Source organism: Antechinus flavipes, chromosome 3, assembly GCF_016432865.1.
Source record: "Antechinus flavipes isolate AdamAnt ecotype Samford, QLD, Australia chromosome 3, AdamAnt_v2, whole genome shotgun sequence".
NCBI classification, from domain to species: domain Eukaryota; kingdom Metazoa; phylum Chordata; class Mammalia; order Dasyuromorphia; family Dasyuridae; genus Antechinus; species Antechinus flavipes.
In genome coordinates this window covers 372,462,375-372,534,463 of record NC_067400.1, presented here as the reverse complement: position 1 = coordinate 372,534,463, position 72,089 = coordinate 372,462,375, and positions in this window count along the sequence as shown.

Genomic DNA, 72,089 nt, shown 5'->3' with positions numbered 1-72,089 from the left:
AATCAATATATGTTTTCCTTCATATGAGACAATGCTAATGGGCACATATCAACTGAATAGTTTTAAGCAATTTAAGCCCAGCAGAAGAGAGGTTCTCATAGATATATCACTACTCTTGCATCTGGTTCACCTTGTAACTAAGGGCACACATTTGTGGATGAGACACTGATTACTACAAGGGGAACAGCCTATAGCCATGGAAAACAATAAGGACCAAGTGAACCAATTCACCATGGGTATAGTTAAAGAGAAATAAATTTTATTTAAATTTACATTGAAACTTCTTAATAAACTATAAAAATTAGACAGAAAAAGGACCTGAAAGTTCACCTAACTCTATGTTTCTCAAAGCTTAAATGGCAGAACCTTTTACTTTTAGCAATAAGCTTCAGCAGAACCTTAGCAATGATATTTTTAATCATCTTTTTTAATGCTTGTTTCTAATGGTACCAAATGACATAAGGGAGATGTATTTTAACATTACATTTTCAGATGATTTTTATTCCAAATCAAATAACTTTAGAAGCAACATATTTAGTAAGAAGGATGTAATTGCCAGTTCCCCTCTATGAGCCTACTGCCCAGCTGAGTCAGGAAGAGGTTTGGCAGACCCCACCATGACCAATGCAATATATCGGGGTTGGGTCAGGGCTAGAAACATGAGTAACTGCAATAAAAAAAAAATCTAACCTTTGGGAAACCATCAGAGAGGAGATTTTTTGTTCCTAGGGCAAGATATAGGAAGGCACCTTCAATTGGAACATGGAGATTTTAGGATAGTGATATGAGGGTCAGTAACAAGATGGAAGAGAAGGAGAGGCTCACTCCTGTAGATCTAGTAGTTTTTAATTCAAATAATATACTACTAAAGGATATAACATCAAATGGATACATATATTTGTTAACTAAAGAAGAAAAAGAGTACTAACAAACAAGGGAATCGAGAAAAAAATTCCTGTGGAAGGTGGCAGCTGACCTGAGCCTTGAAAGAAGTCAAGAATTCTAAGCAACAAAAGTAAGAAAGCATATTCTAGGTATAGGGGCAACCTGTACAAAAGTTTGGAGATAAGAACTGGAATTAAAAGTTTGGTAATCAAGTAGGATATTTTGGCTGGAACATAATACGTATGAAAAGAAATAATATGAAATAAGCCTATAAGGTAAGTTGAAGCCAAACTCTTAAGGGGTATAAATGCCAGGACAAGAAGATGCTATCTTAGAGTCAACAGGGAGCCACTGAAGAGTGTTGAAGAGATAAATGACATGGTCAGTGTCCAAAAGTGTGACACTCAATGATTAGAGGAGTGACAGAATAGTACTTCAAGAAAATTATCTTGGCAATGACTTGGAAGGTGGAGAGAGATGGAGCCTGCTGTCATAATACAAATGAAAAGTGCTGAGGGGACTAAACTAGAATGCCATCTGGGTGAGTGGATAATAAAGATGCAAGAAATACCCTGGAGGTAGAAAGAGGAAAAAAATAGCAACTGACAGGATATGATAGGTGAAGAAAAGGGAAGAGTCAAGAATGATGCTGCAGTTTCAAATCTAGGTATACCCAGAAAAGAAATAGGGAAGTGTAGGGTGAGGGGAAGATGAGCTCGGTTTGGGACATGTTGAATTTGAGATGCTTATGAAATGTCCAGGTGGAAATGTCCAATAGACATTGCAGCTCGAGCTCTTGGAGCTCAGGCAAGAGACTGGGACTGGCTATAGAAATCAGAGAGTCAGTTACAAAGAGATAAGGCCTGTGTTGATAAGACCATCAAGAAAGATATAGAGACAGAAAAGAAATGGACCAAGGTTCTTTTTCTGAACCTTAAAGTTGAATTGTTTTAAAGAAGGAAAAAATATACACACATATTCAGTTGTGTGCTGATATCTATCTTACCCAACAGGGAAATAGGAGGGGAAAGAGATAAGAGAAAGGGTGGGGAGGATGATTTTTTTAAAAAGAAAAAAGGAGAATAGATTAAGGGAGACAGTAGCTAGAAGCAAATTAGTCTTTTGAAGAGAGAGAATAAAAAAGAGAGAAAGAAAGAAGCAACAGGAGAAAATGGAATGAAAGAAAAAACAGTTATTAACAATGACTATAAATATTCACCCATAAAACAGCAGCAAGTTGAAGAATAGATTAGATACCAGAACCCCAAAATAGGTTGTTTACAAGATACTCACTTGAAACAGAGACACACAAAATTAAAACAAAGAAATGGAGAAGAATCTAATATGCTTCAGCTGAACTTAAAAAAAAAAAAAAAAAAGGCAAGGATAGCAATCCTGATGTCAAAGCAATTACCAAAAAAAGACCCAATTAAAAGGGAAATCGAAAAGTTTACATTTTGCTAAATATAAGAGGGAGGGAGGGAGGGAAGGATGAAGGGAAGGAAGGAAGGAGGGAGAAAGGGAGGGAAAGAAGGAGAAAAGGAAGGAAGAGAGGAAGAAAAGGGGAATGGGAGAGGAGGAGGGAGGAAAGAAGAGGAAAAAATATGAAAAATGCTCTAAATGACATGGATTAAAGAAAGGAAAATTAAAACACCTCTGAGGTATTACTTTACATCTATCAGAAATGACAAATATTAGAAAAGATAAGGGGGAAATAGGTACATTAATGAACTGTTGGGATAGTAATGAACTAGTCCAGCCATTTTGAAGTACAATTTAGAAATAGGCTCAAAGGACAATAAAATTGTGCATACGTTTTGATCCAGCAACATCTTTGTGGCATCTATATCCCAAAAAGATCAAAGAAAAGGGACAAGAACCTATATTTAAGGAAGCTTGTTTTACAATGGCAAAGAATTGAAATTGAGAGGATACTTATCATTTGAGGAATGATTGAACAAATTATGATTGTGATGGCACATTATCTTTCTATGGGAAATGGTGGGGGGGCCTTAGGAAAACATGGCAAGACCTATATAAACTGATACTAAGTGAAGTGTGAATTGGGAGACCATTGTTCACAGTAAAAGCAATGCTATAATTTTGATCAACTGTAGAAGACCTAACCACTCTAATTAATACAATGACCCAAGACAATTCCAAAGAACTCATGATTAAAAAAAAAAAAAAACTACCCACAAAAAAGAAAACTGATAAACTCGGAATAGAAATTGAAATTGAATTTTCTCACTTTCTTTTTCTTGCCTTTAAAAGATATATGGCTATTATGGAAATGTTTTGTATATTTTCAGGTACAAATTCTCAAGTATAGAAGAAATTCAAATAAGCTGATGAGAATCTCTAATTTGTTATCATGTCTAGTGACCCTAATGTACAGTGTGTGCTATATTATTTAAAAAAAAAAAAAAAAACTTTGGCAAAATTACAAAGACATTTACAAAGTAAAGTTATTTCAAAAACAAAATTGCCAGAAGTTTTAAGTGAACACAAGGTAAATCCCAAAAGGTATTAGCTTATGTAAACAAATGAGAAGATGAAGATTATAACAAGGCAGAGGTTCTCAACCATTTTTGTATCATGGGAACTCCTTTGGCAGTCTGAAGAAGTCTACAGACCCCTCCCTTCTCAAAATCATATTCTTAAAAGCATAAAATAAAAATACATAGGAATGCTAAAAAAGAAACTGATTATATTAAAATATCAGAGGGGGGGGAGGTTAAATTTATAGATTGGTTAAGAGCCTCTTTTTAAGTATCGCATGAGATAAGTTACATCAGCCAGTTTTTCCAGTTATAAAATCTCTTTTTAAGTGTCTCCTGATTTAAGTTATCTCAGGAAGTATTTTTTTTCCATTTATAAAACAACTTTTTAAGAGTGTTGCATCTCTTTTAAAGCAGGACAGAAACATGTCACTGACAGTGGGACAGGGAAAGAGGATCAAACTCTGTTATGTAGCAGCAGTCCGAGATCAGAAGAGTGTTAGGAGTAAGCCAAAATGCTAGAAAGCCATCTGGGTATCTGTGAAGAACCATATCCAAGAGGTAAAAGGTAAGGCAGGGAAACATAAAGGACTTCAACCAGTGCTTCTACTTTTCTAAGGAAGAAATTCAACGTGTGATAAGATAGTAGCAATGCTAAAAGTGAGAAAAGGAGCAGGATCTCCCTGGATGAGCAAGCAGTCCCATGGTCTTGGTGAGTTCTTTGTTGCTCAAGTGCAGTTCTTATAGTCCAAAAGTAGGAGAAATAGGATCATCAACCTTCTAACATTGCCCCAGGGTTGGGCAAAATCAATGTCTGCCCTTTGCAGCCTTGGACAATATTCTGGATGCATCCAACCCAAGGCAAAACCAAGGGTGGTAGAAGGGCAGAGTCATATTATTCTATTTTAGCCTAACAACAACTCTGCAAGATAAATAAAATGAGAGTTATTATCCTTAGTTTACTGGTGAAAAACTGGGAAGCAGAAAATGAAATGAAGAGCATAGTGGAGTAACATTCAAACCCTAAGTCTAATGCTAATCCTACTATATCACTGTGTCTCACCAAGTCAAAAAGCAATAATATTTTAGGGGACATTCATAAATCCTAAACACATGAGAATTTGTAAATCATTGTAGCAAAATACAGGGATTTTCTTTCTAATACACTCTTTCTTTCAGTAAATATTAAAATTATGTCCCAATTTGGCCTCCATAAAAACTGCACTGTGATTATTATGACAACTCAAGAATTTTAATCTGAAATTTTGGATGCCAAAGCTTATTTTGTAATGTAAAATAATTTTTAATTGAAAGTTTTGACTGATTTTTATATTTAAATTTAGTCTTTTTTGCATCATAATTAAAGACACTGTTTTGGGAGGGGGGGAACAGAGAAAAATGAATATAAGAAATGTATCAAAATACCTATGTAATTTTGAGTATTTTAAACAATTTGATTGAAATTAGTTAAATCTCCATTTTTATGAAATTAAAATTTAAAAAGTCATGAAGTTTAAATGTTATATGAAAATATGTGCCTTCCTTCCACAAAAATCATCAGAGAAGTAAACTGTTCTAAAGTATTCCATGTCTGACAAGTATGAACATTAGACATCAAAATTTGTAAGATCTCCTCTTGGATATATACATCACATATTTTGCTTCAAAAATTGTTTTAACCCTTTTCCTAGTTAACACAATTACAATGCCTAGATGATATCATCTTTAAATCATAGCATTCAACTATCAATCATTCTGACATTATCCTATGGAATGCAATATGTTAGTATAGAAATTGCTATAGCATAGTAATTGCTATAGGAACTATGCTATGGAACTCATCACAAAAAGTTGAATGAATGAAAAAAATGTGCAAATAAATACAGTTTTAGGCATGAAGTATATTGATAGCAAAGTTCTTTTAAGGAGTTCACATTCTAACTAGGAGAGAGAGAAAGGTGCAGAGGTTCTAAAACTACATCATCAAGAAGAATCAAGAAATTAAGGAGTCGTTAGGAAACAAAGGCTTTGTGTACCACAAGTTAAGAAGTCTATAGAACAATGACCCATGTTCAGGGAGGAAAGAGCAGACCTAAGGGAAAGGGTGGAGTGACAATTCTGAGTTCTCTCTGACAGAGACAAGGATAGGAATAAGGTCAGTGTTTGGTCAGGAGGAAAAAAGGAGAAAGCAACATTGACAGTTTCTGGTCTCTGACCATCTCTGGTAAAGTCTGTGGTGGAAAAGATTAAAGGTTTTCTGGGCTTTTTCTCCTGCAAGATCACTACTGTCCATGGTTTCTGGGTAGATTAGAACAAGAGTTGGGGCAGTGTAGTTCCTGCTATAGCTAGGACTTTTCAAGTTTCCTCAAAGGGAGCTTACCACAAATGACTGGTCAATAAGAGGAAAATTTTGTGGGACCAGGATGACTCATGAAATTAATAACAACCATAATAACAATGATAACAAAATTCTCAAATTATTCTGTATTTTCATTTTTGTGGATTGTCAATAATGTAACTAGAAATCTATTCATGTCAGCTTTTCTTGTGGGACCTTTACCTATGCCCTCCTTCAATTCAAAGAGATCAACTCAAACTTTAGAAACCCTACTTAGCTTTCTCTTGACTTGATAATAGTGGAACATACAAGCTGCCAATCAGTAATCCAATACTCTCACCACATTGGCAAAATATGGAGGGAAAAAAGAGAGCATGTTAAGAATCATACAAGTTTTAGATCACTCATGAACTTTAATTTAGCTCTTCATAGTCTATCAATCAAAATATTTATTAAATGCCTAGTAGGCAATGAGGATAATAAAGACAAAAATGAAATAATCCTGATTCTTAAGGAGCCTACATTCTAACAAGGGAAACACACACACACACACAAGTAAGCAAAAAATATAAATATAAAATAATTACAAAAAGAACAAATACACAGGTAAGCTTCTCACTAAAATGTGGCACCCCAAAATGAACACAATATTCAAACAACAAATAATTATTAAGTGTCTACTATTTGCCAGACTGTTTGCTAAACACTGAGGATACACCCCCCCCAAAAAAAGTCCCTGATCTTAAGTGTCATGTAGAAGATAATATGCAAACAAATAAGTAAAAACAGGATAAACATAGGATAAAATGGATATAGAGGGAAGACACTAAGATTAAGGAGGACTGGGAAAGGTTGTTTGTATAAGGTTGGACTTTAGTTGAGACTTAAAGGAAACCAGGGATGTCAAGAAGCAGAAATAAGGAAGAAGAACATTCCAGGCCTAAGAGACAGCTAGGAAAAAGTCTCAAAGCCCAGAAATGGAGTGTCATGTGTTGGAAGAACAGCAAAGAGAATAACTCCAACAAGTACTCTGTTGGAGAGGAAGGTATATGAAGACTGGAAAGGTAAGAAAGGGCTAGGTTATTAAGGACTTCAAAAACCAAATTGGAACAGAATACAGGGGGACAACCACCTATTGTATTTTAGGTGTCATATCTCTTTTAATTAAAAAAATTAATTTTTTTGATTACCATGTTAAACCATTAATCCAGATCTTTTCTTTAAGAATTGTTGTCTAACCACATCTCTTATATTATGTTCTTCTGAAAATTTTTATTAATTGAAGTATAGGATTTGGGCTGGGTATCTATTAAATTTCATCTTGTTAGACTAGGTCTATCATTTTAGACTGTCAAGATCTTTATGAATTATAATTTACACAATGCATAGAGTACCCTGCCATTTTTAGGTCATCTGTAAATTTTGTTAAGCATGCCATGTCTACTCTCATGCAAGTCATTGACAAAAATGTTAATTAGTACAGGATCAAAAATAGATCTGTGGAGCATGAGAGACCAAGTTGACGTCAAGCCATTAATGATATCTAAGTATAGTAATTCAGTCAGTCTTAAGTCAACCTAAATTTTATAGTAAGAGTGTCTAAAATGAGAGTTTCTTCATCAATAAATAAGAAATATTTTAAAATTATAGATAATTAGAAAGATGATTCACAGGTTCTACTGAGATGAGCAAATAAAAGAGTTGGAATAATTGGTTTCATTCTATTAACAATAACAAAAAACATAATGGTATTTCTTTGGGCATTTGGTCATCTGGCCTTGTACTAATGGTGAACATAAGTAAATAGTCCATCATGAAGAAAACTACAACTCATGTGTTGCCATTTGTTATGAAGAATAAAATATAGAAATTCTACAAAGAATTTGACAAAATAATAATACCCCAAAATTATTGAGATATATACTTTAATACTTGATGAAATTTTGGGTGAACATTAGGAAATATAATGATGTTTGGAAATTCTAAGATCCTGTGAAAAATAAGCTTGGAACTAAGGAATGAATAATATCAAAGACTCAAGCTTTTCAAAAGTCTTATGTCTGTGTGTAATTGTAGAGAGCCAGAACTCTGGAGAAATATACTTGAAACAAGATGTTAACTCAATAGAATTGATGAGATGATGGTTTTCTAGTTCAAATATATAATTAGTACTTAGTATGATGACGTAATGGTTCCCTAGTTCACACATACTCAGTATGCTGTAATGATATAATTGTACTAAGATATATAAGGGCAGAGAAGGACTTGAAATGAGACATTCCATCTTTGCTCAGCCTCTTGGTGGCTGTCCAGCCTTCATCATTTCTCCACTAAGACTAAGGACTCCGGCTGATCCTGAGGACCTCCAGAAAGCTAGCCCAAATATTACATGTAATGTTTCCAAAAGAGAAACAGAAGACACTGGATATGGAAAGAACCACATTTTTTGGAGTTTGTTTTGTTTTTTAATTAAATAGATTACATCTTAAAGAACAAGAAACAATTAGTTACTAGCATAGCAGTCATTATAAAATCATCTGTCAGTCTGGAGTCAGATCAATTGTTTAGAGTAATGGTCACAATAAATAAGTTAAAAGAACAAAGATATGTGATCACAGCATATGTGATTACAGAAGATCTATTTCAACAATCTCCCATCTCTTAACCATATATATATATATATGTATGTATGTGTGTATGTGTGTGTGTATGCATATATACACAACTTATATGTATGTATGGTTTTTTGGTTCATCTTTGGTGCCTGTCAAAGAAATAGATAGACAGACAGAAAGACAATCAGATAAATAGATAGATCTTAGACAGGCACCAAAGGTAAATAAAGATAAAGTTTAAATTGATTAGAATATGAGGAGAATATTGATTTGGATTAAGATAATAAATGTGATTACAGCAGGTTTAACCTAACCTATTTTGGCAATTTTCTAAGCTCCAGCACAGATAAAATGCAAAATGTGTATGTATATACATATACATATGTATGTATACATTTTACATATACATATGGATGTATACCTTCTACATTATATATATATATATTACATATAGCCACATGTATAATATATGGATAATACATTTTTTTTAGCTCTGTTCATCTTTAATGCTTGTCCAAGAGGTAAGTACATAAAAACTTATTCTTGGATAGGTACTACAGAAAAATAAAGATGAACTTAAAACTGAACAGGAGAATACAAGGAGAATATTGGTTTGGATCAAATTTGAAAAACTGAATAGTGTTTTCAATAATCATAGGCTAATTGTACCTTTTTTAATACTAATATTATCCTGAAAGTAGATAAAATTTTAAAGAAATCAAAATTTCAGGTATTCTAAAAAGCAATAAAAGTATACTTAATAAATGTAAATAGGCAATCATTTATCACTACATATGATTTGAATGAAAATAAGTATTATAAAAGACATGTAATCTAGGACATATATAAGTGGAAGAGGCAAGTCAATGAAAGAGGGAAGAATAACTGATAGTCCCAATATTACACTGATACCACTGAATTGCTTTTAATACCTTTTTAATTGTATATTTGTTTTTATATTGCCTAGATTTCCCTGAATGTCTTTCCCCTTCTCTCCCAGAGGGTTATTATACCTTATAACAATATTTTTTATTTAATTTTATTTTTTATACCTTTTTACTTACAAGTTATATGCATGGGTAATTTTATAGCATTGACAATTGCCAAACCTTTTGTTCCACTGTTTTCCCTCGTTCCCCCATTCCCTCACCCAATGGCAGGTTGACCAATACATGTTAAATATATAACGATTTTTTTAAAGAAGAAAAAGAAATTTAACAAAGTTATTAATGTCTTGACATTATATGTAATGTCCCATACCTATAAATCCTGGCCTCTAAAAAAGGAACAGGGAGGAGTATGTAGGTGTCTGGGTATGGGTATGGAGGATATGGGGGAGGTGTATATGTGTGTGCTTAGGGTGGAGTAAAAACTATATAATTTTGTAACAATGTCTATTATTTTGTAATTGTTGTTCTTTCTGTTAACATTGTTTTCCTAGCTCAGCCTACTTCATTTACTTCATTTTTATCAGTTCATGTAAGTCTTTTCATATTTTTCTGTATTTATTCTTCTAGTCATTTCTTACTACACAGTAATATTCTATTACATTCATGAACCACAAACTATTAAACCATTACCTAAGTGAGTATTTATTTTGTTTTCAGTTTTTGTTACCACAAAAAGTGCTGCTGTAAATTGATGATTTACAGGGGGAAAATGTAAGTATTATGGTCTACATACATGATGTATGTGGAGTCTTTCCTTTTGTCATTAATCTTCCAAAGGTACCCCTGAATTATTAAAAGAAACAAAATCTGCTTTAATGTGTTGCATAAATGATCTACATATGATGTATTTAAATAAATGAGCAAGAATTAGAGTATGAAAATGCTTAGAGGGATTATAATTTGAACCATTAGAGAATGTACATATTCTAAGTACCTAAGGATTAGAATCAACAGGAAATTTTTCATTTATCTGGTCTGTATGCATGCCATCATCTTAAGTAATGGCAGGCATTGCTAAAGAATATTATTTCTTCTATTTAACTTCTTTTTTTTACTGAATGATTTTAATATCCTTCACCAAAGTTTTACACTGAGGCTTGTCATGACCTAGAAACAGCCTTGAGTTCTGTGTCAGCAGAATGTAGGTTTTGAATCATCCCCCAAAAGAATGTAATCTCCTTGAGGGTTGTGACTCTCATTTTTATCTCTTTCTTTGAGCCTAGCATAATAGCTTGAATATAATGGGCATTTAAATGCTTCTTGTTGATTAATTGATTGCTTCCATGAAGCAGGAAAGGTATCCAGTATGGATGTGGAAACCCATAATAGATACATATTCTGTCTAAGGACCAGATTCTTCCAAAATAGATTATGAATTAATTTGGCCATAGTGGCCATGAAAGGGCAACTTATGACTAATGTCTAATATTAGCTGGCACTTGAATTAGGTGTTAATTGTATACTTGAAAAATTCTAAGTATAACAGAAAAACAGGGGGGAAACACTACTGATTGAATAAAGTTCAAATGGTTTGCCATCAGCAGAGAGATAACAAGACTAAATCTATATAACTGTAGAACTGAAATGACCAACCACAGCATGGCTAAGCTAATTATTTTGGCCATGCTAATCACTGATTTGGATCACCACACAGTCAATATCATTGATTCCTACAAAACAGATTGTTTGAAGGATTGAAAATACCAAACCAGCTGCTCACAACCAATTTAGTTGCAAATATATAGGCACAATCTATATTTATTCCCACACATTCCTGACTGTAGTTCTTGCTCTTACTTTAAAGTAGGCAGCTTTATATGGAAGGGAAACAACAGTTCATTACAAACAGGCCTGCCTCACAAGGAACCAAGGTCCTTTTAAGGTCCACAATGGACCCCAATGCATTATAGAAGCATTCACACTATTACAAGGACAGTCTAGAGCTCAGAAAAAATGTCTTTTTCTTCAACTTACCCTTCTCACTCACTCTATATATTCAATGCATTGTCAAATCTTTTTTTTCCCCACATTTGCATTTCATGTCTATGTCCTCTTTTCTCTATTCACACAATCACCCCATTAGTTTAGGTCTTCCTCACTTCTTCCCTAAACCATTGTGATGGCCTTCTAACTGACCTCCTTGTTTCAAGTGTTTCTTCACTTCAATAAATCATCTTCTTTAGCTGTGAAGATGATTTTTCCAAAGCATAGATCTAACCATGTCACTCTTCCAGCCAAAGAGCTTCAGTAACTCATTAGTTCCAGGATCAAATATATGCTTCTCTGATTTGTATTAAATATCTTTATACTTTGGCCCCTTCCTTACTTTTTGATATTGTTTCTCTGAACTCTTAAAATCCTTTCTACCAGCTATACTAGCCTATTTGTACTCTTTAAATTTAATACTCTTTCTTTCCTACCTGTGTGCCTTTGGACTGGTTGTCCCCAATACCTGGAATACTCTGTCCTCTTACCTTTGCCTCTAAATTTTCCTGGCTTCCTTCAAGACTTAGTTCAAATGGCAGTTTCTAGAAGGAAGAGAGGCTGTGTTGAACTTTCTTTGTGACTCCAGAAAATAGCAGAGCACCTGGAAAATAGTAAGTGCTTAATAAATGCTTATTGCCTGACTGTTCTTTTCCCAGATCAAATTTCTTTCCAGAAGAAAAGGAAAAAGCAGAAAGCAACTCTTTTTTTATTACCTCTACATTCTGTGGTTAACTTTCTTGTGGGCTATTAATATCACATGAGGGCCATATTGTAATACATTTTCATTGCATGTAGGAATGTTACATATACATGCAGAGTAGAGTATGTCATTTGGCTGGAGCCTCAGAATCCAATGACTTCTGATCTGCTGTTAACTCTCAGCATAGCTAGGGATTACATAATCTTTCAATGCCTCATTTTAATTACTTATAAAATGGGAGTAGCCAATGAGTCATAGTCAAATAGTTGATGACCAGTGAAACCAAAGAGTGGTTTTAATTTCTTTTGATTTCTGGTTCAGTTTACTGCTGGAATAAAAAAAAAATTAAATATAGAGTAGAGATGGAGAAAGTGAATGACTTTATTTATGTAAGTGCTGTTTATCTTATTAAAGAAACAAGTACCTAAATTGTTTAATTACAGCAATACAACATTAACTTCTCAATGAAATATTTTAGCAGGCATAATCTTATATATATGATGTCTTTCTCATATACTCAGAACTCATCTGTTGGAAGAACTTCTTTTTAAACTTGGAAACAAAGGTAAGTTATAGTATATAAGTTATAGTATACCTAAAACTAATGTAAAATGAATTTAAAAAAAAATAACAGTAGTACAAAGAGCAAAGCAAATTATGTTTTAGCTTAGACAAGGCAAAATAATTATCCACTTAAAGAATATTGCTTTTTGTCAATTGCTGGAATAAATCATTCCACTGATAACAGTTTAATACATAGTGAAGATAAGATGATGACAAATATAATACAAAACACAATAAATTGGGCCAGATTCAATGTGATCAAAGTTACCCAGTAACTAGAGGAATGACTTACTAAAAGTATTAAAGTGGCCCCAGAAAGTGCCTAACAACCCAGGAAATAGCCCATTCATAATAACAACTGACCTAATTTAATTTTGAGTAAATGGGCTCTTGCAGTAAGCCTCCTCAAATACTTTATCCTCTTATTTTAGATGACAGTTTTAGAAAAAGCTATGTCATGCAATAAGTACTTTTGATGGGAAATACTAATTCATAATTAGACACAATACGATCTAGTCAATAGAAGTGATGTCCTTGCCTTACTCTGAAAAATACCAAAAGCTACCTTATTTCCTAAACTTTAGTTCCCTTACCTATAAAATGGGATTTCCACTCAAGTGTCTCAAACATCTAGGCCAATTATATTTTTCATGTTCTGACATTTGGGTAAATGACACTGCTGCTTCCTTCTTCAGGACAAAGAATGAATTATGGGAAGCTTTGTGATACAATAGAAAGATCATTGACTCTGCAGTCAGAGGACCTGCATTTAATCCCTTTTCTCATATTTAACTACTCGTGTGATCTTGGATAAGTCCTATTTGACCTCCTTGGGTCTCAGTCTCCTTAATTATGAAGCTGGAGTGGAGGAAGAATAACAAGATGATCTCTGTTCCTTTCCAAGTCTAGATCTATAAAATTATTAATACTGGATTATGCAAGGGTGTGTTTAGTGTGAAACCAATCCTTTTATTTTACAGGGCAGAACCTATCACCTTGCAAGTGTGAAAATAGGTGTGAACCCCCTAACCTCTCCTCTTTATTGCCTAGGAGGTATTTTCTCATTTTTAATGGAAAGTGGCTGTATTTTTGTTCAATAAAATTTTTAATATACCACCTCTCGTTCCTTTTTTTTTCTTTTTATTTTTTGCTCTTCACTTATTGTTTTTAAAAAATACATCTCTTTTAGGATCCTGGGACATGAGTTCACAAGGAATATCATCTTGCTATTAGTGGTGGAAAGGACAGGCAAAACAGCATGGCAGGCATTTTCATTTCACAACCAACCTACTAATAGAAAAAAGTAGTAGTGACTGTTTAATATTTTATAAGAGGAGTAAGAATGTTGACCAAACTTTAGTAGTGGGAGTGGGGATGAGGGAGGACAAGGAACATTTTGCACCTAACATTAACTTCAGGAATAAACACGGTGTAAGGATCAAATGAGATAATACATGTGAGAGCATTTTGTTAACCAAGTATTCCAAGGATCTGTCCTTGGCCTTGTGCTGGTCAACATTTTTTTTTATCAATGACTTGAATGAAAACATAGATGCCATGCTTATAAAATTTGTAAATGAGACAAAGCTGAAAAAGAGAGCTCATGGGTAGATGACATTCAGGACCCAAGGATTTTTTCCCCCAGGCTAGAATGATAGAATGAATATAAAAAGATGAATCTTAAAGGGGACAAATGTAAAGTCATAATTTGGGGTTCAAAAAACTGCCCAAGTAAACATGGAGAAGATATGATGAAATGGCAACTATATAATAAATACCTACTAATTATTGAAAATTATGTTGAAAAGTCTATTGAAAGCTCAACATAAATCAGTTCAGATATGGCAGCCAACAAAAGCTAATTGAACCTAAGGCAGTATTGATAAAGGAACAGGATCCCAAAGAAGGAATATGATCATTCCTGTGCTCTCCACCTTAGCCCCCACATACTTGGAATACTGTGTAGCAAATATTAGAAAGAATAGTAACAAACTAAAGTATTTCCCCAGGAGAGTGACCGTAATAGTTAGAAAACTAGAAACTGCAACATATGGTTTAAGAAAACAAAGATATTTCACCCCACTATTTAATAGAAATATGGGATGAAGTTGGGTAAGAAGGAGGGAACAAAGACCTCTTAGCTCTTTTATAGTAATAACAGCAGTAGCAGCAGCAGTACTTATAGTTGTAATAGTAGTAGTAATAGCAATAGCAATAAGTTGTATAGTAGGAGTAGCAATAGTAATAACAATAACTAGGATTTATATAGTACTTAAATTTTTGTAAAGCACTCTACAAATATATCATTTAATCATGACAACTAAGGAAGATAGATCCTATTATTATTTCTACTTTACAGATGGGGAAATTGAGGCATACAGCAATTAAGTGATATGCTCAGAGTCACAGTTAGCATGTATCTGAGGCTGGATTTGAATTCAGTTATTTTTTATTTCAGGTTCAGCACTCTATCCACTGCCTTAGAATTTCTATTAAAAATTAGAAGTCAAGTAGAAGAATGACTTTAAAGTGAAAAAGTAGAAACAGGAGGTGGATGCCCAAGTGTGCTGAAGCCAGCTTTGATAGTTGAAATTCAGTATAAAAGCATTTTCTCTTAGGAAATCAACAATCTACATCTGCAAGTCATGGTTTGACTTATTTTTTATGATTGCTTGTACTTAATAAAGTATTAATAATGTAAATTAAACTTTAAAATGTTTGTACTTACACTTTTCTCAGAAAGCCCAGTTATTATACATTTGCCAACATATTTCTGTATTGCTCTATAAACATGACTTAAGCTCAGTAGGAGTACAACAGAAGATAAAGAGAATGAAGTCATCACCATAGAGTTCAACAATGAATAGAGTACTGGACCTAGAATCAAGAAAATTCATCTTTGTGAGTTCAAATCTGGCTTTAGACACTAGTTGTGTAACCCTGGAAAAGTCAATTAATCCTGTTTACCTCAGTTTCCTCATGTGTAAAATGAGTCAGAGAGGAAATAGCAAACTGCTCCAGTATCTCTGCCAAGAAACCTTAAATTTGGTCACAGTCAGACATGAATGAAAAACAACTGAACCCATCCTAGCCCTAACCTATCTTTCCAGCCTAATTATATATCATTTCCCTACCCAAATTGGTCTTCAATCTGTTCTTCACACAAACACTCCAAATCTTGAATCCCTATCTTTTTGTGGACTACCCTTTATGCCTAGAATAGATTTCCTTCTGACCTGCAAACTCACTGAATCCCTCACATGTAGAAGTTTTTCCTGACCTCCCCTTCAACTGGTGATGGCTCTCTCCCTAACAATTATGTATTTATTTTTTATTTATTCTATGTATATCGGTAGATGTTTTGTTGTCTCTTCTAATCAAATGTAAGTCCTTTGAGAACAGAATCTTATTTTGTCTGTGTCCTTTGTACCTGACAGTACCCGACATGTAGAAAATATGTAATAAAGGCTTACTGATCACTGGAGGGCTTCAAGTAGAGGCTATATGACCACTTCTAAATTAATCAATCAATATATGAGGAAACTCTTATAGTTTCTCCGGATCTAAAGTTCCTATCATCAAATTCAATTGAGTAACCTATAGTAATTACTAACTCTTAATCATGTTGGTCTGATGTTTGTGTTATCAAATTGTTCACAGTCTTAAGATTTTACACATTCTATTATACTGAAAAAGGTAAAGGGTGTTTTTTTCACACCACTTTATTATCTTGTAAGTGACAGATCCCACCCTAATAGTACTCCACTTTTTCCCTTCCGTAAAAGAATTTACAAAAATATTACCAAAGTCCATGCCCACTGGTGATATGAAGCATTTTTCATTAATATCACAACTTCCTTTTTTTACTCTCTTCTTTACTTTCTTCCTAAAATGATAGTTTCATAGGTTATCCTTTCTTTTGTACCATCAAGTAACTATTCTTCCCAAATCTTTTTCTTTCAAGTCCATGTGCTTTGGGGGAAATGTGAGGAGAGGTGGTTAATCTTTTTTTTTTTTGTCCTTCCATCTTTCATTTTTTCAACATTCAATGTAAATTTATTAAACACCTACTCTATTAAAATACCATACTTGGTACCATGGAAGATACAAAAATGAGTAATATGTGTGCCCTATCCAAGAATTTGATGGGGGGGAGGGAAATGTTAAGTGGCTTGAACTTTCTATATCCCACTTCTGCTGGTTCCACTGGTATATCACTTCCTCTCTCTTAACCTACATTTTACTGTATCTATCTTTCATCTACTACTCCCTCCCTTTGCTCCTGGTTTTCATGTCTAGCTCGTTCCCTCATGCAAAAATAAGTGCTACTGGCTATTTTTCTGATGCTGGCTAATTGGAGTTCGTATTCTTCCAACAATCCCTCTTCAATTTGAGGTGAAAAAGACCTGACTATCACAATCTAAATTTACTTGGCTAAACAAAATAGATAAACAATTCTGTGTACCTCCTCAGAAGCATTGCTATGCCATTGTGTGATTTCCATACAGAACATATTGAAAATAATATAACACAAGAACAAAAGAATAGTATGAAATTATTTTAATAAATAACAACAGGAAATCATTTATAAGATAATTCATCCTTTAGAATAAAATTTTAAAATTCCAAACTATCTTTTCATTTATTTTTTAATCCCTTTATTTTGAATGTTTGTAGTTTGATGACCATGATTAATTAGTATGTAATTCATTAGAGGGAATCAGTGGGGCTAGTGAGGCCTTGATGCTGATGAAAGTTAATAGGGTTGCGTGTAAAGTCCTGTAATTCTGTTTAAAAATCAACAGCAAAAAATAAATAAATAATTCTGTAAGTATATTATGGGAAAGACCTTAATAGACAAATAACTATATCAGAAATAGAACATGACAAATATGCAAGAGAGATGAAAAGGGCTATAAAGATTCCTATGGAGAAAAAAGATTATTTCTGACAGGGAGTGGATGGCAGAGAGCTTAATGGAGAAGGTAGCTCTGGAGTGAAGCACCGAAAGATGCTTTAAATATTTTCTGATATTTTACTCCTAAGTGGAAATGAGGTGACAATATCCTCATTTCCAACAAGCTATAAATTCAACTTACAGCATCAAAAACCAAGGTGATACAAAATATCCCATCATAATATAAGATCATATTTGGTCTCCTAGTTCTAAACTACAGTCTTTTAGTCAAACAATTTTACATGTGTACCCATTTATATATTACAACTATGTCAATAACCAAAGAACTCAGGATGTATTGTAAGGCTTTTTTTATGTCTGTATATACTATTAAATAGGAAAGTATTGATCCCAGAAAATTAGCTAAACACATTAGAGTATTCCAAACTGAAAAAGTCTTTGATAATTGCCTGTTGATATGTTCTTTGACATTCATAGGATGTGACTCTCTTCAACAATGAGGTGATTCAAACCAGTTCCAATTGTTTAGTCATGAAGAGAGTCATGTACACCCAGAGAGAGGAATGTGGGACTTGAGTGTGGTTCATAACATAGCATTTTCACTCTTTTTGTTGTTCTTTGCTTGCATTTTATTTTGCTTCTCTTAAAAACTGGTTTGATTTTATTTTGTTTGTGCAGCACGATAATTGTATAAATATGTATGCATATATTGGACTTAACATATATTTCTACCATGTTTAACATGTATTGGATGATTTGACATCTAGGAGAGGGGTGTGGGGAAGTGGGGGAATTGGAACACAAGGTTTTGCAAGGGCTAATGTTGAAGAATTGTTCACACATATGTTTTGGAAAATTAAAAACTTTAATTTTTTTAAAAGGGAAAAAACATAAAAAAGACATTCAAAGATTGACCTATGATCACTTCTCTCATTTAGAAAAAGCCTGCTTCATGTAGAACCTTAGAGCTAACATCAATATGGTCAGAAAATTAATTTGTCCCCTGACCTCACAACAAATTACTTGTCACTTCACACCTTAAACTACAGGTAAATTCAGCCAGTTTGAAGCAATGACAATACAAGTGGATCTTGTTAATCCCCATGGCTGCATTATTAACTTGGATACCACAAAGATAAAGCAGGAGTGCTAGTTTTATTTTCAATTTGCCCAACAGACAAGTACAACATCCTATGCCAACAGAAACTGAGCCTCTTCTTAGAAGGGTCTCTACTCCAAAAAGACTCCTTCTCTTCAATCAAATTCATTTTTTCTCTCTCAAGAGGCTGTAATCATTTGGATTAAACAACAAAAATCAGAAGCAATGCACGAATACTCCCTAGCACTTTTGGAAGTCAGGGTACCATAGTGCAAAGATAATAAAGGAAAGAAACCATAATGCCATTGCAGAGTCATTCAAGGAAGCACAACTTCCTGAATTTGCTGTCATAGAGGTCAAAATCCTGATACTGTACGGCTTCTAAGTAGCCCTTTAGCCCCACTAGTTCCCTCTAATGAATTACATGCTGGTCACCAAACCACAACGTATTCAAAATGAAGGGATTAAAAAAATAAATGAAAAGATAGTATGGAAATTTAATATTTTTCTAAAGAACCAATTATGTTATAAATTATTTCCTGTTGTTACTTAATAAAATGATTTCATACTATTCTTTTGTTCTTATATTATATTCAATATGATCTGTATGGAAATCACACAATGGCATAGCAATGCTTCTGAGGGGGTAAACAGAATTGTTTATCCAGAAGCATTATATGTTCATGCAAAAATGGCATTTAAAGCTTGTGGTCAGATCAAAAAACCACAACTGTAATTGTTTATTTATATAGTCAACCATTACTCTGTAGTGTAAGTTTACATTTTTTTTATTTCTAAACAATTCCGAATTAGAGCTAGAGTGGAAGATGCATCACTCCCTAAATGATTAAAGACAAACAGCTTATGTCTATGCTTGTAGAAAGATGTTTTAATATATAAATTATTTACTTTGTCAAGGTTTATAAGTTTTCATTTTTATGCTGCCATTGAAACTACATGATAACGAGACCATTTGGTGGAATTTCTCCATTTTTCTCTTCAGTTCAGGGCAGCTGGTTTCTTTCCTCTCTGAGGAGAAAGCTAAAGAATATTTATCACTCTAACAGTGACTCAAAACAAACAGGAAGTCTTCATCAGCAGACTCCTGGGCAAAGCTGATATTAGGTACTGGCAGAAAGGAAACAGAGGCCTCATTCTGTAGGAGTCAGACATACAATATACATGCAGATGTAGGAGATAATAAAGTTAGAGATTCTCCAAATTATGGCCATGTCCTCCAAAGATTAAATGTTACTTCAATGCTCACCAGCATCGAAGGCATGGCAAACTCCTTGGGAATTTCCTTTTCCATTGCTCTCTGGCAAAGAAGTTTGAACTGGACGCCGAGAACCTGATAATCCTTATGAACCTATGTGCAAAAGGAAACCTGGGAGTGAGCTATTCTGGGAGAGCTGACTTTGATCTGGTTGCTAAGAAAAAAAAAAAAAATCACTGCTTTTGTTGGGGAGGATTCTGAAAAGCTACTTCAGTCAGAGCCGTGTCCACAGATCACTGCTTAACTCCAAGGGGAAAGGATTTTTTTTTTACCAATAAAAATTAAATAATCACTATAAACCAAAATAAATCTGTAGATGGAATACACTGTCACCAAATATTAGCAATGGCCCTTTACTACAACTTGAGTTCCACGATATGCTATGAAAATCACTAGAGCATTAGTGCTGATCAGATATATGCAAATATACCTCAGCAGCATATGTGTTCCTGGAGACCTTTACCTTTACCTCCTCTTCAAGTCAGAACTATTTCAAAAAGAGGTTCTCCATTTAATTTTTTTCTTTCATTCATATAATTTTTCAGCATAAAAACAATAAAAGACACTTTAAATATACTGAAAGTTCAAAATTCCACAGCTAACTAACCCTTGCTCAGCCAAACTAAACTGAAAATGGATTTGACTTGCAGACTTATTGGCATTACTTCAAAACCATCAGGAAATAGAGTTTTAGGGGTCCCTTGTTTTTTCTTTCTTAATAGTCTACTAAGTAATCTGCATTTATAGAGGAACCCTGGGTTACAATAATGTTCTGTGTTTATAGAGTTCCTTCCAATAAGGAGCTCAAAGCACTTTATAGTCATTATCTAATCTTCCCAGGTGAGGTAGGAAAAGAGCTTGTCTTATCTACATTTCACAGATGAGGAAACAGAGAGCAACTTACTCAAATTTCAAGACCATCCATAGTCAAAAAGAAGACAGTCTCAAGAGCAGGGGCCTGCATTTTGTTTCTCCAGCAGTAATGATATATTTGTGTTAATCTATACATTCACACTTAATGTCCTTTGTGATCAATAGTACTCATAGGTCATATTGCTAGACAGAAATAGGATTCAGTTCATGGACCTAGATGAAGTTAACTAGTCAACTCTGGATCAAAGTCTTGATTTGCAACTTTCTGTGATCAAAACTAGAATTCTAAGTAAAGGACTTGGAAGGAAAAAATGCCCAATTTCAGAATAGCTCCTCACTCTTGAAAAAGCAAAATACAATATTTATTAGTTACATAACACTAATACATAGTATAACATAGATTTATTTTTTTCAAAATTGAGGCTTACAAATTCTATGTCCATTTCTAGAAAATGTACAGAAGTTTACAGAATTTGGTCTGTATCCATTGGAGCTGCAGCTGGTATCTGGCAGATGGGGCTTTGCCCTAGGGCTGAGAAAAGGATGCCATATTGTACTCTCTTCCTCCTCCCCTGCCCAGTTCTGCCCTGGCAAGGGCACCAATCTTCCTCCTCTTCTGACCCCAAATGGCTTTTTTTCCCTGACCAGCTCTGCCTTACACAGCAGCAGCAGCATGCTTCTTCCTCTTAGTGGCTGCATATTCAGCATAGAAACCTCAGGCTGTCCCAAAGTATACTTCCCCATTCCAGAAGCCACACCACTGGTTCCTGCCTAAATATTGTTTCCTACCAGAAAGACCACACCTGAGGTGCCCACCCACCTTTACCCTATATCAGTATCCCAAGTGAAAACAGCATTAGTTATAGTTCTGGTAAGTAATCACTACAACCTAGTATGGGTACATTAAGAATGAATCATGCCAAATCAGCCTTTTTTTCTGTTTAAAACAGAATTATATGTTCTTAATTCGTATATTTATTGTGTGTAAAGAACTGTGCTAGAACTTGAAGGAAATTTAAATACAGGAAGACATGACCCTAGTCTTCAAAGTGCTAAAGGACTTGGAAGGATATAAGAAATGAACATAAATCAACTAGAAAACCTACTAGAGCATAAATATAAAAGAAACACGAAGTTCTACCAGCATTTTAAAGTTAAAAATCATTTATGAATGAGAAGGGAAGCTAGGTGGTGCAGTGGATAGAGCTAATCTTCTTGAGTTCATTTCTGGCTTCAGACACTTACTAGCTGTGTAGCCTTAAGAGAGTCACTTAATCTTATTTGCCTGAATTTCCTCATCTATAAGAGCTGGAGAAAGAAATGGCAAGACCACTTCAGTATCTTTGTCAAGGAAAGATGCATTCACAAAGAATTGAACACGACTGAAAAACACTGAACAACCACCAACAACATAAATAAGAAGGTGAAATAAAGCTTCATGAAGAAGGTATTCTAATGAAGGAAGATAACACACACAGAAGGTCTGGAAGTGGTGGCAAGTTTGGGGGCTGGCTGTAAAGGGAGGCTTAGATCTAGGCAAGATAACGGCAAATGCTCCCTATCAGAACTGAGAATTGTTCCAGGAGTGGAGGTGGGAATGATAGCTTGAAAACAGGTGACATCACTGTAAGATGGCTTAGAAGTGAGGCAGACGCCTGTGTCTGGACAAGATAATATAAAACTTATCTATCAGAGCTCTAGGGCGATTCCAGAGACAGAATTCAAGCTTCTTGTGGGAAGAAGGTAGGGATAGGAACTGGAATTGAAGTCAGAAAGACCTGAATTTAAATCTCTTCTTAGATTCACATTAGTTGTATGACTTTCAGCAAGCCACTTACCCTTTCTTTAGTAAATCCCTAATATGTTTTCTAGGTTTTTAACATTCTGTGAACTTGAAATAGACATATCAAGGACATGGAAGTGGAAAAACATAAGATGTGTTCATGGAAGGATGAGTACATGGCCATTGAGTACATTGGGAAAATAAATAGAGACCACAATCTGTAAAGATTTAAAATTGTGTGTTACTTAGGATAAGTCACTTAACCATGCTTGCCTTGTACAAAGGAAAAATAAGAGAATTAAAGTTGCAGGTGACTCAAAGGTCAATAGAAAGACGTGTCGTATTAATAAGTAGACTAAAACAAATAACCAATGAAGAATTCATGCAGGAAAAGTGGCATAAAAGATCAACAAATAAAATATCAAATAAATAAATAAATATAAATAAATCAAATAAACAAATAAATAAAATATCAAAGAAATTTATGATCTGAAAAGGAAATTGGTTGGTATGTAGTTTGGGAAATCTAATTTTTGCTCCAATGTACCCACAGAATGTCAAAAAATTCAGGGGCAGTCCTCCAGTTTGTTGGGTAGGAGATTTATAGCAAGATACAGCAAGATCACGCAGGTTGAAAAGAACACCCATGGAAAACATTACATTCATATGACTTCTGTCTAGGTCAAACCTGAATATGGAATAATGAAACTGAATAAATTCTGTGATTCTGTGAATCGTCATTTAGCCATAAATGCTTGGTGGAGCCTGATCTATGGTGATATTTTTGTTCAGAGCTACTGTTTATAGATCTTAGTGAAAAAAATCTTTCAAATCAGAGGATCACAGTTTCAGAGCTTCAAGGGACATTTTGTCCAATCGCTTTCTGATACAGAAGATGAGGTACATGAGGCACAGTAAAGTGATATGCCAAAGATCATAAAAGTAGTCATTGATAGGGCTGAGACTGAACTGAGAACTTAATGCTCTGAATCCAGTGCTCTGCTCCATTCAATCTCCTCTATTTAGTTCTGGCAGAGGAATTTGGTCTAAGAGGGAGGGCAGGGAAAGGAATAAACATTTATTCATTAATTATTATTTATCTAGCACCAGGCACTGTGCTGTGCTTTTTAAATAAATAGCTCATTTGATCCTCATAAGAGCTCTGTAATTTTGTTGTTATTTTTATCCCCCTTTTACAACTGAGGTAACTGAGGTAAAGGGAACTTAATTGATTTGCCCAGAGTCACAAAACAAGTAAATATCTGAGATCAGATTTGAATTCAAGACTTCCTGACTCCAAACCTGGCACCCATCATTTGTACCATAGTTGCCTAAGAAGAGTGACAATGTTTCCTTCCTTTTCCTCATATTTATCATTAGGAGACATCTAATTTCAGGAGAGAAGTGTTTTCTTCAAAAAAGGAGACAGAAAAGAATATTTCCACTTGATATCATAGAAGATAAGCAGAACATTTCCATTTAGATTTCTTCAACCACTCCTGAGGCTGGGGGAGCTAAACACAGACTAAAGCTACACGCAGATTATCACAGATTCTCCTGATTCTAGAAAGTCTGATTTCTATTCATTGTTAAGGTAGAAGGACAGTTACAACATATAGAACTCCCATGGAGATGAGAAGGATGGACACATACACATTTCCCTTGTCAACCTTCTCAGGGGTCTGCACCCTGAAAAAAATATAAAGTGACTCATTCACATCAGGGAAGTCTTACTGGGATCCTGGCTTTGCAGCCACACCCTTCCAGACCCAGGAAGCCTCACATGGGTCTGAGTCACCTTCCGAAGACAACCCAAACTGCTAAATCAACAATAATGGCCAATGTATAACTCCTAGTAATATGATCCATGCTTTCTCCTCCTTCAATCTTCTTCCACACACAGAGCCCTCACATCAATAATGGGAGCTCAATACTACCAAGTCCCTTGACATCATGCCTTGAAAAGTATGGAGGTGGCTCACAGTTCTCTATCTCTCCATCCACTCTGATCACAATGCTAATAAAGGCATTTAATCCCACAACTTTAATTTTTGAAAACAGTTATTTAACACCTGCTACAATCAAGATAATGGATTTGGGTAACTTCTGCAAAGAAGGAAGGGGAATTTTCCATGAAGTCAGGAATGTGCGGAGTTCTCAATAGCAACAGGTCCACCCGAAAAGTGTCAAAAATGTCAATTACCCAACAAGCCACCAGACAAATATCACCCCTGTATCACTCTAAGCCTAAACTAGATTTCCTTGGTAGAAATCAAGAAATATCTTGGACATACTAGCTCTGTGATTCTGGACAGTTTTTTAACCTCAGTTAAAGGGAGGGGCATGCAGCTAGGTGGCACAGTGAACAGAGCAACAGTCCTAGAAATGGGAAGACCTGGATTCACCTGCTATTTACTATATGCATGAACCTGGGCAAGTCACAACCCTGATACACATGGAGGGAGGACAGAGAGACAGAGATAGATACAGAGAGAAAGAGAGAGACAGAGACAGAGACAAAGAGAAAGAGTCAGAGAAAGAAAGACAGAGAGAGACAAAGAAAGACAGAAAAAGAAAGAGAAAGAGAGAGAGAGAGAGAAGAGAGAGAGAGAGAAAGAGAGAGAGAGAGTCAGAGAGTTTATGAGAGAGAGAGAGTCAGAGAGAGAAAGAGAAAGAGAGAGAGAGACAGAGACAGAGGGAGAGGGAAAAGAGGGGAGACAGAGAGAAAGAGAGAGAGAGACAGGGAGAGAAGAGGAGACAGACAGACAGACAGACAGCCCGAGATGGAGCTGGAGACCAAGGGAAAGAATATCTGCAATGCACCAGGAACCAAGCACATAGACAAAAACTAATCAGGCTTTGCCCTTAAGTAGTTTGTATACTATAAGAAAGAGGAAATCTTTTATGTTAAAGAATTAAATTGTAGCAATAGCCAAATTTCAATAGAGAGGCTATATTATTCCAGGAAAGACCCTTCTTTTTCTCCACTCTCATTCCAATTATCCTTTATTAACCAAGTTCAGTTTTTTATATATTTATTATGCTGTTTCTAAGTTCATTTCCATGTGCTTTCCTCACATCTGGAGCTCTTCTTCATTTCTGCCTCCTGGCTTCTCTGGCTTCTTTTAAGTCCCAGCTAAAGACTTACCTTAAATTCTACCTTCTTCAAGAAGATTTTATCAGATCTCCTTAATCTTAGTGTCTTTCCTCTGAAATGACCCCCAATCTAACACATATATGTGTGGGTTACATACATATGTATGGATGTATGTATAGATATTAATGTAAAGGGGGAGGGGGGAAGGAGAAAGAGAGACAGAAGGGGGAGAGGGAGGGAGAAAAGAGATTGTATGTTGTATATATGTAAGAGAGACAAGTAGTTAAAGAGAGAGACAGAGAGAGTGGGGAGGGGAAAAGAGAAAGAGAAAGAGAAAGAGAGAGAGAGAGAGAGAGAGAGAGAGAGAGAGAGAGAGAGAGAGAGAGAAACAGAGCCAAATAAGAGAGAAAGAAACAAAGAGACAGAGACAGACACAGAAGAGACAAAGAGAGAAAAAGAGGAGGGAAAGGAAGAGGAAAGGAGTAGAGGGAAAGGGAAGAGGAGGGGAGGGGGGGACAAAAGAAAATAAACAGAGATATAGTTATTTTCATGTCTTCTTCCCCATTAGACATACAGGAATTGTCTTTTTGCCTTTCTTTATATACCTAGCACTTAGCACAGGATCTGTGTATATATTAGGCACTTAATAAATGCCTCTTAATTTCATTTGACTTGAAGACAAAGTGTAAGACATTTACAAGCACTACTTGATCAGCACCATCATACCTTCTCACTACAAGGATTGCTTTGCCAATCTTACTCTATGTTAGAGTAATATAATATATAAGTGCTTTCATCTATTTGAGATCAGGTTTGTAGCAGAAAGAGCATTTGATACAGAACTAGATGAGTAGGATTCTAATTAGGCTATGCCAGTTCCTAACTGTGTAATTTTAAACTAGTCACTTAACTTTTCTGGATCTCAGTTTCCTTATTTGTAACATAGGGGTTTGGGGCCAGATGATACTAAATAAAGTCCCTTCTCACTTTAAATCTACGATTCTATGGTCCAAATGCTCAGAAAGGACTTGGGGATTCTGAAAAGATGCTGATTCTCAATTAAGACATGTTATCAGTAACTTGGGTTCCACTGTCTGAGCATGGACAAGGACTAATTTACCTTCCAGGAAGGTAAAGTGAAAGAGCATCCTGCTAGCTGTACCAATTAGTGAGACTAACAACAACCCTACAGGCATTGCCTAGGACAGACTATGAAGAACCCCTCCTGAGCAAGACCCTGCCCCTGGGGCTTACAGCATTTACTGAATCCACGACTGCCTTTTACAAATGTTCCAACAATCAGAGAGAACTTGGCATCCATTTCATAGTGTGTCACCATGGCTGGAGCTAGGCAAGAGCCAAAAATGAATTAGGTAAATATAGTAGGCTCCAGGCACAAATTCAGAAGGTGAATCTGTTGGCAAATTATATTTTCTGTAAAACTCATTCAAACTTCACTTTAGAGACACTGTAGAAAACTTTAAGATGCCTAAAGATATTGGATTTCAATATTTAATGCATAGACAACCATAAGAGGAAAAACATTTTAATTCAACATTCCTCTCCTTCTCTTCCCTCATTTGTCTCTGTGTGTCTCTGTCTCTGTCTCTGTCTCTCTTTGTTTCTCAATCTCTCTCAGTCTTTCAATTTCTCTCTCTCTCTCTCTCTCTCTCTCTCTCTCTCTCTCTCTCTCTCTCTCTCTCTCTCTCCCTCTCTCTCTCTCTCTCTCTATACTGATTTTAGTATAGTTAGAATTGTCTGAGTAAACAAAACAACTTCTGGGTAATTATCTATCATTTTATTTTGTTACCTATTCCTTCTGCCTCTATTTTTCTTGTTTCTTTAAAGTAATTTGGATAAAAGCTTTATACAAAAGACATATCTCTGAATCCATATACTCTCTCAGCCAGCTTTTACTATATTATACTGGAGTGACACCCCTCTCCACACAAGGCTCACAAGAAATTAGACCATCTATCCTGGTTTTTAAATGTATTGAATAGTTAGGAAAGCAATGATTCCCAATCCTGGCCCAGTCATACCCTAGCCTCAGGGGATACTGAAAAATCCTACAAAATTCCATGACAATATTAATTGTAATTGATTTTAACTTTAAAAAAAATCTTTCCCTGAAAGTGGGAAATATGTCACAATAGGCCTTTGGCTAGGTTGTGGCAAAATCAAACAATGATAGGATTTGAAACTTCATAAAGCTTGGGAATCCAGAATAAAGAGTAGTGAGAACCTGACCTTCCAGAGATTTTAATTGTATTAACACCTGACAACCATCACAGAAAAATATTGGAGAAGGGGGAGGTGAGAAAGAGGGAAATCATTCTTGGACATCCGCTGAGTATATGTGTGTCTGTGTGTATGGATAGATGCATGTGTGTATATATAAACTGTGAGAATGTAACATTTGCCTGAATAAAATCAGCACAATAATGCCTAATAATACTACTTTATTTTTTCTTAATATCAGTTGTACCAAGGAATAACAACAATTGCTGGAAATGAGCCAGAATGTCTCTCTCTTTTTTTTAATTGCACATTAAAAAAAAACACCAAAGAATGAAATCATTCACAATGGAATCATTTGATGGGGCCACATTGCTGTCTTTTACTTATCATTCACCTTTTTTTAAGTACAAAATCAAAAACATATTGTGAGACATAGTGGGGATGGGCTATAACTGGCGCAAACTCTCTCCCTCACTCTGCTGAGGCTCAGCAATTACAGTAAACCTACAGTGCCAGCTTGAGACTGGCAAAGCAACTAGCATTGCACACACAAAACAAAATCATTGTTTGGGCTTTTGATTGATACCACTGAGAGCACTCTTCTACTTTTTTATTTATTTTTTAGGTTGAACTGTTTGGCGATATTTGTCCATTAGATGAGATGTCACCAAAAGTCAATAGGGAAAAAAGAGAAAAAGAGAGAAAAGACCACTTTATTTAATTTCATTTTCACCCTAAGATTCCTCTGTCATGGGGTATATTCTATGAATGGATGGCGCGTAGGACCGCTAATAATAAAATCTACCAACTGTGCCAACACAAGTGTGAGAAAAGCATGAGGAAATTACTGCTGATAAGAGGGATTCTCCCATACCTGGAGCTGCATACCCCCTTCCAAGAAAGCTTATTTACTTGCTTATTTGCCTGAAAAGAACTTCTAAAAAACAAACACCCCAACCTCTTCATCTTTTGAATTTACTATTTCTGTGAGAAATGCAACTCATAAATTCCATCTGTTGGGATATTTGAGAATTAAACTGGACAAATCTATGAAAGCAGATTTTAAGAGCAATTTTTCATTGACCAGGAAAGAGCTCTAGAGCAAAGAGACCTTTTCCTATTCTGATACACATATTATAAAATAGTAGAGAGACAAACAATTCAAGCAAGATTACAAAGAGAGCTAACCTAACTCATTTGAGCTCATACAAGTTTTCTCAAATAAGATTAGAGTCAATGAATATTCTGCATTCCAAAGAACATTCTAACTAGGCTCATGCTTCTTGGTAGATTTTTTTTTTTTTAACTAGACCTGTGATTTCAACAATGCAGGGAGCTCCCATAAGGAACTTCCTCTATTTTTCTGAGGTCTAATCTTAGAGAATTGCTTGGGGACTAAAGGTTAAGTGATTTGGCCAGGGTCACACAGCTAGTATGAATCAGAGGAAGAACTTAAATCCAGTTCTTCCTAACTCCAAGGCCAGCTCTCTTCCCATATGCCATTCTGCCTCTCACTCTGGCTAATTGAAAGGATATTCTTAATGCCAATCTGACTTCTTCCTGACACTCAGAATATCTTTGCTACCATTCATCAGTATGAATATAACCTAAGAGAAATCTTTCAGGAAAAATTCACATAATTCATTCCAAAGTTCATTATCTATGGACTCAAATCTAAACTCCGCAACCTACATTTAAAACTTTACATCAATCATCATCATCCTCAAATCTCCATATATATCAATTACTGGAATGATAGATTATAGTGAAATCTCTACAATTTATCCTTAGGGAACAGGTTCAAATCTGGTTCCAAAAAAAAAAAAAAAAAAAAAAAAAAAAACCTGGTTCAAAAGACCCTAGCTGTCTTTTTTTTCCAGCCTTGGGCTCTGGTGGTTCATACGATGACAGATGATATCACCAGAAGGAACCAAGAAATCATGACTAAGGATTATGAATTCTTGAGAAAGAAACTAAAATTGATGTTGTCTGCATTCTGGCCATCATCTTCATTTCCTCCCAAACCCCTTTTTCCAGAAGCCATGAATTCCTAAAACTATCCTGGGCTCTGAGAGGTGAGTTCTTATCTTGCCTGGAATTAGGCTGCCTCTATCCTTTGTCATCCACCATTTCTAAACCATGCTAAAAAGTGTGTTCCTCCTCTCCCCTTTAGTCATTGTCTTTACCCTCAATAGAATGCATGTTTCCTGTTTGTATTTCCATTCCTAGCACTTAATATGATCAGTCAAATTATCTACCCAAGCAATAGTTTCACCTCTGTTACAAATTGAAGATATATTTTTTTAAGTCTATCTTTTCATAAACCTCTAATGAAAGAAAGAAAGAAAGAAAGAAAGAAAGAAAGAAAGAAAGAAAGAAAGAAAGAAAGGAAGGAAGGAAGGAAGGAAGGAAGGAAGGAAGGAAGGAAGGAAGGAAGAAAAGGAGGAAGGAGGGAGGAAGGAGGGAGGGAGGGAGGGAAGAAGGAAGGGAGGGATGGAGGGAGGGAGGAAGGAAGGAAAGAAGAAAAAAGGAAGGAAAGAAGAAAGAAAGAAAAAAAGAAAAGAAAGAAGAAGGAAAGAAAGGAAGAAAGAAAAAGAAAAGAAGAAGGAAAGAAAGAAAAAAGAAAAGAAGAAAGAAGGAAGGAAGAAAGAAAGAAGAAAGAAAAAAGGAAAGAAGAAAGAAAGAAGGAAGGAAAGAAAGAAGGAAAGAAAGAAAGAAAGAAAAAAGAAAAAAGAAAGAAAGAAGAAGGAAGGAAAAAAAGAAAGAAAAAAGGAAGAAAGAAAGAAAGAAAGAAAGAAAGAAAGAAAGAAAGAAAGAAAGAAAAAGAAAAGAAAAGAAAGAAGAAAGAAGGAAAGAAAGAAGAAGAAGGAAGGAAGGAAGAAAAAAGGAAGGAAGAAGAAGGAAGAAGGAAGAAAGGAAGAAAGAAGAAAGAAAGAAAGAAAGAAGGAAGAAGAAAGAAAAGAAAGAAACAAAGAAACAAAGAAAAGAAAGAAGAAAGAAGGAAAGAAAGAAAGAAAAGAAAGAAAGAAAGAAAGAAAGAAGAAAAAAAGAAAGAAAAAAGAAAGAAAGAAAGAAAGAAAAAAGAAAGAAAAAGAAAAAAAGGAAGAAAGAAAGAAAAAGAAAAGAAGAAAGAAGGAAGGAAGAAAAGGAAGAAGAAGAAAGGAAGGAAGGAAGAAAGAAAGAAGGAAGAAAGGAAGGAAGAAGAAGAAAGAAAGAAGAAAGAAACAAAGAAAAGAAAGAAAGAAAAAAGGAAGAAAGAAGGAAGAAAGAAAGAAAAAAGAAAGAAAAAAGAAAGAAAGAAAGAAAGAAAGAAAGAAAGAAAGAAAGAAAGAGAAAGAAAGAAAGAAACAAGAAAGAAAGAAGAAAGAAAGAAAGAAAGAAAGAAAGAAAAAAGAAAGAAAGAAAAAAGAAAGAAAGAAAGAAAGAAAGAAAGAAAAAGCTAAAAATGAGATTTGGAGTTCTGGATTATGGCTTAAAATATAGGAATAATGAACTCTTGGTTAGGGGTGGATTATACCTAACAAAACTCAAAAGTATATATTTGCCTAGATTCCATGAATGTGATAAAAAGCACTTTATACTAAAATAACTTAATATATTGATAATCCTGATCACAGTCCTTCCACTTCGGCAAGTTTATTTTCTTTTTAGTACTCCATATTTTGTGTGCTTTTGTTTACTGACCTCATTCATCAACTTCCTGCTTGGAACGTCTCCTCTTTTCTCATCCTCAATTCACTTTATTTTTATTCACAATTTATTCCTCACTTCAATGCCTGTTATAAATTTCATGTTCTCTATCTAATAAGATTGCTCTGACAAATTAGCCCCTGATGATCACTCCATCTCTTCATGCAGAATGTAAGTTTCTTGAGGACAGAGAACATATTTCTATGTCTTTAACATTCCTCATAGCACTTGGTACAGTGGGTACATCTAAATCATACTATAAGTATTTGAATTTTTTTCTTAATATACAAATTGTTGAATGATTAAGTAAAAAAAAATACACATATCATGAGCACAACATACTCCCATGACAGTGAGGTAGTACAGTAGATAGAGTGCTAGACCTGGAATCAGTCAGGAAGATTTGAATTCAAATTTAGTCTCGTATACTGACTAGCTGTGTGATCTCAGGCAAGTTACTTAACTTCTGTCTGCCTCGGTTTCCCCAACTGCAAATTAAAAATAATAATGGCACTATCTCCCAACGTTATTTTGGGGATCAAATGTGATATTTGTAAAAACACTTAATATACTATTTGGCAGGTAGTTAATAAATGCTTATTTCCTTCTTCCAGCAGAAAAATTTGTCTTTTTTTTCTAAATATTCAGTTTAGTCATTTCCAGTTCTCTGTGATCTTATTTGGGGTTTTCTTGGCAAAGATAGTGGAGTGATTTGTCATTTCCTTCTCCAGCTCATTTTACAGATGAGGAAACTAAGACAAACAGGGTTAAGTGGCTTGCCCAGGGTCACACAGCTAGTAAATGTCTGAGGACCAATTTGAACTCATGAAGATCAGTCTTCCTGAGTCGAAGCCCAATGTTCACTGTACCATCTAGATATCCTATTTCCTAAATATAGAAAAGGTTATTATTCATAATTGCCATGATAAAACTTCACAAAAATATAGAAACCTGAGAGATATTGTTAGTGATTTGATCACATTCTTATCACTAGTTTTGACCATTGTCAGGTAGATAATACAAATATCTCCATTTTACAGATCAGGAGACTGAGTTCATGGAGGCTAGATGACTTGCCCTGGGTCACATAGTTCATAAGTGGTGGAATTGAAGCTCAAAATGTTTCATATTCCAAGTGCAATGTTCTGTCTACATTATGTCATGCTGGTTCTATATCATGAGTTTTGAACACAAAAGAAATAAAACAAATGGGCATACATGGCAATTCAAACGTGTTGATGCAGTTTTAATTGTTCAATAACTTAAATAGTTTAGAATCTGAACTAAGTCATTTGGAACAACCTATATAACAAATAGTATCTACTTACTGGTTGAGATAGACTTGCTATCTCAACAAGAAAGGAAAGTACTATGGAGGGAATATGAACTTTGGGTTATTTGAGATATGAGGGAAAGAGAATTTAGTCATTTTCATAATTAGTCACAACATACTAAAAATGTTTGGGGGAAGAAGGAGAACAGATTAAAAAATTATTTGGGAATTATCCAGCATGGTGGTCTATGCCCACAAGCCATGCTATTGGGGGAGGCTAAAATTGGTAGATCACTTGGGCATCTCCTGTTGTAAGAGCAGTAGTAAAACTGAGTTAGAACACAGTATTTGATAAGGAAGAGCTAAAGAACAAGAATAAGATCTTGTTCCAAAGAATAAGGAAGAAAAGGAGGAGAAGGGATCCCAATTGGAATCAGGCTCTATCATAGCTAGCTGGTGGTTTTGATTTGCATTCCCGAAGTTCCAGGGCCTACATGCAATTCTTCCCAATAGTGGTGCATAATTACACTTACAACATGGACCAGAAAGCTTGCTACTCTCTCTCTTTAATATTTCTACATCCCTATCAACTACCCCTTCTTTCACTGCTGACTTTGCTAGAATTTGTAAGTGATTCGGTCAATTCCTTTTCTCGAGCTGACAGCCTGCATCTTCAGTCACCAGTCATCAGCTATATTCCTTACAACAGATTGAGCTATTTAACCACACAAGTTCTTGTCTCCAACACAAACTCTTCTTTTCTTGGTTGAGTTATAACACATACTTTTTTCATCAGTCTCTAAAAAAAAGCAACAAAGCCTCCATTCTTGCACACAAACTCAAAAATCTAGGATAATTCCAACATATAACATCTATTTAAGCTTTCAGTATTTTCTTGCAATAACCTAAATGCCTATGGCATCTCTTAATTTCTGATATAAACTCTTCCAATTTTAACTGTAAAAATAGTCTCTCTTGATATTTGATCAACAAATTACCTAAAACACATTTTAGTTGAAAAGCCCTGGCAATACAACTGCCTAAATTTTCATTGTTTGTTCTCCTATTACATAATTTCAACATGCCTCTAGTTAGTTATACCTTCAGTATCCAGTCATTTAGCATATATAATCTCTATGGACTAGATATTCAAATTACATAAAACTTTAACCAATGTCTTTTGGTCTCATGCATTATTTTTCTGCTTAACTAATAAATCATTTGCCCATTATTGTTCAAATTAGTCAAGTGGGCAGCTGGAATTATGAAGACGACTCCAAATGCAGCCTCAAACATTCACTAGCTATGTGGCCTGGGCAAGTCATTTTACTTTTTTCCCTAATCCACTGGAGAACACAATGACGAACCATTCATATCATTGCCAAGAAAACCCCATACAGGGTCATAGAATTGGATACTACTGAGCCACTGAACATCAGACCTCATTTTTATTTGCAACTAAGTGTACAATAGATAAGAGTGCTGGGCCTGGAGTCTGAAAGACTCATTTTCCTGAGTTTACATCTGGCCTCAGTCACTGTATGATCTTGGACAAATCACTTAACTCTGTTTTGCCTCAGTTTCCTCACCTGTAAAAAAAGTTGGAGAAAGAAATGGCAAATTTCCTCCAAAAAATGGGGGGGGGGACAACAAAAGCCCATAATAAAGTCAATTGCTGAAAAGATCATTTGATTTAAAAAGTAAAGGAACTGTTCCTTGCTTAAACACTACCCACACATAGTCTTAAGAAGTACTCTTCAATTTATATGAATTGATGCAAAGGAAAGTGAGCAGAACCAGAAGAACATTCTCCACTGTAACATCAATATTGTAATGATGGTCAACTATTAAACACTTAGCCACTCTTTTCAAGACAATGATCCAGGACATTTCCAAAGGACCTATGATGAAAAAATGCTGTCTACCTCCAGAAACAGAACTGATGAACTCTGGATGCAAATTGAAGCCTATTTTTTAAAACTTATTTTTAGGGGAGGTTTTTGTATGTTTTTCTTTTATAACAAGGCTAACATGGAAATGTGTATGACTTCCTATGTATAGCTGATATATTGCTTGTTTGTCTTCTAAAAGGGTGGAGGAGGGGCAAGAGAGAATTTTAAACAATTTTTAATGAATGTTTGAAAAAAACTTTCACATGTAAATGGTAAATATTTAGTGAAATGCATACCCACATGTGTTTTTATATACATGCATATACCTTCAGATATCTCCCTTTTTTGCCCTATGCTCCTTTTTTTCTTCCTCACAAAGACAAAGTAAACTCATAATCAAGGTAGGAAATGCTTACTCTTCAAATACTGATTCTCACCAGCCTGTTTGTCTTTAGTCTTTTGAAACAAGCCTGTGGGAAGGAAGTCAGTGAAGGTATTATAATGTCTAAACAAAATAACTCAAGACAATTCCCTGGAAGGAGAACAGTAGCTTAACACTGCAGTAAGGTTAAGAGACAATGTAACTCTTTTCTCATACAATACAAGATCAATTTAGAATTTAAAAATTAAAGTGCAGTGACTTCTCAAAGTTACTTTCCAAGAAAAAAGTCAAAACATGTTTACCAGCAACTGGAAGTAGATTCCTGTATCAGCTATGTAATTCCCTACCATTTCCTCCCTTTGGAGGAAAAAACCAACAAAAGAACTGAAACATTTCACCTAAGGATCAAAGGTGTCAACCTGTTGGCTCATGATATTTAAAAGCTATGGTTAAGAATTCTCAAGCTATTTTTACATATTTTCTTTTGTCTTAAATTCGTTGGGAGGGGGGAATTAACAAAGATCAAAAATAAAATTGAATCAAAGCAGGGAAACAATAGAAAGAAGCTCAGAATTTATCATGTACAAACAGTAAGATAGCCTTCCCAGCATATACAACCATGATCTAGTTTAGGTAGCTAAAGTATATGATTCATTGGCTGTCTTCAGGATTCAACAATTTAAAAAGTATGAAAGTTAGAGCAATCAGGAGCAAGTAGAGAGAAAGACAAAAGATTTTAAAAGGATAGGTAAATGAAAAAAAGTAAGGGAATTAAGGTAAGAGAGACAGACAAAGACACAGAGAGAGGCAGAGACAGAGACAGAACAGACATAGAGAACACAGAGACAGAGAGAGAGATACAGATAGAGGGAGATACAGAGAGACAGAGTGACAGAGACACAGAGAGAGAAAGAGAGACAGAGACAGAGACAGAGATAGGTGTTAGTGTTGATCGTACAAGGCTTGAAATCAAAGGATCTTCATTCAAATCCCAGAAAGGTTAGAACCTTTCCTAGTTCTGTGATTATGGAAAAGTAACTTCTCAGTATCTCTTTTTCCTCACCTGTAAAATGGGAATAATATCCATATATTACATATATATATATACAAGCTACTTTACAGTTTAAGAAAGCATTTTATAAAACTCAAACCACTATATATTCAAGTGTGTAAAGACTGCTGATCCATTACTACCTATTAATAACAAAAGCTGATGTTCATCAGCTCACTGATCCTCAAAGCACTCTTGCACAGTAGGTTATTGTTACATGAATTATTATATCAATGCCCCCTCTAACCAATCAGATGCTAGTTTTGTCAATTCTGCCTCCCCAATATCTCTTGTACTCATCCTTATCTACTCACATGGCCAACATTCCCACTCAAGCTTTCCTCCTATCTTACCTGGACTGTAGCTACAATCTCCTAATGGTTGTCCCCCTTTCTGACTCTTTTCCCCTTCCAATCCTATTTCGAAAAAGCAATCAGAACAACCTAAAGTATAGGTCTCACCATGTCATTACCTTGCTCACAAAGCTTCTCAAAGACAAAATATAAACTTGTTACCTTGGTATTTTGACTGATTCCACATTGCTCTTCACACTTGTTACATTAAAGCTAAGTCAATAAATTACCAATTGATTATTAAGTTCCTACTATGTGCCATAAAGTGCAACTGTTACAAAGAGGCACTGAGGATATAAAGACAAAAGAAACCTAGTATTTGCCTTCAGGGAGCTTACATCCTACTTGGGAGGGAGGAGGAATACAATAACATGATATTTAAAAAACTTAAAAACAAACTATATTAAAATATGACAAAATAATTACATGGTTGAAGATGGAGACAACTGGGGAGATAAAAATCTTGCCTCTTAAAGGAAGTCCCATTTGAACAGAGTTATAAAGGCAGCTGGAGGGTCTAAAAATTAAAAGAAAGGCAAATGAGTGTTTTAGATTTGTGGAACAGCCAATGTAAAATAGAAAAGCTAGAAACGGAGTGGAGTCCATGGGAAATAAGAATTAGGCCAATCTGAACTGTAGTGTGCCTAAGCGAGAGTAATGTGTGCATTCAGCCTGGAAAGCTAAGCTGGAATCAGATTCTGAAGGACCTTAAATGCCAAGCAGAGGAGTGTATATTTTATCCTGGAGGCAATAAGGAGTTACCGAAGTTTGGGGGAAAGGGAGTGAAAATGAGCCAGGAAAAAAACTATGAGGACGTGAAGGGGGGAATTATAGTACAAGAAGAGAAAAGGGGAAAAGCTATTATTTAGGAGATAAAATTACAAAGCTTGGCAACTTAATGGATGAGGATTGGTGAGATGGGTTTTGAAGAAATGGTGAAAGGAAAAGGGAAGATGAGTCCTAGTTTTCAAACCTAAGTTATTAAAAGATTTAGAGGAATAGATAAATTGTAATATTTGTTGTTCTCTAAATTTGACATTCCGTTTCTTATTTTTTTTTGGCCTTTTCACAGATTGTGTCCATTCATAGAATGTAATTCCCAATCCCAGAAATAAGAAATATCTACCTTCATCCCTCACTTTTCCCTCTCCAAACCTTTGACTTTATTCAGAGAACATCTCAGGTGTTCTCTGAATTTTTTTTAATGATCCTATAATTTGTAGGGATAGTTTATATTATATAGTTTGCTGTTCTCAAATTATATCATATTAATGATTTAATTATTTAAATAATTATTTAATTAATGTTGTGTACACTAGGGGAAAGCAGCTTCTTAGAGGTTAAGGATGATCTTTCTTTTTCTTTTTTTCTTTTTTTTTTTTTTTTTTTTTGCATCCCAAATCTAACACAGTAATTTAAACAAAACAAAAATTTAACAATAGTTTATTGAATTGAAGGAAACAGAATCCAAATTTTTCAGAAAGGGAAACAGTTCCTATCTATGCTAATACATAACACATAAATTTATCAGAATACCTTCCAGAGTGTAGAGTTCTGAGTGAAGACAGGTAAATTTTGGTTGTGATTTAAGATGAAAGGTGCAGAGATTGGAAGAATTACCCGGGGACTTATCAAGATACCCCCTGGACTTCTAGAAAACAACATAAGAACAACGAATGTGTCCTGCAGTGGGAGGTGGGCAAATGGAGCACATAAAATAGAGGAGTGTTCATAGAATTATTGAATAATAATTTTGAAATGTATTAACTACCCAATTTAATTCTATAAGCAATCATTAGGTACCTACTACCTAGTAAGAACTAGTACTACAAAGAATTAAATAAAAAAATGTTTTGATCTCAGGTAGTTTCCTTTCTACTAAGGGAAACACAAACAAGCAAAAATTTATACAAAACTCCTACAGGGGGTGAGGGGCTGAGACTGACAAGGAAAACATTTGTTCTTGCATCTATTTTTCCATGGGTTAATCCCCTGAGATTGGTTCTTTGATAGAAGACTCTCCTAACTCTGAGCTCTTGCTAGCTTTAACAACTTAATATTTAATATAATTAATTTCAGGGAAGTCATATTAAGTATACTTTCCTAGAGGACTGATCCCCATCATATCACACAGTTACTTTTAGAGATCAGGTTTTACAAACTATGCAGAGCAATGACTGAATTTAGGAAAACCCTCCCACCCACTAAGGTGGGTGCAAGATATAAAGTGTTGTATTATTCTACATTGGGATTTTGTACCCAATAAGAACACCCAGTTATGAAAGGTCTGATCCCACACAAAGGAATAGTGATTTGATGAGTTTCTGTGAAATATAGTAAAGGCAACATTAAGAGGCTTTAACTTTCTGTTGTGGATTTTTTGGGTAGATGGAAGGTAGAGGACAAAGTATTCAAAAATATCAGTGGCTATAATGAGTAGACTGCATGGAACCAAAGGGCCTTTCTGAATTCCTTGAATAGATATCCTCAATCTTCTTCTTTTAAAATCTAGAGCATTCTTCTAGATTTATTTCAGACTAACTCCCAGAGGAAGCTTTTCCTGAGCCCCTTAAATGTTAGTCTCTCTTCCTATTCAAATTATCTTGTATTTGCTTAACATTTACTATATATTGTATATACTGGGTAAAATGTAAATCGTTTTACCTAGGGCCATTTTTGTGTGTCCATCTTGTTCTGAAATTTTTTCAAGGAATAAAATTTTATAATTTCTCTTGGTATCCTGTTTAATAGCCTGTTAAATAGCCTGTTACTCCACAGTCTTTTCCTTCCCTCTAAGTTCTTTTCTAGTCTCCAATAAATATAGAAAATGCAGATTTGCAATTTAACAGGGATCATCTAGAAACAAGGTTTTAACCCAAAGAAGTGACTCTAATGGTGGTCTTTTCAGGCATCAAGACAAGGGAAAATTTTCCAAGTGCTATTGTCATTCAGGCCTCTTGTAATCATAATACGGAAATAATTTCCTATAGCTAGTTGTTGCCTGCATATCTATCCGTCTTGTGTTATAGATAAGTTTAGAAAATTGCTACTTTCTCCCTATCCTTGAGCAAAGTAGATTTTTGTCTGGATTAAATATTCATCCCAACACCCATCTAAGCCTTTCCTTTTTAGATAACTGTCATTGTTATTTTCAAAGTTCCAGGAAGGCATTGATACTGCTAAATAACACGGCCCAAAGAGACAAGTCAAATAACTATTTATTTAACTGTATTTATGAAAGTAAGTAGCCCAGTGCTGTTCCTTTAGGATCAAGCTAGGACTAATACATAGTTCTTGGGACCTTTCATTGATTTCCAATGGTAGTAGTCATATATAGGTTCCACATCAAGCCATGAACATCTTAGTTATCTCAGGTGGGCTTAAGAATTCTTTTCACTGTTCAATGAGACTGAGGACAAATTTCAATGCAGAAGCTCTTTCATCAGAAACTTAGAGCAATAATGCCCTATATTAGGAAGAAAGTACACAAAATAGAAATCATTCTCTTTAAAATTATTGATTCACATTGCACCTAGAAATAGGACTATGAGGAGTGAATGTGGATTACAACATAATATTTTCACCTTTGTTGTTGTTTGTTTGCTTTTTTCCCCTCATTTTTTTTTCCTTTTTGATCTTATTTTTCTTGTGCAGCATAAGTGTGGAAATGTGTTTAGAAGAACTGCACATGTTTAACTTATATTGGATTACTTGCTGTCTAGGAGAGTAGGGTGGGGGAAGGGAGGGAAAAAATTTGGAAAACAATGTTTTACAAGGGTGAATGTTGAAAACTATCTTTGCATGTATTTTAAAAATAAAAAGCTATTATTTAAAAAAGGAAAAGAGAATTTTTGATTCACAGAATTATAAACTATAGATTGGGAAAATACCAATATGTAATCTAGGTCCTGCTTCTCAAACTGTGGTTCATGATCCCATATGAAGTCTCATAACTAAATAGGGAGATCACAAAATTATGATTTATTTCCAGCAAATGTTTGATTTGTATGCCTATTTTATATGCTTATATGCCCAGGGTTATGTAAAATTTCTTGGGCAAAAATGGGTCATGAGTAGAAAAAGTTTAAGAAGCTCTGGGTAGGCCAACCCCTCTCATCAACCCATCCATTCAAAAATCAGTAATCAAAAAACTTACTGTGTGCCAAATACTTTGCTAAGTACTAAGGATAAATGTATATATGTATGTATGTATGTGTAAATAGAATACATATGTGTATATATATTTCTAAAAGTTAAAAACAAACAAAAATATTATGTATTGTCCTCAAGAAGCTTATGCTCTCATATTATAGATGAGAAATTGAGTCTTAGAAAGCATAAGTAAATTTCCCAAAATCCCAAGTAAAAAGCCATTATAGATTTTCACAAAATTTCAGTGTTGAACGAGAATTCAGAGGTCTTCTAGTCCAAACTGTACTTGTATAGAAAGCCCCTTTACAATTTCCACCAATATGATTTTATCCAGTCTTCCCTTAAAGACATTTATTGGTAAGGAATCCCTTGCTTCCAATTAGGAATGACTTCTTTCTCAGAGCCTTAAACTGCCTTTGCAGCTTCCACTCATTGCTTCTAGTTGCTTTTTCTGAAGCCAAACAGAATAAGTCTAAATCCTTCTCCACATGACAGCCCTTCCAGGACCTAAAGACAGCCATCAGGTCCCCACGAAGTCATTCTTGCTCCAAAACCAAACATCCCCACTTCCTGCAACTAATTCTCCCATAGAATGCTCTCAAGTCCAGCCACTATTCTGGATGCCTTCTTCTAGATGCCTTCCAGTACATCAATGTCTTTCCTAAAATTATTCATTTTATTTGACTTCCTGATAAAGCTTCCCACCACTCCTCTTCCCTCATTGACCTTAAAAGGGAAAAAAAAAAAAAAACCCACAGCTATGCACCAGAATTACTGAGAAAGAACAGAAATCAAAATGTACTCTTCCCAGGCTTGCCTTGAAGTATATTGCCTTTGGAACTCTTGCTACCTTCAGTTCCAACTCCAAGGTCTTACTGCTCCCTTTTCCTCCTTTTCCTGATAGCTAAGTGAAACCTGCCTAGATAACTGGCTAAAGTCTATAAAGTTCTTTCCCAACCTTTGTCTTATGTATCTATATTTTTTCTTTTTTCTTCCCTCCTTCACTCCCCCACTCCTGTCCTCATGTCTTTGGTTTCTCCATGAGGGAAAAAATTTGCCTATAAACAAATGATGTTTTGCTTTGCTTTACATTGACACAGAAGGACCCTGAAGCTGCACATATGTATCCAATGGAAAAATTTAACTTCCGAAATTTCACTTTGCCAGTTTTGTAGTCCATAACCAATGCCATCCTTCAGATCACCTTCATGTAAACACTTTCTTAAAGGCAAGTTTGCATATTCAGAGTTCAGGGTAGGTGCCAAAACTGGATAGAAATGTTTCTAATTGTTTTTTTTCTGCAATCGCAGATGTTGCCAAAACATCATTTATTAGAGCAATTCTCACTCCTTGTCTCTCTTTGTTCACCACATCTTGAAAAACTTGCAAAAATCAGCTGAATGTAAAACAATGAAGAAACATTTCAGAGTCAGCAGCGATGCCACAGAATATGATACTAAAAACACGATTCCCTGATTATTCCAGCTGATAGTTACAAAAGTATTGGGAGATTTTTGTTGTTGTTGTTCAAATCAGCATTCCCTTCCAAACATTTCCTTCCTATTTTCAGATGCTACATCAACTATTCTTGCATTCCTCCAAACAGGCCCTTCCTTCAATCTAGTGCAGCACTAAACTCGATGGGATGTGAAAGGAAAAGCAAAGGAAAGCCTAAAAGGAGAAGGCTTGTAAGTTTATGTGTAGTAACTAGGCAGCCGTATCCTTCTGCTTTCCCCTGAAAAATCAAGTATCACCTTATCATTTCCTCACCAAGATTAACTCCTGCTTCCTGAAGAGCATTTCTGAGGTAGAAAGCAGAGGTGGTGAAAAAAAAAGGGAGGGGGAAGCTGAAAAGTCCAATCTGTCAAGCTCCATTTTAGAAGAAAGGAAAACTGAAAAGTGAACGTATTTAACATGAGCTATTTCCTGCACTCAGGAGGGAAGAAAGCATGCTCCTAACTGTGTGCATGAGGAGATCTGCAGTAGTGTTATCTCTGACCTGCAGCTTAGCCCTAGTGTCTCAGCTGCCAAAAAGCTCCTATTCAACGTTATGCTGAGTTCATCAGTGCTCCACGTGTCAGGAGCCTAACAGGAAAAAGCAGGACAGACAGTCACTCTATTCAACTGCCTGGGGACCCCATGACAACTAAAATCCCCTTGCAGACTGTCCATATCAACCTACGGCAGGTCAGAACACACAACCCCCTCCAGAACCACAAGCACAGGCCCACACCCTTTCCCCTTGTCAACATTGTCACTTTTAAACAGAACATCTCGTCTTATCACAAAACCTGAAGTAAGTAGGACAATTAAGATGGATTGCAAAGCCTGCTTCTGCTTTACAATTAACAATCACTTGGCAGCGGGTCCCACGCAACTGTTGGGTGGTATGGCAAGAACTTTATCCCCGCTTAGTTCTGCATTAGCATATTTAGTAGGCTGCAAGACATAATTCCTAAGATACGAACATATTTTTGTCTTTAAACAAATCTGCAATTAAGCTATAACATGCACACGCCAGTGCACCAGGCCAACAACGTGCAATACAAGGGTGGGGTCAAAGGAGGGGATGGGGAGCCAGGGTGGGGGAGGACACTGGGGCAAAATCGTGCCTTCCATTCTCAGGTGCCACTTATCTGATAATAACCAGACTAAGACTCTGCTTCAAACATCACAGGTCAGCCACAAAGCTGTAGATGTTCTAGCCTGTGACAAAATTTAGCCAGCTTGGTAGTGAATCACCATGCTGGCATCAGGTGATTGTGTTGTAATAGCAAAATGCCTAGAAATCCTTTAAGAAAGAAAGAAAAAAAGGGGGGAAAAAAGACTGCAATGACCCAGTGGTTACTTAGAAAAATGGACTTTTTTCACAGAAAGCCTTTCTTGATGCTCAATCTCTTCATAATAAAAGAAGCTGATAGCATCACAAAGGCATTCTATTCTACAAATGTGAGGTCTCTTCCTCAAACTTTCTATTATTTTCTGCTACTTTACCACACATCTGCCAAATTGATGAAAAGCCATGGGGGAGTACTTTATTGCTAGTTATTTAGACTGAGCTAACTTTACTAGCCAAGAGACAATCAGAAAGCCACCATACCTTAGCTTCTCTGGAGTGTTTATTGTACGCAGTCAGCCCTATAATCCAATGGGGGTGGGGGGATGGCAATGGGGGAAAACAAAGGCAGATCTTTCTGTGATAGCCAGGACATTGTCTTTCTTGACATCTGGTTTGCTGGTAGGCAGGATATCCTGCCAAATGTAAGAACTGTGTGACCCACCTTGTGACTAACACACATCCCTGAGTGTTTAAGAGATATAACACAAATAGGTGAAGGAGGAGCTGTCTGACTGGAAAATACAAATACCTGTCCGGTAAGAGAAAGCCTGCATATACCAAGTTTAGGTGAGTAGCTCCCTGATTGGATAAAGGAAAGCATATGAGAGTAACAAATGCAATTTAGCATACAAAGCCTTTCCTCATCAAACCAGAAGAGTAACGGATTAAACCACCTGGCAATCTTGGCAGGCAAAAAGAAAATCTTAGCTGTGACAAAACAAAACAGGTGTACAGGTATAAAACTTTTGCTTTTCAATAATACCCCTCTCTTCACTGGAATGCTTTGACAGGTGCAGAAGTTCAAGTTACAATGTGGAAGTGGCAAATAAATACACAGCATTAGTGTCTGACGTGCTTGCTGAGCAACCCGGGATGTTAATAACTGGCAAGGTACACTAATCTCTGATTGCAACATTTGGTTTACCTTAATCTGGAGGGACAGCTGTATTAAAGAGGGAATTATACTAATCAGTTCAAGGCCCTTGCATATAAAACTTCCCATTAGGCTTAAAGTACAACAGCTTATGTTCATTCTCTAGGAGCCCTACATCTGGTTCTGAATAAGGCTGCCTCTCATTTGCAAGGTACAAACTGAAAACAAGGGGGGGGGGGCTTGACAGTTGCTGGAGGATGGGTGATAGAAGAGTAAGCTACTAATTCTTTGAAATTTTTAACAGCACAAAACTAGCTTCAAGGCATCTTAATACCAAAAAAAGGGGAAAAAAAAGAAGAGGGGGGGAAGGCATGTGTTATCAACCCTAGGCCATTTTTTCCTGTTACCGGAGGTGACCAACATAAAATAAAATTGATGATGTCAGTCAAAAACAGCTAAGCACAAAGCTAGTCTTTGTTATCTTAAGTCAGAAGGTATGATAGGCCATGCCATATGGCTCTAATCCTCCTATATCTTCCATCACCTAACAGGAAACCTTCGTGTAGCATGACCTTATTTGGCTGGTCCCAGGTTAGGGCTGCCCAAAGGGGATTTTTCTGTTTCTGCTATATCCAAAGGTTTATGTTGATTTTTTTGAGCCCTGCAAACTATAAATCCGACTGATTACTCTGCACTCTTTTGCTTGACTGAGCCTTTACAATCAGACATCCCCGTTAACAATAAGCTCCTAATGAATCAAACATCTATGGCATTAGTTTCACCTAGCTGCCTCTTTCCCAAGCACTGCAGCTCTTTGTCAGACCTGGTTTGATGAGAAAAGCTAGTGACACTTGGTGCACCTATTGATAAACAATTCAGTAATGAGGGGCATAACAAAAATTACCTAAAACAGCCTGATTAAAAATGACAGGCAAAGACTTATACATGACTGCATAGTTAAGGTGACTCTTATAGGAATTGGGGAGCAGGTAGAGGGGAGTGGAAGAATTAGGTAGAATGGAATTTTCTTTTTTACCATAGAGTTTAGTTTTGATTATTTTAAAGCAGAGATTAAATCCATTCAATGAAAAATAAAAGTCTCCCTCAGGTTATAGGATGTGTTTGTACATGCTAGGAACTTGAGAATTCAGTGTGGTTGCCTTTATACTTCTGGAGATGAACTCCCTGCTATTTCTAATTAAACTTTCTGAATAGCCAAACTAATATCTAGACTTTCACTTTCTCTCCTTAAACGTGAGCTTAGTTATTAAGAAACTCAACAGTAGAAGCGCTACTAAACAAGATAAGTAAAGAAAAGGGCATTTCTAAGACAAAAAACAAAAAGCAAAAACTGAGAACAAAGTGGGAAAAAACCTTTGAGATTGTAGAATATCCTAAAGAGGGAAAACTACACCTTGAGAAAAACATGGAAATTCCTTTTATGGGGGTCATCCAAAAGACCTTTTGCAACTTGCAAACAAACTTTTGCAAAGGGGAGGCCAGGCACACATGAAAGCTTGATTCAAAGGCAGAAATGTGTGGGTTTCACATTGGTGTGGCAGCATGTTGGGAGGATTTCAATCAGTGCACAGATGCACTTGAAAATCAAATATGGACATGGGGAATGTTTTTGGAGATAGAAAATGAGTGCTGATGACATGTTTATACTTTGCAGATGGATCCAGTACAAAACCATTTTTTGTAAAGAAACAATATCCACCATTTGCTGCTTTTTGAGCAGCTACAAAATGGTGGCACAAAAAGCGAATAGACACACACACCACACTCCACCTGTTCCTTGATCTTGCAACTGTCCTCAATCCTGAATGTAATCATTCACTTCTGTGCTGTATTTTTCACGAATGCCATCCAAAGGGATTCAAAAAAGAAATGTAATACTCTCAAGCATTTGAAAGCTCCAGAAGTGACTTGAAAACTAGCATGCTTTAGGTTCAAAAGGAGGAAAGGAGAAATAATATAAAGAAACAAAGAAAGAATCACATCATTAAAAACACACCTAATTGGGAAACTCTTAAACTATGTCATTATATTAGTACTAAGATGGTTTTTGCCTATATTATCATTTCCTCTCATTACCCTTTGCTTGATCACTGATATCAGCTATGTTATATTTTAAAACCATCTGAACAAAATATGTACCAATCATGATAATTCCTTCAGCAGTTAGCACAGTGTTGGTTCTCCATATTTTTCTTTTTCTTTTTCATTTAGTTATAGTTATATGAATTACAACAGAATGTGTGATATATTCTTAAGGAAATAATATAAAGAACTGTGGAGAATGTTGTTGAAAAAAATGTTTTTAAGATAAGGAGTTGAAGGTGTTCTGGAGTTAACTCCAATTGGCTTTCAAAAACCAAACATTATATTTTCAGTGTAAGCCTTTTTTTATCTCAGAAATTGGCAAATACTATAAATTAGGGTTTGATTTGTTATTTTGTTGGTTATCTAGAATTAAGAAAGCGATGGAGAAAATGTTAATAATGCAAATTAAATTTAAGTGTGTTAAATATGCATTTTTTTTGACAAGCCAATAATTAAACATTTTCCAGCAAAGTCCCCCTCCCCAACCAAGGCAGGGCTTCTTAAACTTTTTCTACTCATGAGTCCTTTTTATTCAAGAAATTTTTATGTGACACCAGATATATAGGTATGCAAAATAGATGTATAGATCAAACATTTACTGACAATAAATCATAATTTTTCAACTCCCATATTCAGTTATAAGATCCCATATAGGGTCATGGACCACAGTTTAAGAAGTTGGGTGCTAAATAATGTTAATGGAAGATGTCCAAGATTTGATTTGTTGTTACTAATAAAGAAGCAATACTTCATAGTGAGTAGAGAAAGTTACTTGGAAGGTAGAAAAAATTATGTTCAAGTTTCACTTCTGAAACATAGACTATGTGATTTTGGGGAAATCACTTAACCATTCCGTGCTCAAGGCAACTCTTCAAGATTATGAGGAACAGAGAAGGTGCAAACTTGCATTGATTAAGAAGATTAAGTAGAAGTTTCCTATATTATGAAATCACAAGTCTAGTCCCTGTCCTCTTGATAGCATTAAGGCAAGAGAAAATTTTCCATTTCAGGAATGGAGAGATTGAATGTCAAATGGACACTAATCTGTCCATTTCTAGCAACAGAAAGAAAAATGAAATATTAGACATTAGATATCATGAATGCTTAGCCATAATAAAACAAATTTGGAAAAGTGCTCAGAGGTTGGGCTTAAGGAAAACATCAGCATATATAAAAATATAAAGTATTTTTTGGCTTCCAAAGATTGTCTTATAAAGTTATATTTACCACATAGCTACATTTGACACAAAATACTTTCTCTAAAACAAGTTCTTTCCTCTTAACTTACTTAGACATACTAAATAACAAAGCTAATTAATTGGCAGTCATCGAGTATTTTCTAAAGAATTAGAAGCTGAATGTGAGAAACTTCTGTCACCTATGATCAAATAACCAAAAGTTAGGTAGTAAAATCTTAAGCCTATTTACAAATGTCCAGGTATTTCTGGCATTTGGATCAAAGATAAATCTATAATTGTACATAAATTCTAGAATTCCAATACCTTATTATGATCATGAAACTAACTAAGCTTATGTTCACTTATCTAAATGAAATTTCTCTGTTATTTTACTGCTGAATTTGTCAAGAGTGTGAATCAGCTCCAAAAGTTTCAAAATTCATAATTATTCTGAATGAATAGTTATGTATGCATCTGTTTTTCATTAACCAAAAGTTTTAGTTCAACACCTAATATCTTTAACTCTAGAGAAAAGATTAGTCATTTATCCAGCTGTATATCCTCCCTCAAATTGTTACATCATCAAGAAAAACAATGTTCTTTTAAATAGAATACCTATTAAAAACTATGCCTTCATGGATTCTCAAATATGATTTAAAGAATCAAAACAGAGATCTAGGAACTATCTTTAAAACATGATAAACTAAAAAGAGTTCTGGATTTGGAGTCAGACAGCTTGTTTGAATCTTGATTCTGCCGCTTACTACTTGTGGGAACATGAAACAATAATCCTCATATTTATATAATGCAGTATTGCCAGAAAAATATTTTTCACATAACCAGGTAAAGAATTGATACCATACCCATCAGCTCCTAAGCTAGATGTCTGTGAATAGATTTTGCCAGGTCTATGAATTTGAATGAGAAAAAATTACATTTTTACTTTCATTAACCTTTAAAATTTAACAATTCATATAATTACTTTTTTAAAATTGTTCTAACAAAGGGTCCATGGGAAGTATCTTGCAAATATCTTATTCGTCATTGAGGCTTTGAATAATTGAGCCAAAGCAGAAAAAGGTGTGTGCAAATATGGAGGAAGGTTAGGTGAGGCTTTAGAAGACTGCCAAAGGAGTCCAAGACCAAAATAGTTAAGAACTCCTCTCCTAGATCTAGAGAATAGATGCCTTAGGTTGAGCTCTAATTAAGATTAATTTTAGAGGCCTCCTTCGTACTCTCCACACCAACTTATTGCCCAATAGTCTACTGTTATTTTTTCTTGGCTCGCTATAAGAACTGATCATAAAATCATAGCTCTAGAGTTCTATGGGACCTCAAAGGCCACTTGATTCAATCCCACCCATCTGAGAAGTGAGTAGACTAAGTCCTAGAGCTCTACTATACCTCTTCATTACAACCAAGGTGAACAGAGATGAAAATACCATTAATTATCTGCATTCCATTTAGGACCAGAGACCTAGAGATCAGATCTCTTGACATCAGCATCTAGTAGCTCCCTTAGTACATTTCCATCCATCTTAGCTCCAACTCCATCTGAGTGTATGTAGCTCTTCCTTTCCATTCCATCCATTGGATCTCTATTATATTATCAACAAACATCACTCCATCTCTAACATTTCCTCCAAATCTAACATGAACTCACAGAAACATGGATCTGTTAAAAAGATGCATCTTTGGCCATATTTTTACTCCTGGGTGTAGCTTCCTTGTCTGCCCAGACATTGGGCTAAAAGGAATGCTGGTCATATTCCTGATCTCTTCTTGTACTTTCCACACCCTCCTTCTGCTGCATTCACTGAACAATCTATCCTCCTTTGAAATCTATTCATCTGCCCATGTGACCTTATCTTTCTCCATCCCTAACTTCTTCCCTTATGCTTCTGAGGAATTTCAATATATGCAGTGGTTGCTCCCAAATACCCTGGTTCCTCATTTCATTTTCCTTCTAAACTCCCATTATCTGTCTCTTCCTTCCAATATGATGAGGATGATCATCCTTGATTTTACCATCATCAATAAGTTTTTTTATCAAACTCTAAAATTTCTCTCCCTCACTAAAAATAATGTCCTACATTTATATGATTCTCTTTGTCCTATTCTTTCTGAATCTACTTAGCTTCCTCATCATCACCTTCCATTTCTCTACCATACCTATTCTTCCAACCTATACATCAGTTCTCACCTTACTTTCTTCCCTTTGTAGTAATCTGTATCCTATAGTTAAACTGTTCAACTACATATCCCCCTTTACCTTTAAATCCTAAACCTGTTTATCCTACAATTGTCTATACTTTACCAAAATCTAACTTTTGTTTAATCCTATCATACTCCTTGTCTGTTTTCCATTACTACCTATAATACTCCATTAGAAGTCATACAACCATGCCAATTGCTTCCACTCATTTATTTAACCTCAACTAGGCATTCCCTAATGTATGATCCTCCTTTTATATTTCATTGAATGGTTTTTTTTAAACAAATTTCCCAAAGCAAAGCAACTAACTGTTGTTCCAAAGCTTTTCTATCCTCCAATATTCTATCCCTCAACTCCCTCTTCCCTCTCAGCAGAAGACACAGAAAAGAAATACTTTACTAAGAAAATAGAGGCTACTCCTTGTGAATGTCCTTTTGTCTCCTCCCCCCAAAAAAAATCCTTCTATATTTTCTTTTCCTTTATGCTGATCCATGAAAATGAGGTAGCTTTATTTCTTGTCAAGCCAAACTCTTGAGTTTATCCACTATCAGCACTTCTAGGAGATTACTTTTTCAAGTAATGCTTCTTATCCCCCATCTTCAAGGTCCTTCATAGATGGTTTCTAGTTAAGTGAAGGACTTTCTGTGAAGGAAGGATTAGAATTGTGTTTGGATCTAGAGAGTCAAACCAGAAAGAAGGGGTAGAAGCAAATTTAGACTTTATGTCAAGGGGGAAAAAAATCTCTTAGCAATTTGAGCTACCCAGGCCTTTTAAATTACTCTGTCAAATATGCAAGACAATACTTTCTTAAGAAATTATAGCATATCTTTATCTACCTGCAGAGTGCACTTAGCCAGCAAATACATAAACTGTGCCTTATGTTAGCCTATCCTAAAAGAGAAGTTTTGAATAACCCCTCACTGATCAGATCAATGTAATTTAGGAATTGAAATAGACTAGAATATTGATCAAAACAATAAAGTATGAAATCTGCTAGCTATGCCTTTATCATAGCCCCCACCCCATAGGGGAGTTTACTTTCTCAGGTCACTTCCAATTGCATTTATAAATGTAAAGATTTAGCTCAAATAGACACAGATCAAAAACTATTATTTGGAAACACTCATTTCCAAGATAAACTTAAATTCTACTCCTAAATCTTTGGGTATGGAAAAGAAGATGCCCATAGTTTGTAGAAGGAATATGTACTCTTCATGTCAAGCTTAAGAACTTAAAAATAATATGGGAAATCAGATAATATTGTGTGTGGCTTATACTCTCCATCTTAGACTCTGACATAAAAAAGGACTTTCCCAGATTACCAGCTCAAAGGAATTCACAAAATCCAGCAGTATCAACAATTCTGTATCTTTTGGATTCATCATATTCCTCCCAGTAACTGTCCCCTTTCCAGGCTCAAATGATTTCTTCATGGCACCAAATCTTCTAGCAGACACCATGATGCTCTTTCCTCAGTAACATTAGCCATTCTTCTTTTTTTTTTTTTTATTTTATTTAATAATAACTTTGTATTGACAGAATCCATGCCAGGATAATTTTTACACGACATTATCCCTTGCAATCACTTATGTTTTGTTTTTTCCCCTCCCTCTCTCCTCCCCCCCCCCCCAAGATGGCAAGCAGTCCTATATATGTTAAATATGTTGCAGTATATCCTAGATACAATACATATTGGTAAAAATAACTCGGGAAGAAAATCAAAAATGCAAATAGTTCACATTCATTTCCCAGTATTCCTTCTTTGGGTGTAGCTGTTTCTGTCCATCATTTCTCCAATGAAACTCAGTTAAGTCTCTTTGTCAGAGAAATCCACTTCCATCAGAATACATCCTCATACAATATCGTTGTCGAAGTGTATAATGATCTCCTGGTTCTGCTCATCTCACTTAGCATCAGTTCATGTAGGTCTCTCCAAGCCTCTCTGTATTCATCCTGCTGGTCATTCCTTACAGAGCAATAATATTCCATAACATTCATATACCACAATTTACCCAGCCATTCTCCAATTGATGGGCATCCATTCATTTTCCAGTTTCTAGCCACTACAAACAGGGCTGCTACAAACATTTTGGCACATACAAGTCCCCTTCCCTTTTTTAGTATCTCTTTGGGGTATAAGCCCAATAGAAACACTGCTGGATCAAAGGGTATGCACAGTTTGATAACTTTTTGGGCATAATTCCAGATCGCTCTCCAGAATGGCTGGATTCGTTCACAACTCCACCAACAATGCATCAGTGTCCCCGTTTTCCCGCATCCCCTCCAACATTCATCATTATTTTTTCCTGTCATCTTAGCCAATCTGACAGGTGTGTAGTGATATCTCAGAGTTGTCTTAATTTGCATTTCTCTGATCAATAGTGATTTGGAACACTCTTTCATGTGAGTGGTAATAGTTTCAATTTCTTCATCTGAAAATTGTCTGTTCATATCCTTTGACCATTTATCAATTGGAGAATGACATTAGCCATTCTTCAATCCTTCTTCTCTAAGAAATTCAAGTTATAAGATCAAAGAAAGGAAAAGAATAAGCCAAATATATTACTGCAACATATAAATGATTTTTTCATCCTATCACATTACTTCCATCACACATTCAGGACAGGAGAGTTTTTTTCTGTCTTCATATCTGTCCTAGAGAACCTCAGGATAGTCTCATTTTCAGAAACTATAAAAATTGGTTGAATCTGCCTCCCATTATAGAAAATTTCCTGTGCCTTGGGAAAAGGCTGTGCATATCTTAAAACATTATATAAATGCTAGTTATTATTATTATTGTTGTTGTTGCTGTTGTTATTATATCCACTAAGATAAAAAAACAAAAGAATTCAATATTACATATATAAGGGGAATTTATTCTGTTAATAGTATAAAGGATACTATTAAAGGAAATATAAAGGAAGAAGCAAAAAGAATAAGGTTTAAAGAAAAGGCAAATCTCAATTGACCTTGAAAAATTAATGCCATTAATGCCATAATGTTATTTTAATCAAAGAACACCTTAGATATTAGAAAATATTGGCTCAGTAAGTAATGTTTCAATTACATTGGTAATATTTACATATCAGACATTATTAAATTGCAAATATGATTAATTTGAACAATTATTATAATGACTTTCAATTCTGGGGCCAAATCATTGTCTAGCTGATGAGTTTGTTTGTACAAATGTGACAGATGGAATAGCTTGCCAGGCTACCCATCTGCATTACACAGGCTTTGCAATAAATACTTGTCATCCACTTAGTTTTCCCTTATAGATTGCTAGGCTGATCTCTCTTTGAGATGGTCAGTGAGTTTTTTGTGTTAAATGTCAATAAATATTTGTGCTGATAATAAATTGGATTCCACTATTTGGTACTTCAAGTCTTTTATAACCTGGTTCTAAGCTATTTTTCTAGTCTCATTATTCATTTCTATCCTCCATGGAATTAATGGTGCAGCTAAGTAGGCTTTCTTGCTGTTCCTCAAATACAAAGCTCTATTTCCCATTTCTGTACCTATATACTGTCTGGCTCTACTCCATGCCTAGAGTACACTGCTTCCTTATCGCTCCTTCTCAGAACCTCTAATTTTCTTCAAAGTTCACCTTGACTTCCTTCTTCTACATTAAACTTCCTGATCTCCCTTTTGGCTGCTAGTTCTTCTTTCCAAAATTGTTAGATTTATCTTGTCTGTACACACACACACACACACACACACACACACACACACACACACCCCGAGGCACATGCGTACATATATATTACATATGATATTATGCACATATGTGGGCATGGGACTATTTAATTTTTGTCATTACATATCAGCACAAAATGCCCATTGATTGATTAACTGATTCCTTTTGCTTTCTTATATATTTATTTTGTTTTATATTGTTTTTTCTAATTTAGCTGCAAGTTTTGCTGATAGCATCCAAATCACTCATACAACAAAGTCATTAAAAAGTCATGAACTTTGATGTTGCTATTTCTCTTACCCAGTCCAGTCTGCCACTGGGAAATAAAGCTACATAAGTAAGGCACAATCCAGAAAATCAACCTTATCCAGATGATAGATCAATTTGTAGTGATCTGAAAGGGTCTATGAGGTTCTGTACTCTGGTAGACAAAAGGGAAGTTAGAGTTCTTTTTAAATAAATAATTCTATTATAAGCAGATCCCTAGCAATTCTTTTTTCTTTGCTAAAGTAATGGAAATTGAAGATATGCCCATCAGTTGAGGAAGAATTGTGGCATATTATTGTGATGGAGTATAATTGTGCTGTATGAAATGTCAAGGGGATGGTTTCAGAAAAACATATTAAGACCTCCATAAATTGATGCAAGGTGAAGTGAGAAAAACTAAGAGATCTGTGTGCACTGTATTAGCAATGGTGTAATGATGATCAACTGTGAAAAACTTGGCTACTCTGATCAATACAATGATCCAAGACAATTTCCAAAGGACTCATGATGAAAAAATGCTATTCACCTCCAGAGAAAAAACTGATGAACTCTGAATGTATCCTGAAGTATAATATAATTTTCTCATTATTTGGGGGTTTCTTTTGGTAACATGGCTAATATAGAAATATAGTTTACATTATTTCTCATGTCATATTGATTAGCTTCTCAGTGGGTTTAGGATGGATGGATGACAGGAAAAAATTGTGGAACTTAAAATTTTACAGGAAAAATGTTAAAAAGTACATGTTTTTTTTTTTTAATTACTGAGCTTCTATTATGGACTAGGAATTTTACTAGAAGGTGAAGACACCAGTGAAAATAATGAAATAGAAAAGTAGTAGTAGTAGTAGTAGTAGTAGTAGTAGTAGTAGTAGTAGTAGTAGTAGTAGTAGTAGTAGCAGTAGTAGTAAGAGCAAGGCACACAAGGATAAGAAGTCAAGAAGCAACAGAATAAGGTAAGAACAATTCCCTGCTTCTTTTGACATCAATCAAATGCTATGAAAGATCAAAGTGGATATTAGCACATTGAGTTACAAAATTATAAATGACAATTCTACTTTGCTATCCAAGGAATGAATAATTCAATAAGCCTATTCCCAAGTATACTAATACAAATGAATACAGTTCAAAGTAAGAATAAACATTACATAAAAATCATATCTGTTTGGTTCTTATGGTCTTTAACATGTGAGGCAAAACTTAACAATAACAACAAAAAACACTTTTATCTCTGGCCCACATCACTTTTTTTTTTGATTGACTAAATTTGAAGAGAAAGTTTGTAAGTTGTTATAAGTTTAATCTTCTATCAAATTGGATATAGATCAGTGCAAATAATAAATGACTCCATCCTAAGATGCTTCTGAGATGTTTTATTGTTTGAAAACATTTAGGAAATTGATTATTCTTCTTTTAAACTGGTACTCTAATTTCCTTGGTGTAGGGAGTTCCTAGTTAGTTACTTCCTCTGCCAAAGCAACACTTTTTCTGAAGTAAAAAAATTGCTTAGGGCTCTGATATGTTAAACAATTTGCCTTGGGTCCCACAGCCAATAGGACAGGACTCAAATTCAGGCCCGGCTCACTCTGGGATCAGCTTTCTATCCCCTACACTATGCTGCCTTACAGCTTCTGGCTGGTAATTTTATATTAATTAGTATCCATCTCAATCCAATTTAGCAAACATTTATTAAGCACCTGCTGCTGTCTAAGGCATCATGCTAAGTGCTGCAGATACAAAGATAAAAAGTAAGCAGTCTTTTTTTTAAAAAGGGGTTTATATTCTCCTGAAAGGATAGAATATATACACAGAGAAGCATTGAGGAGGGAAAGGACCATAATCCTGGCTGATGAAGGGAAGTCTTCACAGCAGAGGCAATACCTACTTGGCCCTTGAAGAAACATAAGGATTCTAAATTGTGGAGTTGGGAATAGAATTATAAACTCATAGATGCACTCATCAATGCAATACCTTTATTTTCCAGATAATGAAACTGTGGATCAGAGAGTTGAATATAATTGTCCAAGTCTGACAAGTCTGTAAATATCTGACTGGAAATTTGAACTGAGATCCTTTGTCCCTTTCTACTGTGTAATGCTATCTCTCCAGGAATATATTCCAGGCCAGGGAAAATATTTATATAAATATATTTAAGTGGGAAATAATCAGATTCTGGGAATGGATAGTAATCTAGTCTGGATGGAATGATGGTTTCTTGAAGGAGAGTTTGGACTGCTGTGGATGAGTTCATTTACTTTGACAATACACTTTCCAAGAATATACATATAGAAGATGAGATTGTCACCCAATTTGCCAAAGTTAGTTCAGTGTTTGAGAGGTTATTAAAGAAAGTATGGAAGGAAAGAGGTATTAGGCTGCCTACCAAACTGAAGGTCTGCAGAGCCTTCATGTTGATCTCACTATTGTATGCCTGTTAAACCTAGACAGTATACCAGAACCTTACCAAAAATAAAATCATTTCCACTTGATGTCATAGGAGGATTACCTGGCAAGATTACATGGGAGACACTGACACAGGACTGCCCAGCATGGTGTGCCCTCATCAGAGAAGGTGCTGCACTCTATGAGCAAAACAGAAGTGAATTAGCCCAGAAGAAACACAAGAAGTGCAAAACTAGAGAGTCCACCTGAAATATTCATAGGAACTATTTGTGTCCAACCTGTGGCAGAGCATTCCAAGGTCATATTGGCCTGATCAGCCACAATCAGACACACTAACTCTATTTTAACATACTGATAGTCTTTCGGTTCTCTTCAAGAACTAAAGAAGAACCAACCAACCAATTAATCTGGCATGATAAGGTACTGGACACTGAAGTCCTCTCTCCCTTGAACTGCCAAGTATTCAAATTACTACAGAGAATATAGCTTTGACGTTGTGATTTACATAGCCCAAATGCCTAAGGCTGACTTTTACTTAAAATACTTTTACAGCAGTCAGAAAAGGCATTATAAGGACTTTCTGAGAATTGCTTTGAAGAACTTTGGAATCAATTGTATGACATATGAGATATTGGGATAAAACTGCCCAGCATAGTGTACTAGCATCATAAAAGGCTCCATGAGCAAGGCAGAATCTCAATAGAACAAATAAAAAGTGAGCTGCACAAATCCAGAAACATCTCCATCCCAAATCTTCCAATGGACTACTTGTGTCTGACCTGTGATAGAGCCTTCTGAGTTCATAATGGACTGATCAGGCACAACCAAACACCCTGTACTATGACCCCAACATCCTGATATCACTGGTCCTATTCAAAAACAAAGGATGAACAACAGTATGTAATACAATTGGGAAAACTAGGAGGGAACCAGATTTTAGAGGACTTACATACAAGGTAAATGTTAACAAACTTCCATTCATCTTTTACATTTCTTCTATCTTCTTTCATTCACAGAATTCTGGCTTCTTTAAGATGACTCCTCATCCCTGGCCACCTCCTTTAGCCCCGGTTGTAGGTTCATTTATACCCATTTATTTTGTCCTAAAGACAATGATGCTTTTGAACAAGGAAATGACCATGACACCTGTACATAAGAATTTTATTTTCTAACTGTTTGGACATGTATACATATATTGTATTTAACTTATACTTTAACACATTTAACATGTATTGATCAACCTGTCATCTGGGGGAAGGGATGGGAGTGAGGAGGGAAAAAGTTGGAACAAAAAGATTTGCAACTGTTAATGCTGAAAAATTACCAATGCATATATCTTGTAAATAAAAAGCTATAATAAAAAATAATAAAAAGAATTTTATTTTCACTTCTGTGTAGAGGATACATAGTACTGTGGGAAAAGACTGGAAGCAGGGATACAATTTAGCTAATTCTTACAGTACTAGCCACAAAAGTAAATAAAGAACTGAACTAGAGTGTAGAAGATAGAATAATGAAAGAGATGTCATGGAGTTAGAATTGACAAGACATGGCTTGATAAGTTGACAAGACAACTTATCAATAGGGGATAAGGAAAAAAAAAGATGGAGGTTGACTTGAAGATTATAAATATGAATGACTAGAAAGATGTACCCACTACAAAGATAGAGAAGTATGGGTGAGGAGCAGGCTCAATAGATAAAAACAATTAATTCTACTTTAGACATGAGTTTAAGATGCCTACATCTTAAAAGACATTTAGAAAAGAGATGTTCAGGAGGAAGATAATTGAGAATGGAGTTCAGGAGGGAGATTAGGACTGAATAATATGTGCTTTACCTGTACGGAGAAGCTATTGGAAGCAATGAGATCTGCATGAGAATATTATAGACAGAGTCAGAGACTTGGAGAACACCAATGATTGGGGTTCTGAAATGGGTAAGGATTCAGGAAAAAAAGAAAAAGTACAAACAGGTAGGAGGAGAACCAGTAAAAAGTGATGTTAGAAAAACCAAGGGAAGGTCAACAGTGTCAAAAAGTTGCAGAGGGATTAGGAAAGGTGAGAACTGAAAAAGGTTATTTGGTTTAGGAGTTTGTAGTCAGCACTCTTTTCATAGAGTTTCTGATAATTTCCCAGACTCAAGAAACATAAGATATGCTGTACTAGAACTCAATAAATTGTCAGCTTCCCTTGTTTTGTTAGAGGAAAAGGTTTAGTTTGTATAGATTTTGGATAAAGTATTCCAAATTATAAAGGCTTATCTCAATTTCAGCCTCTGATAGTTGTCTAAAAACTAGACAAGGAAAGTTGTAATCTTCCATTTTTATTCATTATTCACATCGATCTGCCAACACTTTGTTCTTTACTGTATCTTTACTGTAGCCTGTTAATAGATTGACCAGAATTCCCTGTCCCTCAAGATATGAAAGTCAAAGCAATTGTTTTCTAAATATATAAACTTGGAATTCTTCTGCATAGAAATGATACATGAATTTTTTAATCTGATGAGATCCCCAAGAAATGAGGGGTGTGTGTGTGTGTGTGTGTGTGTGTGTCTTCCTGGAGATAGCTTTAACTCATGTCTAAAGTAAAACTTATTCCTACCTCTCCACTCCAGGCAAAATCTGTCTCTCCTCCTTTTTTTTTTTTAATTTGTTTTGAGAGGAGTATTATCTTTCTAGTCACTCATATAAAAATATTTCAAAATCATCCATCCTTGACTTTTTCCTCTTCCTTATCCTCCAAAGTCAATCAGTTGTTTTATCAAATTATCAAGTCAAGTCCTATTGACTCCAACTCCATGACATCTCCTCTATTATCTCATTTTCTACATTCTAGTTAGTCCCCTATCTTCTCCTCTTGCAAAGGATAACTATAACAAAGTTACAACAAAGGTATGACTATTTTGGCACCACAAATTATTTATTCTTTCTCTGACAATTATTGAATAATCACTCACTTTGGTGAAACCTGCAGTGGTTTCTTACAACTTAAAGGATAAGATATAAACTCCTTAGTTTATCATTAAATCTTCTCCTTCTCCTGTCCTCAACCTATCTTTACAACAGATCTCCTACTGCTCTCAACATGTGTCTACTGCAGTGACTAATCTGCTACTTATTTCTGATCCCTGCTTTATTGTTTTCCTCTAAAAAGTTTTTTGATTTAACCAAAGTTTTCTCACACTTAGAATTCCAAGTCAAGCCCCATGCTCTACTAAAATTTTCTGATTTGATAAGGATTAGATTTTTGTTTTGTTTTGGTTTTCATACCATTTTTCCAAGGCAGGAGTTATTTTGGTTTTTTGTTTGCTTGTTTGTTTGTTGTTGTTGCTCACAGACAACTTTGGCAGTTTAACAAAGCCTATATACTTTTTCTCAGGATAAAGGTTTTAAGTGCACAAAACAAAATATACAGGATTACAAAGAAAATTAATTATATTGAAATAGTTACCTATTTTTAAGTTCATGGATCTTATGATAAGAACCCATACAATACATACTAATGGAGATAAGGGGAACTCAGGAAGATTTCTTAGACATGATAGAAGAATTGGGAAAGTTTAGCCTAGGAAAGAAAGGAGTTAGGAGAAACACAAGAGCTATTTATAAATGTTTGAAGAACTATTATATACTGTAGAAGAGGGTTTCAAGTTGTTCTGCTTGGTGCAGAAGATAAAACTTGGAATAATAAGTAAAAAAGTAGAGACAAATATTTAATATCAATATAAAGTAAAACTTTCAAGCAATTGGTACTATACAAAGGTAGAATAGGCTATATGACATAGTAGTGGGTTTCTCCTCCTTGAAGTCCTTCAATCAAGACTAGAGTATGTCTAGGTCATCCAAATTACAATCAAGAAAAGAATTAAGATTCATCATTAGGGTATTGAGTTATTCTTGATCACACCTTTATTATATGTTGAGCCTGAGAACTCAACTACCTCTAATTTGAATATGAAACAGGATCATAGACTGGACATCTGCTTGTCAATGTATGTATTACTTTCTTTCCCTTTTTTACCTAGTCCTAATCACTGAATGGGTATAGCCTAAAATAAACTGAGACTCAAGAAGGACTTATCTTTAAAAGGGCAAGGTCTCCCACTGTATATGGAGCCATCTCCAGTCATGCTGATCTATATCTTGCTACTGGACCCAGATGGCTCTGGAGAAAAAAGTGAGAGGCTGATGACTTTGCACATTTGTGCCTCACTTAAATTCATTTGATTTGCAAATTAAGACATTATCCTCCTGATGTCTTTGGTCCTCTTCAAGAATGAAAGACAAACAACACCTCTTGTTCAGGAGTTGATAATAAATCAATATTATCATTGCTAATCTGAGGAACAGGAAAATGTACTGCCCTATGACTCCATTTAGAATCCATGAGATTTCAAATCTTAGGCTACATAACCAAAACTTCTTTTATTTGCCATCATTGCCAAATTCCCTCATTCCTGTCTATGTTTCTTATATCCAGTCTAATTCTCTTGACTTTATTGGACTTCTTAGATATCTAAACTGATGTCTCTAATCCTAAAGATCTTCTGTATCAAGATTAAGCTAACTTAAATAGTGACTGGAATAGTTAATTTAGCTAATTCACTATAATCTAGCCAGTGCAAGATCTAGACCCCCCAAACAATGCTTCAAAACTCATCCAGACATCCTCATAGGCTACCTTGTTATCTTCTTTGCTTCATGTTCCAACATGTTTCTCTTTTACCCCTTATTCTTAGTGACGAATCAAATTAATGTTACCATTATATTTGGTAAGATTATGTCAATTGATTGCACTATGCATCAACTTACCATCCCTATTTCTCCAAGGGACAAAATTTTCTTCTCTTGCCCCTACTCTTCTATATGCATTGTCTTGCTTTGTTAGAATGTAAATTCCTTGAGCATAAAACTATCTCATGTTTTTATTTGTGTCTCCATATACCTGGCATATACAAATCATTTAATAAATCCTTTACCATTCATTCATTTATTTTTGTCACTCCCATCCCTCCTATTTCCTTATCTCTTTTACCTTATGCTTCTTTTGAGCCCTCTAGAATTCTTATTCTATAGTTCACAAACTATTGTGAACATATCAGGTGAACATATCAGGTATCACAAATATCACAGAATCATAGTTCAAAAGTAAGAAGAGATTCCAGCAGTCATCTAGTTAAATTCATACCTGAAAAAATCCATATTATCGCACAACAACTAAGTGGTCAGTGAGTCTCTTTATGAAGAGTTCCAAAGAGAAGCCAGCTATTTTTTAAAAACAATTCACGCTATTTGTGGACAGCTCTTAGTTAAAAAGTTTTTCTTATAATTTGCCTAAATTTACTTTTTTCCAACTTCTATTTTTCATGTTTTTATTTTATAGAGCAAAACAAAACAAAATAACAATCACTAAAACCCAAGTCTAGCCTTTCCTCTCTTTATTTATTGTGCCCCTCCCCATCAGTTACTTCAACTCTTCTTCATATGACATGAAATCAAGGTTCATCACCATCAGAACATTCTCTAGTTTTTTGACAGCTTTCTTAAACTATAACACCCATAAATGAATATGATACTCCAGATGAAGTCTGATGAAGACAGAGTACAGTGGGACTGTCACCTCTGGAAATTATGTCTTTCTTATCTCAAGATTACATTAACTTTTTTTGGCTACATCCTGCTGATCATATTAAATGACAGTCTGCTAAAACTTCCAGATTTTTTTAGACAAATTGACATATAACTATGCCTACCCATCTTAGGAAGGTAATTTTTATCTCCAAGACTTTACATTTACCCCTATTAAATTTTGTTTCAAGGCTTTAGCCTGTCAAGATTTTTGTGGATTCTGACTCTGTTATCCTGTGTGTTGGGTATTTCATCTAGCTTTGTATAATCAGCACATTTGATAAGCTTGCTATCTATAAATTATCCAAATCATTGATAAAAATGTTAATAGCACTTGATAAATGCCAAGTTCAAATTCCTTTTCATCAAGCCAACCAAACAGTTCCAAAGCCATCTGTTTGTATTATCTTCTATTCCACATCTTTCCATCTCCTAAGAATAGAATGAGATACTTTAGCAAAAGCTTTTCTAATATCTAGGAGAACTTCATCTATAATATTGCCCTCATCTACCAGCTTATCAAAAAGGGAATTGAGATTTAACTGAAAGGACTTGTTTTTGATAAAGCCATTGGGGCTCTTTATAATCACCATTTCCCTCTTTAGCTGTTCACCAATTTTCTTCATTATTCTTCCTGGAATTTTCCCAGGAATCAGAGTTAAGTTTTCTATCTTATAATTGCTAGACTCTGTTCTTTTCTTTAAAACAGAGAGAGAGAGAGAGAGAGAGAGAGAGAGAGAGAGAGAGAGAGAGAGAGAGACAAAGAGAGAGAGAGAGAGAGAGAGATTATGATGTTTATCCTTTTCCAATTTTGTGATAATATTCCTATTTTCCAGTCTTTCAAATATTTAAAGTGACAGTCACTAGCTGATTAGTGAACCACTGCCATCTGCCAATTTAAAGCTCTGATTCCTCAAAGTACTCCCAAAGCTTCATTGCTTTTCTGATTAAATCTTTTCTTGATATACATAGGCCCAGAGGTGTGTCTAATTCTTCCAACCAATCCTAATGCATTTTATCAACTAATTCCATCCAGTGGCTTCAGACACCTTCACGTCTTCCAAACTAATTAACTTGGTTGTCCATATTTAGCTTACACCTTTTGTTGATTGAGAATTTTGTTGATTGATTTAATGCAAGTGTTTAGGACTGGTTAACATCTATTTGTCTTTGATTCATTGATTCTGTAACCCAAAGAAATACCTTCTACCTGATTAAAAAACGGTATCAGGGTAAAGAATATCTGGTTATTCATATTAATTAGGACTGAAGTATCTTGACACCCCTCCAAAGCATGTATTTCTATAAATTTTCCATAAAGGATTCATATTGTAAGTCTTCCTTTGGAACTTTCCAATTATGTCTTCAATACTGTGTTGGTAAATGTTTAACAACTGGCTCTCAAGAGAGAAAAATTTATGCAAACAAAACAATAAATCAAACCTTTAATCTCCTTCTGACCAGTTGATTGACCCTATTACCTGCACTGGACTATGCTCTACTCTTACTCCAGGGTGATAGACCTTTCCCGCCAATCTTTTTTAGACTGGAAAATTATTTTACTCTGTCATTTTTGTGGATTTTAAAACTCTGGAATTTGCTTTGAAGAATTATTTAAAGTTATTTGGAGGGGAATTTAGGAGAGTTCAGATAAGTCCCTGCCTTTCCTCAGCCATATCAGCTCTACCTCCAAATCAATTCCATAGGTCAATCTTGACAAAAGGATAGTTCCAAGAGATTCAGGAGTGATTATGCAATTTGATACAAAATAATTAGAAATGAGACAGAATCAATCAACTAGTATTTCCAAAATATTTAGTGAGTGTTACAGATGGTTTCTAGGTTATGGAGATACAATGACAAAAATTATACAGTTCTTTTCCTTAAGGAGTTTGTATTCTAATCAAAGTAAAGCAATCTCACAATGAACAACAAAGCCTGTAGTGAAATTTACTGCTAGGAGCTGCTTGTGATCTTTCTTCTTATCCCAAGCTTATCTTTCTTTCTGAAAAGTCAATAGTGTTATGCCCTGAATAAAATTATTATGGCAACCCCACTTCCTTGCCATTAGGATTGGGAGAACTGAGTCAGGAAAAATCTTCTCATACCATTGAGTTATAAACTCCAGGTGCTTTATCTCAATCCTTGTTGGGATAATTCCCCCTTCTTTTGAGTATTGCTCTTCACCTCACTGTCTCCTCTCTTTGACCTTCTTGTCTTGATCCCTATACTGTCAGAATTAAGTTATGTTCCTTTCCTGAAATTATGGCTTGTCTGTCCTCCCAGCATCCTCGCCCTCCCCCCATCTGCCTTTGTTAAACCCTAGTTAGCAAAAACCCTACATAAGTTCTCTGCCTCCGTTTCTCAGTGATGAATGATTCTGACCATGAGGTCCATTCAGTGGGCTAGTCTAAACTCTCCACATTAAAAGATTAAAAACCAATCTCTATCTTGCCTCAGTTTCTCTGGGATTACAATGGTTTATGCTCTCAAAGGCTATAGTTCTCATTTCTGAAGGACTTGAGATGTTCTATTTCAAAAAAAAACATTTCATCTGCCAACTACATACCTATACTGGCTACTCCAACATGGGGGATGCCATATCCTTCTTCACCTGTGCCTTTCTTCAAGAATAAGCTAAAACCTTGCCTTCTGCTAGAAGACCTGCCTATCTCCCCACTCCCATTGCTACTGTCTTTCCTTTGAGATTACTTTCCATCTTCTCTATATATCTCTTATACACACAGGTATTTTTATGTTGTCTCCTAAGTAAGAACCTAAGCTCCTTGGGGACAGTACTATGATTTGTTTATTTGTTTGCTTTTTCTTTTTTTGTATCCTCAGGGCTCAGTACAGGGCCCAGACATAGTAAGTGCTTAATAAATGCTTACTGACTGACTCTTCACTTGAGAGACCCAGTTAGAATGAGAACACTAGACTGCATGGGAAAGAAGGAATGAAGAAAAAAGGTCCTCAGATGAAAGGTGGGAGGATGCTAGAGAAAATTTATCTGTTCCATAATGCTTCCTATGCTTGTCTAAGATCATCTCAGGAGTGTTAGAACATTGTGAACCAAGTTCCTCTGTCCTCAACAAGGTAGATTGTTGTCTCAACAATTCAGATTCCAATCCACCCCATACCTTCCTATATTGTCCCACTCTTGCCAATACCTCCTGTTCATCTTCCACAGGAGAGGAGGTCCTTGCTCTACATCTCCAAACACTGTGTGGACATCAAGGAACATCTAGTCGATTCATCAGTTATCCCTTGTTTCTATTACACAAAAGACTATCCCCTTCTTCTGCTAATATATCTCCCTTAATAATATCTTTTTCACTTCTCTTGCAATTCTTACAAGACAATATATTACAACATAGTCACACCCACCATGTGACTCTACATTGCCCTTTGTGTGACCTATACAGCTTTACTTCTTTGGAGCCTGTGATATTCTGTAAATTGCAGCCAAAAAGATGGGCTTTTGTTTCAGGGAAAATATTGGACTCGTTAAAAGAGCTATACAACTTCCCAAAGACAATACAGATTGCTTTCCTCCTTCTATTAAATTTAAGTGCCAGTTCATTGCTCATAACCAGTGCGTAGCCAAGATATATCTACTGATGGACCACCTCTGTGGATAGTCCATCCAACAGCATATTACAGTCTTAAAAACAGATAGTCTTCTTCTATTTGATTTTTCATACATGGCTAGCTTAGCCAAACTCTTTTGAGTGATTATGGATATTGTTTAGGAAAGTCGGCAACATGCAATCAGTAAGAAACAAAAACATATATATTTGTTGGATTTTACTAGTTATAGAGGAATCCTCTCATGGATGTACTGTGCTGAACATGATCCTGACAACCACCTTGAGAGATTATGCATTTTATTTGGAACTGAAACCTTACATAGATACTGTCTCCCCCATCACAATGTGAGTTACTTGAGAGCATGGACTCTCTTACCTTTCTATTTCTATTCCAAGTACCTACCACCATATGCCAAATAAATGGTTCATTGATTCATCCATAATTGGTCATTGTGTTCTATACAAATAATATTAATAGTAAAAAAAAAAAAAAAAACCTTCGTAAGTACAATAGGATTTTATGTCCTCTCTATCTTTTCAACCTGTTATGACTATAAGGATGTACTATATTATAGAACATCAGTTATGAAATCCTATTTATTTCCTTCTTATAACTACTAATTATACTTTTGACACATATGCTATAATGATTTTATATAAAAGTGAAAGCAAAAATATGGATCAAAAGTTAAGCAAATTTTTTCAATTGCGTTTTTGGGTGAAAAATGAAATTTATGATTTCATCCCAAATATTTGGTATTCCCTTCTGAGAATCTACCTCTCAATATCTTCAAAATTAAGTTACTTGTCACAGAGACCTACTCTGGGTGTACCCAGCTGCTCTTTAAACTATTTTTGTTTGTTTAGTACTATTTCTTCTTCCTCAGAGTCATATTGAGCAAAAACATAAAGGCATATTATCTCTACCTACATAGCAGGTCCTCAAAGGAATCACCTTTTCAGGAGCTTTGGCATATGACTTAAAACTGTTATAATAGTAGCCCTAAAATAATAGATTTTACCTTACTGAAACAATTGTGTCCCTAATTTTATCAAGCATTTTCCCATTCCTTCCCTACACATAACCAATAGTTCTTCCAGTAAAAGCTTGATGGATGTAGATATAGATAAACTATTCAGCCCACTTCTTTGCAATCACTATCACATTATTCAGAAAGAGATCTCTGTTACTTGAGTGACAAGTCATGGCTTGCCCCATTTCTGGGAACAGGATGAGGACAATCAAACGGAACATTAAGAAGTTAACAAGCCCTTTGGTTTCTATTCAAAGGAGAAAGAAATCAGGCATCCTCTCCAGGCTGACAGAGAAAAATTAAAATGATTTATAAATTATAATTCATAAATTATAAATAAATAAATTATACATTCAAACTCATGGTTGTAAGTGCTTTTTATCTGATCAGAGCACCATCTCCAGAGCCTGACAGGGAAAGGGCTGCTCAATAAAATAAAAAGATGAAGTCAATGTTCTGGAACAGAAGGACTCATTTGGGCTGTGAAAGGCTCTAGAACTTCTAGTGTAATCAGAGCATTTCAATAAATTGCTTTGTGACTTAGCTTGAGAATTTTACATATGGCTTTGTTCAGCTGTCTTTTACCGGAACATGTAATCTTAAATAATTTGCTTTATCCACGTATATATCTCTTATATTTTAATTTGTATATTGAATATATTTCATAGTAACAAGGAAGAACAGAGAAATTTCATTTTAAAGATTCTACCTGATACTTCCAAAGACTTCAGTTACTGATTATTTGAAAAACCTACCAACATATACTTTTTTTTTTAAATCATATTCAATATTCATCTAAAAAATTTAATGAAATTTAATTTAACTTAGAACTCTAGGATAGTCCTATAAAATTCTTCTATGAATTCTCCTATGAAAGGACACATCCAAAAAGTACATTTCTGGGAGCCACTTAATTTTTGGTGAAAATTTCTTAATCTAGATCAGTTTCTAAAACAATTCTCATCAGCTAGAAATATACTGAAGATCCCTGTGTAGAATCTCTAATAATTCCTTTATATTCATTTATTACCTCTTTAGCAAGAGAATGTACAGTAAGTAGAATTTTATACAATTAGTGCTCTGAGAGTGCTTTAAAGCAAACCTGTAAGAGGAAAGTAAAAACAAATCAAAGTTAATTGTGACTGGCTAGAACAAAATGCTTAAATCAATATGAGGACAGCTCATCTGCTCGTCATTTACCCATTACCTGGGAGACGAACACCTCCTGCTGTGTATGATTTTTGATACAGAGTTACTACTTACTGCCATCCATTCCTGATACAAGCTAAATCCAGACCATCTCTGATTCCCTATCTCATTAGGCTGTTTGTTTTTCATAATTTCTTCTTTTGTTCATTCTTATTTATTTTTGGCTTGTGTGTTTCTCTTTTTGAGACAAGCATGTATGCAAGGAAAACTTGTGAGAAAGTTAGAGGAAGATGGATGGAAGGAAGGAAAGAAGGAAGGAAGGAAGGAAGGAAGGAAGGAAGGAAGGAAGGAAGGAAGGAAGGAAGGAAGGAAGAAAAGAAAACTTTTCTAAAGAATGCCTGGAGCAGAAACCAATGAATTTGTTATTTCCTCTCAATTTGCCTTGACATTATTTTGAAAATTTTAGAAAAACCAAAAATCTAAATCAGAACATAGAAAAACTCTAGTTCTAATGGGGAATTTGAATATCATTCATTTCAAAAGTTTATAAGGAGATATGTATGTGTAGTAAAACATATGTACACATATATAATGTATAGGTATATATTTGTGTGTATACATATACATACATGTTTTGTGTGGCTGTTTATATGTTATACACATGTATGTTTTATACACATATTCAAGTGGACATGTATATATGGATAAGCATATAAATACATATATATATATTTGTATGTTTTATAAAGTTTGCTTTTAAAACATGATAAAAGCATAATATTATAAATAGAAGCTTCTTCTCTCTTCTTGATCCCTTCATTTGAATGCAATGCCTTTGGACATCAGTTACTTGTAAGACTTTGTAAAGATAGAGCGTATGTGGTCATGAGAGGATAGAAAGGACAGATTTCCTCCGGGGTGTTGTCTCTGGCTTTTGAAGGCCATGCCTTTTAGTGCTCATGAATAAGACTTCTTTTAATGAATGAAGATAAAGGTGTTGCAAACTCATTTCATTGTAGCCCTTCATTGCAAAAGCAGATGTAAGCCTCCATCAGCAACTAAGGGTTAGTAGGCATTTCTAAGAGAAAGACTTGTACTTTATTTACATATCCCAATACAGATCCCTTAATGGTGCTAACCCAATTTTTAGATTAATATACATGCCCAAACTTGACTTTGTACTATGTCTGGATTTTTCCTTCTGATGATTTTCAAGGAGGAAAAGATGTAAGTAACAAAAAAGACAAAATGAATCTAGATTTTCAGACCTTTCCTATACCCAAAGGAAATAGATAAATTAGAATACCATTTATTTAATGGTCAATTATCTTCTTTTAACTCCACTTCTCTCTTTTACTAGTACACACAGATTATCTAATAGAAAGTACAGAGGTGATAGCATGTGCATCGCAAATTATACATAGAGGCTGCATTTTTTTTTCATTCTAGCTACTCCAAATAGGCTAAATGTAGTCATGTTAAAAAATACCACTCACATTTATGAAATGGGATGTAAATAAAAACGAGAAAACCTATGAGCAAACCAGTTCAGTGGGGGAAAAAAATGGCAAGGTGCAAGGGATGACAAGAGAAAAATTGTGGTGGTGTACAAAGGGAAAAAAGAATAAGAAAAACCTGATAGAACAGATAGCCAGTATTAACCTATCAACAAGCAGTTAGCCTGTGATCCACCTACCATTTCCTCAATGCATAGTTGTGTGTGTGTGTGTGTGTTTTTTTTTTAACAAGAAAGGACATTCACAACCAATAACAATGTTATAATGATAGTAAATGTAGGATTTAAGGTATATAAAAACCTTTAACCAACATTAAAAAGCCACCAAGGGGGAGTTACCTTGCACAAGGTTTTATTTAGTGATGGTTCCACTCTTTCACTCACTGACTGCAAATCAGCATTTTTAGTGGACAATAGGCTCAGCAGTGGCCTTATGATTGCTTCTTTTCAAATGGTAATGGCTATCCTAACTCCTCTGCCAGGTTTTTCTTACTAGAGCACAAATTGCAGTTTACAAGGCTCTGAGGGGGAAAAAAATCTTAGCTGAATATCTTTTTTTTTTATTCGACAAACTGACATGTAAATTACCCTGTAAGTGCTCCACTCTAGGGCTCTGATCATCTCCTAATTGTCACAGTCAATTGTAGCCAACAGTCTCTTCAATCCCAAGCGCTTTGACAACAAGCATAAGGATCAAAGCAGAATCAGCTCCCTTCAATATCCTTCTGTTTAGGATGCTACAAAAAGCCTGAAAAAGAAAGGTGTAAGGGCATTACTGTAGAGGAAACTGAGAGTCACAAGTATTACAATAGTCAATTTCTCCATCTCTAAGAATATGCTGTATATGTGTCCCTGTTTTTTAACCACATATTTAGCACAAATATATAAGCCTCCCTGGCAATTAATAGGCTCTTAAGATTAAACTAATATGATATCTTTTCAAAGAATAGAGTCTCCCTCTCTTAGCTTGTTCCAGTACAGAGAGATGATAGCAATTATTTTAGCAGCTTGATCATCTAAAACCATAATCTAATATGTTGAATTTTTTGAAAGTGGATTTAATCATTGAGATTACACTTACTGAGCTTGGCATTATAATTCACCACTACACAAATGAGTTACTAAAAGAGTAGAACTCACTATTAATTCCATTTTTTAAAATCTACAAATGCTCTATCCAAAATCTGCCCCTAAATAAATATATGACAAGAAAAAGGATTTCTGATGTGCTTTTAATTTCTCAAAGGTCAGGTTTAGAAACAACTAGGTAAAGTATACCTTTCATTAAAAAAAAAAAAAGAACAAATAATTGTTATGAAATGAGCCCAAAATCTCTTGCATTACAAGTTATGACAAGTATCTCTTGCCCAATGAAATATAAAGAATACTTTTTCCTTTTCCTTATGTTGATAGATCGATATTTTCCAAATATTTTTAAATGATATGCTTTACTCTTCACAAAGTTACAAATGGAAAAATTTCATCCTATCAACCATTATACAAGTAAAAAAATAATGATGAGTCTCATCTCCCTTTCATCAAAGAAAGTTTCAGGTAGAATTCAGTAAAAAGAGAAAAACTTCAATCGTGTTTAAATAAGAAGACTACATTCAAAATAACATGAAGATTTTCAGAAAACTGACAGATAGAAAGACATTCAAAAGTGAAGATGCCATACCATCTATACCATCTATATTTTATACCAGATATTACGTTCATATATAACATATAAGAACATTTTTGAATGATATTCTTCCTATGCTAAAGTAAAAACCTAAAAAGGAAGCAGAAATCCATACTGCAAAATGTTCCTAGTTCCATGCTCAGCAAGTTGCCTTAGACTAGCCCATAAAAGTCCCCTACCCTCCCTTCAATTTCACCTTGAATTCTCAGGTTTGATTGAAGAGCTTCATAGAAGGGTCTATAATAGACAGAACAATGATCCAGTTCACATTTAAAGGTACAAAGAGGTACTTATGAAGCATCTAAGTGCATTTCTCTCACATATAAAGCTTGCCTCAAAATCAATAAGGGTATTTTTTTTTGTTCTATGTATCACCCTGAAATTCTCTTTTTTCCCAATTCTTGCAAAGAATCATTTTGTTGTTCATCATTTTGTTGATGTCAGTTCTCTTTCCATGTGCACAGATCATAATTCCTCCACATTTTCACTGACAGTTTAATGAGTTGATGTGGCCAAAACAGTTCATCGACATGGCTGGTGATGGGCCTCTCCCTACCAAGGTAGAAGGAGTCTCAGATTATTCAGAATTTATATTCTCTGGGCATAACCTTCAAGAAATATGTCAACTCTGTATCATGATAGAACTCCATTCCATGAGTAAAGAATACTGGGAGAATAATGGGAGAATACTGAAACATCAAATAACAATATTAGGGGGGGAAAGTTACATATTACCAACACAATTCAATTCAATAATCATTCATCAAATAACTACTGAGGTGGGTTCTGTGCTAGATATTAGGGAATAAAGACAAGACAATAAAGTCCCTAACCTAAAGGAGCTATATATTCTGCTGGAGAAATTTAGCATGTACAAGTATATAAATATGTATAATACGTATGTATGATATGTATACATATTATATGTATGTATAATAATGGCATTTGTATAGCACTTTAAAATTTATAAAGCACAGTGTAGATATTATCTGATTTAATCCTCACAACTGTTGGAATTGGATGATTAATTATCGCCATTTTAAAGATGGGAAATTTGAAACTGGCAATGTCTATTTGAATTACAATGTATCAAAAGTACATTAGCTCTAGGTCTTTCTGTATTTCAATTCTCCTAAGCTCTATAATTCTGAAGACATGCAAATAGAGATTCTAGACAACAGGAAGAGTTAGAGAATTCAAGTAAAGGAAGACCCAAAGCAAATGGCTATTTGTATGTCCAGATCACTTTTAAGCTAAATGTTTACAAATCAGGAATTGTCTATA